This window comes from Ornithorhynchus anatinus, chromosome 6, assembly GCF_004115215.2.
Source record: "Ornithorhynchus anatinus isolate Pmale09 chromosome 6, mOrnAna1.pri.v4, whole genome shotgun sequence".
Lineage (NCBI taxonomy): Eukaryota > Metazoa > Chordata > Mammalia > Monotremata > Ornithorhynchidae > Ornithorhynchus > Ornithorhynchus anatinus.
In genome coordinates, this window is record NC_041733.1 from 27,365,692 (window position 1) to 27,430,255 (window position 64,564).

The window sequence follows — 64,564 nt, forward strand, 5'->3', positions numbered from 1 at the left end:
TCAATCGTATTTATTGAGCACCTGTGTTCAGAGCACTGTACTAAGTGCTTGGGAGAGGACAATATAACAGTATAACAGGGCTCTATCCACTAGACCACACAGGCCCTGCCTATAGAGCAGCCCCAGTTCCACTCATGGGACAACGGGAACATGTCTACATGTTACCCTTATAAATAATGGTAATAATTATCTTGGTATTTATTAAGCATTTACTATGTGCCAAGCACTGTTCTAAGCGCTGGGCTAGATGCAAGATAATTGGGTTGGACACAGTCCCTGCCCCGCACGGGACTCACAGTCTTAATCCCCGTTTTACAGACGAGGGAACTGAGGCACAGAGAAGTTAAAGTGACTTATCCAATGTAATGCAGCAGACAAGCGGCGGAGTGGGAATTAGAACCCATGACCTTCTGACTCCCCGGCCCGTGCTCTATCCACTATGCATGCTGCTCCATTTAATTACCATATTAAAGAAGAAAACAGGAGTATTAATTTTTGAGATTTTGAGGGGTTTGACAGGGAATTAGTTTCCAGGCCCCAGGAGTAGTCGGTCACCCTAAAGGCCCGGGGGGGGGGTGGGGGGGTGGGGGGTGTCTTCGGCCAGTCTGCTATGCCCCATAACGGCAGCAGGTGGCGCTGCGGCCCTTCACACGGACCATACAGTCAGCCTGTACGTTCAAAGTCGCAGATTCGCTAAAAAGATTTTCCTTTTCAAAATGAAACGCAACTAAGGTTGCTGGGGAGAAGTGTTTCTTTAAAAAAAAAAATGTATAATGTTTAAAAAGAATGAAGGGAGCAATTTGGCCTCGGATACTTGGTCCCAAAGCGGACGGGACGGCTGAAGGAAGGGGCTCCACCCCTACCGCAGCTGCTGCAGATAACAGCAACTAGTAATTGTTAAGCTCTTACTATGTGCCAAGCACTAGGGTGGGGACAAGGTAGTCACGTTGGACACAGTCCCTGTGCCCCATGGGGCTTTATTTGTACTGATGTCTGTCTCCCCCCTACTCTAGACTGTGAGTTGTGGACAGGGATTGTCACTCCTTGTTGCTGTATTGTACTTTCCCAAGTGCTTAGTACAGTGCTATGCAAACAGTAAATGCTCAGTAAAGACGAATGAATGGAGCTCACAGTCTTGATAACCATTTCACAGAAGAGGTAACGGAGGCACAGTGAAATGACTTGCCCAAGGTCACAAGGTTGGGATTAGAACCCACGACCTTTGACTCCCAGGCCTGGTTTCTTTCCTCCAGGCTAAACTGCTTCTCATCAGTTGAGGGCCGGGCCTGCCTGGGCTGAGGGGGGGCAAGGACTAACAGGGACTAGTCAATTGCCAAAGCCCCTGAAAGGTGGGAGCGTGAGCTCTTCTGCTGCCCTACTCTGCCCAGTCTGGCCCAGTCATTCAATCATTCATTCAGTCATATTTATTGAGCACTTATTGTGTGCAGAGTACTGTACTCTGACATAGTGGATAGGACATGGGCCTGGGAGTCAGAAGGGCATGGGTTCTAATTCTGGCTCTGCCTCTTGTCTGCTGTGTGACCTTGGGCAAGGCACAGCATGGCTCAGAGAAGCAGCGTGGCTCAGTGGAAAGAGCCTGGGCTTGGGAGTCAGAGGTCATGGGTCCTAATCTCGACTCCACCGCTTGCCAGCCGTGTGACTTTGGGCAAGTCACTTAACTTTTCTGTGCCTCAGTTATCTCATCTGTAAAATGGGGATTCAAACTGTGAGCCCCACGTGGGACAACCTGATCACCTTGTATCCCCCCCAGCGCTTAGAACAGTGTTTTGCACATAGCAAGTGCTTAACAAATACCACCATTATTATTATTCTCTGGGCCTCAGTTCCCTCATCTGCAAAATGGGGATTGAGACTGTGAGGCCCACATGGGACCAGGACTGAACTGAACTCATTCGCTCTCACGGCTTTGACTACCATCTCTACGCAGATGACACGCAGATCTACAACTCTGCCCCTGTCCTCTCCCCCTCCCTTCAGGCTCGCATCTCCTCCTGCCTCCAGGATGTCTCCACCTGGATGTCGGCCCGCCACCTAAAACTCAGCATGAGCAAGACTGAGCTCCTCATCTTCCCTCCCAAGCCCGGTCCTCTCCCAGACTTCCCTATCACCGTGGATGGCACGACCATCCTTCCCGTCTCTTGGGCCCGCAATCTCGGTGTCATCTTTGACTCGTCTCTCTTATTCACCTCACACATCCTATCCGTTACTGAGACCTGCCGGTTTCATCTTTACAATATCGCCAAGATCCGCCCTTTTCTCTCCACCCAAACAGCTACCTTACTGCTACGGGCTCTCATTATATCCCGGCTAGACTACTGTGCCAGCCTGCTCTCTGATCTCCCTTCCTCCTCTCTTGCCCCGCTCCAGTCTATTCTTCACCCCGCTGCCTGGCTTATCTTCCTGCAGAAACGATCTGGGCATGTCACTCCCCTTCTTAAACACCTCCAGTGGTTGCCTATCAACCTCTGCTCCAAACAAAAACTCCTCACTCTAGGCTTCAAGGCTCTCCATCACCTTGCCCCTTCCTACCTCTCCTCCCTTCTCTCTTTCTACTGCCCACCCCGCAAGCTCCGCTCCTCCGCCGCCCACCTCCTCACCACCCCTCGGTCTCGTCTATCCCGCCGTCGACCCCTGGGCCACGTCCTCCCGCGGTCCTGGAATGCCTTCCCTCCTCACTTCAGACAATCTAATTCTCTTCCCCTCTTCAAATCCTTACTTAAATCTCACCTCCTCCAAGAGGCCTTCCCAGACCAAGCTCCCCCCATTTTCCCTCTGCTCCCTCTATCCCCCCTTCACCTCTCCACAGCTAAACCCTCTTCTCCCCCTTTCCCTCTCCTCCTCCCCCTCTCCCATCCCACCCCTCAGCACTGTACTCCTCCGCTGGACTGTATATATCTTTACCACCCTATTTATTTTATTTTGTTTAATGAGATGTACATCACCCTGATTCTATCTAGTTGTCATTGTTTTTATGAGATGTTCTTCCCCTTGACTCTATTTATTGCCATTGTTCTTGTCTGTTCGTCTCCCCCGATTAGACTGTAAGCCCGTCAAACGGCAGGGACTGTATCTGTTGCCGACTTGTTCATTCCAAGCGCTTAGTACAGTGCTCTGCACATAGTAAGCACTCAATAAATACTATTGAATGAATGTGTCCAACCCAATCTAACCCAATTTACTTGTATTCACCTCAGCACTTAAATACCATTATTACAATACAACAAACAGACATTTCCAGTTCAGTCTAGTAAGGGGCCTTGCCAGCCCTGGAGCTAGAAGCCTCCAGCCCTGCCAGCCAGGGAAGGAGCTGCTGGCCTGCTGCAAAGGCCCATCTCCTGCTGCTCTTTCTACTTCTGTTTCTTAAACCTGGGGCTTCTGTTGTGAGGATGCCCCCACTTTTTTGTTTTTTAAAAGTATTTGTTAAGCTCTATGTGGCAGGCACTGTCCTAAGCTCTGGGGTAGATTCAAGGTAATCAAGTTGGACACAGTCCACGTATCCACCCCAGCGTTTAGTACACTCATCCCTCTCCCTTAGATTGTGAGCCCATGTGAGACAGGGGTTGGGTCTGACCTAATTTCATTGGTTTTACCCCAGTGCTTAGTTAGTAGAAGCTATAAGCAAGTGAATTGAGAGGGAAAATAAAGTTTAGATCTTGACCATGAAAGAGGTGAATTATAGCAAATAAATAACAACAACAATACAATGATAATATAGCACCTTATGGGCAGGGAATGTATCTACCAATTCTGTTGCATTGTTCTCTCTCAAAGCTTAGTACAGTGCTCAGCACACAGTTAGTGCTCAAATATCATTGAGGCATTGATATTAAAGCATTTACTATGGGCCAAGCACTGTACTAAGTAGACCACAGATGATTAGGTAATTAATCAAAGACTTTTAACACCATTCTGAAACCTCCAGTGTCCTCCTCTCCCCTTCTGTAACTCCCGTTAATCATGACAACTTGCTGAGTGCCCTGTGGGTTGTGTCAGCAGAGCGCGCTGTTCGGCTGCTTGTGTGGGGAAGTTGCACACGTGTTTCACATGCTGTAAACATTTGGCTAAATAGCTTCTATGAACTGGATGTCTTAAAGCCTTCAAAGTGTCTCAAAGTGTGGCAGTATCCTGTGTTCTATATCCGTCTGATTTTAGGGAAGCAGCATGGCTCAGTGAAAAGAGCCCGGGCTTGGGAGTCCGAGATCATGGGTTCTAATCCCGGCTCTGCCACTGTGTGACTTTGGGTAACTCACTTAACTTCTCTGAGCCTCAGTTACCTCATCTGTAAAATGGGGATTGACTGTGAGCCCCACGTGGGACAACCAGATCACTTTGTATCCCCCCCAGCGTTTAGAGCAGTGCTTTGCACATAATAAGCGCTTAATACCAATTTTTTTAATTTTAGCGATTTAATTTTAATTTAATTTTAATAAATTTAATAAAATTTAATACATTTTAATTTAATTAAAATTAATTTTATTTTTTAAATTTTAATTTAAACTCAATGTCCTCTATAAAAAGGATAAAGACTGGCCCAAGGGATGCTTTCTGCTTTGATTAAAAAAAAAAACCCAACAAATATTTACTTGAATTTTTGAAATTTTTGGTGAACTGTGTTTAAACACCCAACACCCTATTGGTTTCTTTGCCAGAGGAGAGCTTAAAAATTATGTAGAAATCTAGTTTCCAAAGCAATTTTTATGATATTGAAGAAAGCTCACAACATTGGCAATGCTGATTGTGGGTCTTGGGGACAAGGCAGAAGCTACTTTGTGAACAGAGACAAGTGCCCGCCTGGGGCAAAAGTTGTGGTAATAGTATGTATTGAGCATCCACTGGGTACACTGCTCGGTAGTAGGCACTCGGGACATACTAAACAAAGGAGTGACTGCCCACAAGGAGTTTACACTCTAATGAAAGAGAGAGAAGTACTTAAAGTAATCTTCATAATTACATGCAAAGTTTGATAAACATACATAAAAAAATGCCAAGGGTGGGTATAAATGAGTTTGTAAGTGCTAGGTAACTGGTGTAGAGAACTGGTGCCTCTTACAAATGGGATCAGTATTTCATTTCCTTACATATTATGAGTCATGGCCATTATTATTACCCTCCTGCAAGCTCTTTTGACCAGATTCACTTCAATTTTGCCATTTCATTCATTCATTCAATCGCATTTATTGAGCACTTATTGTGTGCAGAGCACTGTACTAACTCTTGGAATGTACAATTTGACAACAGAGACAATCCCTGCCCAACAACGGGTCCACAGTCTAAAAAGGGGAGACAGACAACAAAACCAAACCATAGTCAGGCATCAATACCATCAAGATAAATAGAATCATAGATATTTTGCCTTGGATTCTGTTATGGGAATAGAAAAGGAGGGAAGTGGTGATTGATGGGAGGGACACCCTGGGAGGATGGAGGCAGTTGGGAAGGGGCAGAAGAGATTGAAGTTCCCCTGAGGGTGGCTTTGGTGGTGTTTAGCATTGAGGAGCAAAATGTATGCATCGTTATACTGATTTAATTAGAATGTATTGAACCAAATCTGTTTCCACCATTCTCAGTTGTATTTTGTAGCACACATTTTCTTTCCCTAAGATGTTTTCGGTTTAAGGATGTTTCCATTTTTAAACCATCTTTATTCTTTGTCGATTATTAACATAAAATTCCCAGAGCAATTTTTTTTTTATTAAAGAAATGTGGGACTATGAGTTCTGAGGATATAATCAGGAGTTTCATTCCCAACTGTGTCATTCACTCACTTAATGTTCTTGCCCAAATCATTTCACCTCTCAGGGACTTAATTTTTCAGGGTATTGTGAGAATTTCTAAATTGTTATGAAAAGCATTTTGAATTCCTCATCTAAAAGGAACTTTGGAAATATACAACATTAAACTTTAGACCTCAATTTCATCAACTCTGAAATGTACTACTAACAAGATTATCTTGATAAGGACCCTTGTTTTTCTTTAGTTCTCCAAGTGCTTCAGGCTGTTTTAACTGCTGCCTTCTATATACTCCCCTCAACAAATATCGTGGTTCGTGATTGAGGTGAGGTAAGCCCAGTATCTGCCATATATCTAGGACCCCTTTTGCTGGTCTAGAGGCAAGAACACTGCTGTTCTGGGAATCAGGAGACCTGGGTTCTAGTCTCTCTTCTATCTGGAACTGGCTCATATGGGCAAAAACTGCACATGCACATCTCAGTTTGAGGCACTTTTGCCTGCTTACTCACTTGTTGCTCTCCATGCCCTGAGAGAACAAAACTGGCAGGGCGAGAGTGTGTGAGTGGCCCTGTGCCAGCCCCTGGCACTACAATCAATTCCTCTGTGTAATTCTTTGTCCTGAAGTCTCAAAACCTAGCTTCTGCCATCGATCTTGTTGTAGGAGTGTGCCCTACTGGAAAGACCAAGGGAAAGGGAGTCAGAGGACTTGGGCTCTAATCCCAACTCTTCCACTAACCTCTTACATCATCTTGCGCAAGTCATTTTACTTCTCCAAGCCTCAGTTTCTTCACTTGTAAAGCATCTACTCCAGTGGTTAATACAGTATGTGGCACATAGTAATCATTTAACACATTAATTAACAAATCCCACTATTATTATTATTAGTAACTCCATCATCAATGCTTGTTACACTTGAAATCAGGGCAGCCCTGTTATTGACATAACAAGTATTTGTCAAAAGAACTTACTTGAAAATCCTCAATTAGGCCTTCAACCTGAATGGGGCAGAGTGCACACTCCCTGTGAATTCTTCATGAAGACCTCTTATCCATAAGCTTGATTGTACAGCCTCTTGTACACCAACATTTGATTGCTGGTTACGCCAGACTAACAGACAGTTTTCCTCTCTGCCTGTCCTGAGTCCAACAGAGGGCCAACAAAGTGAAGGGGAATTAGAGAGGAGACTGAAGTAGCAACAGGCTGAACTTTCTGATTAGCCATGTTAGTGGGGTGAGGAGTCATCAGGATGGTAGACATTGGTTCCAGCTGATGAAATGTTGACCAGCAAATAGAGAAATTGTATTGCTGGCCGTAACACTTTGATCAGCTTTATCCCTGTGCAAATTGGGATATAGAGACCAATTTAAGAACAATAATCCCTTTCACCTGACACCTAAAGAGAGTTTTTCCATTGGGATGCTGGATCTTATATACAGATGTGCTTTACTCCACTGTTGTGGGAAGTCAGGAGTTGTTTCAAATGACACAATTGGCCATGGAGAAATCTTTGGATAGGGTACACCTTTTAGCCAAATCTGCTTAAGATCTGCCAGAACCCAGATTTTCTGAGAGTTTCACATGCTTTGTTCTCCAGATACAATATAATGACCTTGGTATTATTCCATATTCTCTTTTTGTATCAGAATACTTATCTTCCATGAACATAGAAGATGCTCTGCCACTTGTCTGTAGTGTGGCCTTGGGTAAGTCACTTGATGTCTCTGAGCCTCAGTTCCCTCATCTGTAAAGTGGAGCTAGATCGTGAGCCCCATATGGGACAGGGTCTCCATCCAACCTGATTAGCTTGTGTCTATCCCAGTGATTAGTACAGTGCCTGGCAAATAATAATAATAATAATTATGGTATTTGTTAAGCACTTACTATATTCCAGGCACTGTACTAAGTGGTGGGATAAATACAAATTAATCATGTTGAAGACAGTCCCTGTCCCTCATGGGGCTCACAGTCTTAATCCTCATTTTACAGATGAGGGAACTGAGGCACAAAGAAGTTCAGTGACTTACCCAAAGTCACACAGCAGACAAGTGGCAGACAAAGGATTAGAACCCATGACCTTCTGACTCCCAGGTCTATGCTCTATCCACTATGCCATGCTGTTTCACATAGTAAATCCTTAACAAATACCATTAAAAAAATGAATCTTCTTTGTCTAGTTATACTGACAACATTAATTATGGTCTTAAAGCACTGGGCTAGGTCCCAGCATAATTACAAGGAAAGGAATTAAGACATGTTCCCTAGCCCAGAAGGGGCTTATAAATGGGAGAGGACTCATAGAACAATATGAGTGTAAACAATAATGAAAACAAATTAAAATGCCACCACTAGAAAATCCCCAGTAATCGCCAGTAGAAGGCTGAACAGTGGTGATGATGATGATGATGATGATGATGGAACTTCCTGTGAAGAACGGCAGGTGAGCCTCAGTCTTGAGGCTTCAGGGCCGAGAACTTTAGCAGAAGAATTGAGTCTATCAGAGGGATGAAAGAGTCTTAGAGAAACCGCTAGCTGTCCTAGAAAAGAGTTATAGCATAACTCTGATACATGATCTCCACCTTCTGTCCACAAAATACTTTTAATTCAGTTTTCATAGGACTTCATGACAATAATAAGATGCATAAATCACTAAACATACTCTTTGAAGAGAGAGAAGACTTTTGAAGCGATATTAAGTCCTTTAGGAATTCTGTCTTGAAGAGTTGCTCTCTTTGGGGAAATAGACACAAAGAAAATGTCTTGCAGTTTTGGTGCATGATGAATTTGCCAGCCTTATTTGTGGTATTTGTTAAGCACTTACTATGTGACAAGAATTGTACTAAGCGGAGAGGTAGATACAAGATAATCAGTCCCTTCATGGGGCGCACAGCGTAAGTGTGAACAGAAAGAACAGGTATTGGAATTCCTATTTTGCGTATGAGGGAACTGAGGCACAGAGAAATTAAGCGACTTGCTCAAGGTCACACAGCAGGCATGTGATGGAGCCAGGATTAGAACCCAGGCCCCTGACTCAGGCCTGTGCTCTTTCACTAGGCTATGCTGCTTCTCATAAAACATTCTCTGACCTTCAGAGAACTAGAGACGTGTACGGATGGATTGGAGATCAGAGATGTAGAGATGCTGACTGCTCAAGTTTTTTTATAGAAAGGAATGTTGGAGTAGGGTGGGGGAGAGAGTGAAACAGATCTCATAAGGGCCATTTTTGAATGTTACTCCTGGTGTAGAGATAAGACTGAATGAATCCCTTTGAGTACCTTTATGATAATGTTATATACTAAAAATTATTTATGTTAATGTCTGTCTTCCCCTCTAGACTGTAAGCTCAATGTGGGCAGGGAATGTGTCTACCAACTCTATGTACTGTCCTTTCCCCAGTAATTAGTATGGTGCTCTGCACTCAGTAAGCACTCAATCAGTACCACTGATTGAAGGGAAGTGATTCAAAAGGAATGTATTTTTCAGATTCATTCTTTTTCTGTACTTCCAGTCAATACTTGGGTTTAGTGGTATATAAGAGTAAAAATAAAAACACTTCAAGACAGAATTTTTCTTTCCTCAGAAAAGGATAATGGATTCAGCACATTATTTTGTTGAGAAACTCCTCAAGCCCAGGCTCAGAGTAACACATTCACTGTTAATGAGGAAGGCTGGAAAACATATGAGAACCCTAGGGAATCAACCACTCATTCCGTGGCGTCATTTCCCAAATGATAAAATTCAGAACATTCAGGCCTGTATGTTACACTGTGTTGTAACCTTGCAGTTTTCTGTCACTCTGCCTTTTGCCTTTGAGTGTGTTTTAGGATCTCTGTGTCTTTGTGGATGTATCTGTAGGTAAGAGTCTGTGGTTGAAGGCTCTGTTCTTTTTTTTTTTAATGATATTAGCTAAGTACTTACAATGTGCCAGGCACTACACTAAGCACTGTGGAAGATATCAGATAATCAGGTTGGACACATTCTTAGCATTAGAGTGAAAAGGGGGTAGGGATTTTAGTGGGGAAGAGGGTGATAGGGAACACAAGAAGTAATAGGCTTAAAAGCCACCAACTGAAATCTTTTTAGTCCCTACTGCAAATTCTCCTGTTGTGTCAGAGGCCTGAGATGCTCAAGTCTGGAAGTCCAGCTCAAAAAGCTGTAATAATAAAAATAATGATAACAACTGTGGTATTTGTTAAGCACATACTGTATTCCAGGCACTAAGTGCTGGAGTAGATACAAGATAATCAGGTTGGACACAGTTCCTGTACCACATGGGGCTTACGGTCTTAATCCCAATTTTACAGATGAGGTAACTGAGGCACAGAAAAGTGTAGTGACTTGCCCAAGGTCACAAAGAAGAGAAGTGGTGGAGTCCTTCCAACTCCCAGGCCCGTGCTCTGTCCGCTAGCCCACAATACTTCACTATACAGTCCCCCTACATAACCTAGCCTTGCACAAGCCTCCTAGCATTTATGTAACCCATCCAGCTTCCTGTTTCCAGTAAAAAGTTCAGAACCTGGGCCAAGGTCCAGCTGCTCTGAGTCAGAATCTGGGACAAAGCCACTGCTGCCTCAGTGGAAGCTGCCCGCTTCAAGGTGAGGTTAAACAGGAAGGTTGTTCAAGCCACTGGATTCAGCCTGAGTGTCATGCATTGGTCCTAATCATTCAGTAGGAATTCTTGCCTCTCAAGGCTTTTATTGTATAGCCATGCTACTTTAAAGCTTTCTCTCTGAGGGCTGGCTTAATTATTTTGCTTGAAGTATACACCTCTACTTTACCAAAAAACCTGGAAGGCTAAAATTTGAAGGATTATTTTTCATGAAAAGTATACATTCCCTATGGGTACACAGAAAACTTATTTTAAGTGTTCAGAGTATCAGGCAAGTCAGTAGATTTTTTTATATCCCACCTCAAGCACTTACTCATTTTCAGTTTCTCATTCCTTTAAAATACTAAAGAAGCAGCATGGTCTAGTGGAAAGATCACGGGGTGGGAATCAAAGGACCTAGGTTCTAATTTTGGCTCTGCCTCTTGTCTGCAATGTGACCTTGGATAAATCACTTAACTTCTCTGTGCCTCAGTTACCTCATCTGTAAAACGGGGATTAAGACTGAAAGCCCCATGCGGGACAGCGATAGTGTCCAACCTAATTATCTTGTACTTACACCAGAGCTCAGTATGGAATCTGGCACATAGTAAGCCCTTAACAAAAACCATAAAAAATAGTAATTGTGGTATTTGTTAAACACTTACTGTGTGCCAAACACAGTACTAAGCACTGGGATCGATACAAGATGATCAGGTCAGACACAGTCCTTTATCAAAAATGAATCTATTTCAAATCTCCAGTAGTATGAATGAGAAAATTATTTTATATAAGGTAAAAATGTCAATTTTGCAGATTTGGTATTCTTCCAAGAAAAGACAAAATCATATTTTAACCCTATGTGTTATTTTCATCTAGTCATATGTGGAGCAGAAGAGACTCACCATTTCTTTATATTTCCTTGCTTCATTGGAATGTTTTCCCAGTTTGGTATTTGATTGTTTTTTTTTTAGCTGTTTGCTTCAGCCTTGAAGTTGGAAGTATTAGGATCTTCTGAAGTGTTAGACTTCTGCAACCAGCTGCCAGAAAAGCCCAAATGAGGAGAATACTGCATGGAATTGACAGCAGCCATAAAAGCTTTTGTGAATCTTTCACTAGGCAACAGTTTTAAGCCCTTTTTAATTTCCCTCTCATTTTCTCTTACCATTTTGTCTTGTATGACCATAAATTTATGTTGGGTCACTTCTCAGTGAGGAGTATTTATGGTCCTACGGGAGCTATTTAGGCAGAGCCAGCAGCTGCAGCTAACCCATCCCTGCCCTTGGATCTGGAAGGGGGCCGCTCAGAAGTTGACCTGTCGAGGTGGACCCTCCATTTTCTAGCAAGCTGCAGCTCTCTGGCCTGGTTCCAGAGTCCAGCTGGGGTTTGGAGGGCAACTCCATCACCACACGGACAGTTAAAAACTTCAAATGCCAGAGAACTAGCTCAACATGACAATTGCTTTTGAGAAAGTTGGCTTATCTGGCAAGTTACCTTCCTTCCATCCCTGCTGGACCCAGGGACCAGGCCAAAGACTCTGCTCTTCTCTGGCTGGAAAACCCAATGGGAAACTCTGAGGGTGAGCCGGAAACTCTACAGTTCATTAGCCCATGGTATTTACTGAACACCTACTAAGTGCAAAGCAATCTACTAAACACTTGAGAGAGTACAGGTAATATTTCCTTGCCCTCAAGGAACTTAACAATCTAATGAGGGAACTAAACATAAATTATGCACAAAGGTTGGGAGCAGGAAGAAGAATAAGGACAGAACAGTTAGTAGTACAAGTATGTCATATTAAAATAGCTGAAAAAATCACTGAATATACAAGTAAATCTTCACATGTACATGTGTTGAGGATGGGAATAAAACACCTAAATGCTAAGGGTGGATGTTGGGTTGGCAGGATGAGGAGGTTGTGAATTCATTGGGAAAGACTTCCTGGAGAGAGTGGGATTTTAAAAGAGCTTTGAAGATGATTTTACTCCTGCTGGAATCGGTGCCATGGGTGGGTTATGGGCTTATGAGACAGGGAGGTTGGTAGTGCTCTCTATATTGATAGGCAAGTCAAGGAAAGGACAAGGTTTGGGTGGGAAGATAAGGAGTCCTGTTTTTGACATGTTAAGTTTTAGGTGTCTGTGGAACATCCAAGTAGAGATGTTCTAAAGGCAGGAGGAAATATGAGGCTGCAGAAGAGAGCAATCAGGGCTGAAGATTTAGATTTGGGTACCACCTGCATAGATATGGCAGCCAAAGGTATGGGCATGAATGAGTTCTCCAGTGGAGTGGGTATAGATAGAAAACAGAAGGGGACCCAGAACTGTGCCTTCAGGAACTCCCACAGTTAGGGGGTGGAAGGTAGACGAGGAGCTGGCAAAAGAGACTGAGAAGGAGTTCCCAGAGAGATAGGAGGAGAACAAAGAAAAGACAATGTTAGTGAAGCCAAGGTCAATGTTTCCAGGAGACGGGAGTGGTCTACACTATCAAACACGACTGAGAGGTTAAAGAGGATTAAGATGGAGTACAGGCTGCTAGCTTTGGCAAGCAGTAGGGAACAAGATGATCAGGTTAGATGCAGTCTCTGTCTCACATGGAACCACAGTCTAAGGCAAAAGGAGAATAGTTATTTAATCTCCATTTACAGATGGGGAAATGAGATTCAGAGAAGTAAACTGACTTGTCCAAGGTCACACAGCAGGCAAGTGGCAAAGCCAGGTTGAGAACCAGGTCCTCTGACTCCCAAGCCCATGCTATTTTCATTAGGCCATGCTGCTTATCTAAATAAAGGCTAATCATCTAAGAAATGCCAAAAGACCCATCTGCCTTTTGAATTTCTTTGCTGACACACACCTTTTGACTTTTTGGTTTCTTTTCTTGTCCTCCATCTACTGTCACCAGCTGGCAAGAGAGAAACTGCAGGCCTGTGAGGAAAGCTGGGTAACAAGAAAGTATTTTAAGGCCTCCTGATTTATATTTATGCTTGGATTAGGGAAATAATTAAATGTGCCTATCTCATGAGCTAGGAAACCTGTATTCTTATCCCCTTATTCCCAAGAACATCTGTGGCCTATATTCAGTTTCAGCTTTTGCCCTCAGTTTGAGAAAACATTCTTGAAGTCTGATCAAATAGCACTGTTGATAACAAAAATGGCATTTTATATCTGTGTGCTATTTATGTAACTGTTCTAGCTTAATTAAATATCTAAATATATTTTGAGTTAAGAAACCCTGGGTTTAAATAGATTAGTTTGCAGTGCTCAGTAACAAAGAGACAACAAAAAGTCAGAAATATGGGTCAGGAAAAAAATTCAAGCTGGAAAGAGTGTCAACTGGTACTTTTCAGAAAAAAAAAATTAGAAACCCACAAACTTAATGGGAAGGAGGTATCTGAAAAGAAATACAGCTGAAAGTTAGGCAAGCCAGGTGGGTAAAAGTCAGTTTATGAGTTTACAGTGAACAGGGTCAGTCAAAAAAAGCCACATGGGATTTGACTTTCCCAGAGGCTCATGTCACCAGGTAGGAGATAATTGGTTTGGGTTTTTTTTTCTGCACAGCCATAGCAAAGCTCTGCTGCAAATACTGGGTCACAATTTGTGACATTTCTTCCAGGAAGGCTAAAAATCATGAGAAATTTGATTTGGTCATAAAAATGATTGAGGCTTGAAAGGACTGACAAAGAAAGGGATAAGCTGTAAAAATTAAAGTTTATATATGTAGAAGGATTGAGGAGTTTAGCCTGTGCACTGTCACTTCAAGTATGTACAGGGCAGGAGGGGAATTGAGAGACCAGCACAGAAGACAGACCAGACAGATGAGCAGCCCCACGTTAATTCAGTCACTCATCCTATCCTGCCTGGATTACTTCATCAGCCACCTTGCTGACCTCCCAGCTTCCTGTCTCTCACCACTCCAGTCCATACTTCACTCTGCTGCCTGGATCATTTTTCTACAAAAACATTCAGGACCTGTCACCCCACTCCTCAAAAAACTTCAGTGCTTGCCCATCCACCTCTGCATCAAACAAAAACTCCTCACCATTGGCTTTAAAGCCCTCCACCACCTTGTCTCCTCCTACCTCACCTCACTTCTCTCCTTCTACAACCCAGCTTGCAACTTTGCTCCTCTAGTGGTAATCTTTTCACTGTGCCTTGATCTCGCCTGTCTCATCGCCGACCCCTAATTCATGTCCTGACTCTCGCCTGGAACGCCCTCCCTTCTAAATCTGACAATTACTCTCCCCACTTCAAAGCTTTATTGAAGGCATATCTCCAAGAGGCCTTCCCACACTAAGCCCCACTTTCCCTCATTTCCCATTCCCTTCTACATGGCCCTGTCTTGCTCCCTTTGCTTTTCCCCCATCTCAGCTCCATAGCTCTTATGTACATATGTGTAATTTTATTCATTTGCATTGATGTCTGTCTCCCTGTCTCTAGACTGTAAGGTCATTGTGGGCAGGGAATGTGACTGTTCATTGTTGTACTCTTCCAAGCACTTAGAACAGTGCTCTGTACAAAGTAAGCACTCGATAAATATGATTGAATGAATGAATGAATGAATGAATGAATGAATGAATGAGAGGTTTGCTCTCCTTGAACAAAGACTTCACGAAAATTGGGATGCCAAGGGACGGGCCCTGTGTGAAGTTAAGGCATCCATGCTGCAAGGTACTACCTTCTTGTGCACCCTGTGTGGGGAATATCAATATGAAGCATGCAGGGAGAAAACATTCAGAAGCATACTGGAAGATGGCCTATCTGATTGAATAATTCGTTGTGATCTACAAATTCTGAGATCATTCTCCAGTGTTTTTCTTACCCTTTCAGTTTTTCTGTTCAAAAAGAGTTGTTTCAAAATGTTTTTTTGTTCCAGATTTGTCACTTCAGAAGGCAATCTAAATGAGGCTTTGAGCTTGTTAGCCTGGAGGTTGGAGGAGGCCAAGGCAACCAGTGGGGGGAAAATACCCAGGAGATAAAATAAAAAGAGATGGAGAGATTACCAAGTGATCTATTTTGAATGTTTTCCAGAAATCAAGGACAAAAATATCAGTGAATCAATCAGTGGTATCTATCAAGTGCTTACTGTGTGTACAGAACTTTTCAAAGCACTTAAGAAAATGAAGTGCAATTAAGTTGGTAGACACGATCCCTGTCCACAAAAGAGCATAAAGTCTTCAGGGGAAGACTGACATTAGAATACATTACAGATAGTGGGAATGGTAGAGTAAAAGGCTATGTACATAAGTGCTCTGAGATGGAGGTGAATATCAAAGTGCTTCAAGGATAAACAAAGTCTCTTGCAGGATAAGTTATTTTTAGAAGGTTTTGAAGGTGAGAAGAGTGGTGGAAATATGTTCCAAGCAGGAAGAAAAGTCCAGTTGAACTTGGGCTATCATGTCAGTTAAGTATCTCCGAAAGTTTAGCAACAAAAGTTACCTCACTTTTGGATAAACTCTTTCCACACAAGAGGTTCTTGGAGTCATCATGCTTAGTTGGGAAACTTAGGGTGAAGAGGAAGAAAGATTTCTTTGGTTCAAGAGTTAAGAAACCTTCTCTCTTGACTTATTTTTAGCTAGCTATTTAATTTCTTGCTGTTGACTTTGTATTTAATTGAGCTCCTGTTCTGGGTCATTTCAACCCCCCTCACTTACCAGAATTATGGGTTCTCAAAGGGGAAAAAAAGTCCTGAGTATGCTTATAAATTTAATCAGTACCACACTGTAAAACAAATTCCACAGGTCTTTTCTAAGCCCTGTTTCCAGGCTGGCCTCTCTAGAGAGATTGTTCTTATGATCCCTAACCATGTCATTAGCAGTTGCCATGGCAAATATCCAGAAGAAGTACAAAATCCTTCAAAATAGTCCACCCAGAAATCAGAGCAGTAGATTTCTGTGCAAGAAGTAGTTTTCTCAGTATAAAACTCTTCATAGGCTCACCAACTTAATTCTTCTATTATGTCTTCTATATCCTGGTCATCAAATTCAGTTTCTGGTAGATTCTTCTCTCAACTGGGATCGATAGACTAGAAAGTGAATGAATAAAAAAAAAAAGTTAGGAAAACACAACATTGAAATGAATGGTTTGTGATTGTCAATGACTCTTTTTATGGAATACTTAGAGACATTGATCTCCTAATACCCAAAAGAAGACTGAATTGAAAAAAAACATATGTGAGTTCTATAAAAATTCATACTTGGATGCCTATTATGAAGTAAACAGACTATTCACAGTTTTATAGCAAATTTCTCCCATGAGCTGTAGTTCATTGAAATTGGTGGAATATAGAAAAAACAGTACAATAACCTGTTTCAGAACATTGGCAGAGTCCACGAAGCAAGTAATTAGCATGCTGAATGAAGCATTTAAACCCACGCCTTATCATTCACATTTATGTAACTAACCTTTGAGTTTTGGACACACTGGCGTGCCACAGTAAAGCCTACGCAATATTTCTTTTATGAGTGTCTGGAACAAATGAGAAATACACACTGATCTTGCCATTGGCTTTGTGTGTTTCAGCAGTTACTAAAGCTTCAGTTTCCAAAAATCTAGCATTGAAAGCAGGAAACTTGTCAAATTCCAAGTTGATAATGATGTGCTGTAGTGTTGAGTCTCAGGTAAATAGGTACTAATTGGTTTTTGAGGTGTTGGGAAGCTCAAGCAATACAGAACTTTAGTTTCTGATCCTGTAATGCAGTTGACTTAATGACACTCTGGTAATGCTGTTTCAAAAATAAAGAGAGTAGGAGAAAGCATTTTTGTTAATGTATTGATGTTACCATTGAAAACTATCATAATACCTTATGAAATGTGGTGGACAAAGCTTGCTGAATAACCTTGGACAGACTGGGCAATTTGCCCCAGTGGAAGAAAACTTTCATAATGATAATAATTATGGTATTTGTTAATAATAATAATGATGTTGGTATTTGTTAAGCGCTTACTATGTGCAGAGCACTGTTCTAAGCGCTGGGGTAGACACAGGGGAATCAGGTTGTCCCACGTGGGGCTCACAGTCTTAATCCCCATTTTACAGATGAGGGAACTGAGGCACAGAGAAGTTAAGTGACTTGCCCACAGTCACACAGCTGACAAGTGGCAGAGCTGGGATTCGAACTCATGAGCCCTGACTCCAAAGCCCATGCTCTTTCCACTGCACCACGCTGCTTCTCCATAGTATGTTAAAGCACATACTATGTGTCAAGCACTATTCTAAGTGCTGGGGTGAAGTGAATCAGTGAATCAGTGAGTGAATCAGGTTGGACACAGAACTTGTCCCACATGGGATTCCCAGTCCAAGTTGGGGGAAGAACATGTTTAGAATCCCCATTTTATGTTGAGGAAACTGAGGCCCAGAGAAGTGAAGTGACTTGTCCAGAATCACACAGCAGGCACGTGGCAAAGCCAGAATTAGAGCCCAACTCCTAGCCCTGTCCTCTTTCCACTAGGCAACACTTCTCCCCATTTGGCTCCCTCCCTCACAGTTGTCATAGAGAGAATAATGTGATTATTGGGCACTTTCCACTGAATACCTGTGCCAATTTCCTATTTCTCTGGTCAGGGATCATAAGACTATCTACTTCTCTTTGGGGAACACTAACATACATTTTGCCTTCTGGTCCTGCCACTTGACAGAGCTCCGTTAGGGGACCCATAAAAATCTCACTTTGGGGTTTCATGACGGCAGAAACAAGAACTCAAGGTGGTAAAGGACAAGGTAGAGCAGCAGTGGCAAGAAGAGGTAAGAGAAACAGCAACAGCTAAACCCAACTATTGCCACCACTGTTTTCCCAAAGTTCTTGTGTTTGCTGGACCTAGACACAGGTGGGAATTCAGGGCAGTCAGTGGAGATGATCAATCCAATGGTAGTATTTATTCAGAGATTACGCTCTCCAGAGGAGAATAAAATAATTAGTTGACTCGATGCCTACCCTCAAGGAGATTACAATCTAGTGGGGAGACAAAGAGTAAAGCAAATTACAGGTAAGGAGAAGGAACAGAGTTTAAAAATATTTTTGGGGAGGTACTTAGTGGGTGAGAAGTGCAGTATGTTGAAATGGCAGTAGTGAGGGAGAGGGTAGGGAGATGAATGATGAATCAGGGAAGGCCTCCTGGAGGAGATGTGATTTTTGGAGAGTTTTGAAGGTAGAGGGAGTAGTGATCTGCCAGATCTGAAGAGGGAGGGAATTACAAGCAGTAGAGAGGGTTTGAGCAAGAGGTTGATGGTAAGAGAAATGAGAATGAGGCAGAGAGGCTTTAGAGAGGAAAGTATGTATGCTCCAAGTCGTGGAAGAGGAGCAAAAAAATGGTGGGGAGAGAAAGCTTATTGAGTGCCTTCAAGTCAATGGTGGAGGGTTTCTGCTTCTGTGGAGAGGAATGGGCAACCATTTTAGAAGGGTTTGAGGAGTGGAGAGATCTGTGTAAAACAGTGTTTTAGAAAAATGATTTGGGCAGCAGAGTGCTTTTATCGTATCTGTTAAATGCTTACTATGTGTCAAACACTGTTCTAAGCACTGGAGTAGGTATAAGTTATAATTAAGTTTAAGTGGGAGAGAGAACAGATATTGGATTCCCATTTTACATCTGAGGAAACTGAGGCACAGACAAGGTATTTGATTTGTTCAAGGCCACCCAGCTAGAAATTGGCAGAGCAATTGTCAGAGCCAGGATTAGAACCCAGGTCCTTTGACTCCCAGGCCCATGCTCTTTCCACTAGGCAACACTGCTATGGACCGAAGAGAGAAGAGAAGAAGTCAAGTTGCTCCCCACTTTATTGAACCATCAGGCCATCTCCCAGAAATGCCACTGCATCTCACTTTAAGCACCAGAATCAATGTTCATTTTTTGGGTGACAAGGCAGTGGAATTTGTGATCTCTTCCATCTCTCCCAACTCCTCAAGAACCTCCAGTCGTTGCCCATCCACCTCTGCAACAAACAGAAACTGCTTATCACTGGCTTTAAAGCACTCAAATCAGCTCACTGCGGCCTAACTTATCTCACTAATTTCCTACTACACGCCAGCCTGCATACTGCCAACTTACTTACCATGCCTCTATCTCATGTATCTCGCCTCCGATCCCTTGCCTCATCCTCCTTTTTACTTGAAACTTCCTTCCCTTCCAAATCTGACAGACCACCGCTCTTCCTACTTCAAAGCCTTATTAAAATCACGTCTCCTTCAAGAGGTCTTCTCTGATTAACGCTCCTTTTCCCTACTCCCTCCGCCTCTGCATCACCTATGCACTTGGAGCTGTACCCTTTAAGCACTTGATATTTACTCCACCCTCAGCCCAGTGGAACTTCTGGGCAATATCCATAATTTATGTATTTATATTAATGTCTGTGTCCCCCTCTAGACTGTAAAGCTCCTTGTGGACAGAGAACATACCTACAAACTCTGTTGTATTGTACTCTTCCAAATGCTTAGTACAGTACTCTGCACGCAGTAAACAATAAACAGCATTATTAGATGGAATGATTGATCTTTCATTCATTGAATCGTATTTATTGAGCACTTACTTTGTGCCGAGCACTGCACCAAGTGCTCGGAAAGTACAATTTCATCCCCTCCACCTTTGACAATTCAGCTTCTCCTTTGACCTACAGTTGTGGCTCTTCTTGCAGCCTTTGCCACTTAATCCACTCCCACCCCCTGATCTGTAAAACCTGTTCCTTAGGCCCCACCAGATTCCATTATAGGCCCCTTGGAGTCCAAAGGATATAGCCAAGATTCATTTTCAGAACCAAAGCAGGGACTATGATAAGCGATGGGGGTTTGAAGGCGAGGAGGCAGAGGCGGGGGAGGTTCTTTTGAAAATGATTTATGGGGTCGGAAAATAGGGCTCGCAGCCCAGAATGGTTAAGCTTGTGGTCCTCTGTTCTCTGTAGTTGAAGGAGCGCAGAAAGCAAGAGGCTGGGCCAGTGGGTGGGGCTGTTCCTGAGTTTGGGAACAGGGTTTCCTCCCACAGAGCACTTTAATTCTCCCTTGGCGTCATTTTATTGGTCAGGGTGGTGAGAAATTTTCTTGGTCCAGCACTGTTCTCCTCAGCAGGTGCACAATGAAATAGTTGATTTATGTAATGCTCAACAATTCTCTAATGAAATAAGGCTGGATTGATTAATCTACTTATCTGCAGGGGTGTAACCATAATGAAAAGATCCTATCATAGGCATTCATCCACAATATTCTCTTTATTAATCACCAGTTTTCTACTGAATTTCTTATACCGGATCAAAAGTGATTGCTTACTACGACAGATATTTTGAATACTTTAGCCCAACCCTCACACACTTGGAAAGCTTTCAAGTTCCTGAATTCAGCATTTTTCCTGTGAGCCCTCCTTTCTCTCTGTCTCTTCTCTCTTCAGCACATTCCACCCACAAGTAAATGCTGCCATAGTTATAGCATCATTTCTCTTCCTCTGAAAGGTCCTACAAGAAGCACACTCTTTTGGTTCACATCCCTTTCAGGGATCAAGCAGCCTGGATGGAGTCTGCATATATTGATCAACAGTCATTTTTTTTTCAGCTCTAATACTTCCATTTCTTTTTTGGTTGGGTTTTTTCTTCCTGTTGTGTAAGGGATTTAAAATATCCCGTCCATTTCAGTCAAAGGCTTTCTAAACAGTAATGTGTAGTAGTACCGTAATGTAGTAGGCACTTAAAATATCCCCTTATCTACTGTTTCTGGCAAAAAGCGCATTATTCTATTCCTTGCAGTAACCTTTGCTTATACTTGTTACACAACTGGGCAGCAGATTCCCATAATACACTTCTATGACCCACTTGTGCTTTCCTAGTTAATGATTTTATAGGTCATGAAAGGTGTATCTACTGGGTTTCCATAACAACATTTACTCTAGTGACCCTCCCCCTCTCCCAGCTCCACAAAATAATTATATTAACTATTCGGCGAGGAATTTAAGGTGTTTTAGGTATGTGTTATTTAACTGGGGAACCCCTGAAAAACTCCCGTTTCAAATAAATTTAATTCCTCTACTGCATTTTAAAAACAGGCTTTTTATTTCCTTACCTGTAAGGTCTATAACCTTTTTTTTAAAATGGTATATTTTAAGCACTTACTATATGTCAAGCACTATCTAAGTGCTGGGGTAATCAGGCCAGATATAGTCTCTTTCCCACATAGGGCTCCCAAATCCAATGGTGTCTCCAATCTATCATAGATAGAAAAGGAAAGCCCTTAAACATGGCAAAAGACCAATATATTTTTGTGTTCTCTTAGACTATCTCCCTTTCCTGGCTGAAAATCCTCCAGCATTAACACCCTCCCCCCCAAAAAAAAACAAAAACAGCAAGAGTCTGAAAGGCAAAATTCATCCTGGCATATCAAACCCCAGACCTGAGGCAGGCACTATCCTATGATAGGGGACTGAGCTCAGGTTCAGGTGACTGTCTCTCTCTATGCCTTGGGACAACACACATATTTATTCTTTCTGTTGTTCAGTTTCCTCCTCTGCAGAATGCCCTTCACTGGCTCAAGGGTCTTGCAGAAAGTTAGCGCTCTCCTGGGTTCTTTGAGTCTCAAAAACAAAGTCTTTAGATTCCGAGCCATTTTTAATAACTGAGAAAGATGTTATTAAGAAAAATGGAAAAACTGAGCCCCAACTATTCCTATTTGAAAAGTAAAACTTAATAAATAACTCTGGCTCCCACAGACTTCCTGAATTTTAGCTGACAGGATGGTCTCGGCAGTGAGGAATGTTTCATATATGTTTTGGCATGAAGTAACCTCTTTGCCACAGTAGAAAACTCAGAAGGCATTTCTACCCTGGCAAAATGATGGGGTAACCAGCTGCTTGCTATAGTCTGCTCCTTGGATCAAATGGAGACATCCCAGGGACCCTGAACCTACTGCTGGGTTATGTGTGTGAGGAAAGGCCAAAAGGCATCTCCTCCCTAGCCAGACTTCCTCCAGTTCCACAGTAGACCAGTGGCAGTGATTCTTGCACTGGTTTCCGAGTTTGTGGTTTCACAAGGGGAAGTAAAGCCATCCTCCCCCCTCCTTATCCCCACCCTGTTCTTCCCAGGTCCTGGCCCTGATGTTTTCCTTCCCTCCACCTCCTAGCCTCCCCAGTCCCACCCCCACCCCACCCATTGTGTTCCTCCCCACTGTGGCTTTTACATGTAAACTTACATTTTAAAGAGCAGTTGCCTCTGCCAACCTTCTCCCCCATCCCCACTACAAGTGGCCCCAGCCCTGGATTGCAAATCCTGCTTCCAGGGCTGCAAAGCTGGTGGTACTGGGATAGATCAGGGTGGGAGACAGTGAGGGCCGGTAGTAGAAGCTACCTCAGTGAAGTCTCTGCCCAGGCCTCCTCTCCCCCTTCACTGCTGCTGGTGGACCTTCCCTCCCTCACCCCCAACTGCCCCATCCTACCCAATCTCGTCCAGATCTAGCCCCATGCCTCCTGACTTTGCCACCCTGGAAGGAGGGAGTTCTAAGATGAGGAAGGCTGGTAAGGGCCACACTACTAATGGCAGCAGTAGCATCAGTCAATCAATCACATTTATTGAGCACTTACTGTGTACAGAGCATTGTATTAAGCACTTGGGAGACTATACTATAACAATCTAACAGAGTTGGTAGAAGCATTCTGTGCCCACAGTGAACTTACAGTCTAGAGGAGTGGGCAGACATTAATATAAATCAATAAATTATGGAAGTAATAATAATGGTATTTGTTCAGTGCTTACAATGTGCCACGCACTGTTCTAAGCACTGGGGTGGATACAAGCAAATTGGGTTGGACACAGTCCCTGTCCCACATGGGGGTCACAGTCTCAATCCCCATTTTACTAATGAGGTCACTGAAACACAGAGGAAGTGAAGTGACTTGCCCAAGGTCACATAGACAAGTGGCAGAGCCAGGATTAGAACCCATGACCTTCTGACTTCCAGGTCCATTGTTTATCCACTACACCATGCCTCTTCATAAGTGCTGTGGAACTGATGGAGGGGTGAATAAACACAGTAAATCAGGGGGATGTAGAATGGAGTGGGAGAAGAGGAAATGAGGGTTTAGTCAGGGAAAGCCTCTTGGATAGGCTTGTTCAGGTGATTGCAAAGCATAAGGGGTAGTGGCTATTTAAGAAATAAAACATTAAAATAATAAACAAGCCATGGGGAGGAGGCCTCAGGAATAGAGGGGAGTGGCAGGAAAGCCATGAGGCCAGGAACTGAGGAGGATGGGCGAGGCAAGGATGACAGGGGCTTGGAGGAGGCCGCCTTGTTGGTTCTTGTAGATACACTTACACCTTCTTCAACAAGAAAGAGGTTATGTATTTTGACCAGAGGCACAGCAAAAGGTTTCATGCTGTCAGGTTGTTCTTTCTCCTCCCCAAAGTGATTTATTTCATGAGAAGGCAGGCTAAGATACTCTTCCAGTGAAAAATACTGTGCCACAATCTGGAGGGCTGTGCTACTGAGTTGGACAACAAAATGGAATTTTCCAGTAGAAAGCTGTGATGCTTTGGATTTATCAATTTGCCATTTTCCAGCCCCTTTTTTATGAGGTTAATGGAAGACGAGGGTGGATGTTCACAGTTGCAAAATTACACATAAAACAATACAATATTTAATTGAAGAAACATGCTTAGGTCTTGTAGATTATTAAAAACAAGCAATAAAAGATTTCAGAATTGGTAAAATTCAGGATTTGGTATGTTTCTAAGTGCATACTCAAGCTGCACTTTGTCACTGAGGCCTCCGTCAGCATCCATACTGTCAGGAGACTAAGAATCCTCTGGCTTCATGGTCTCAATTCCTGGATCCAGTGTTTTCTGGTATAAGCGTAGAAAAGATGACCTGGGAATTTAATCCTGCTGTATTTAGAAGAGCTGCAGTACTGACAAAAATACTGTGGGTACAAATAGATTAGCGCGTTTAACCCACTTTTCTTATCAGAAGTATAGTATTTCTTTTAAAAATATGTTAGTAGGTCAGTGATCCAAGTTTGTTTATTTGGTCATTTCTTCTGTGATCCTTTATTTCATGAATAGTAATGTTTCAATCTTACTTCGTAATTTAGCGATGCCACTAATTTACACAGGCCCAGCCCAGTTATGAGCTTGGAGGAAAATGAATAGGCTGAGGTTTACTTCAGACATCAGCTCCTTCTTTTTCTCTCCCCTTCCCCTTCTACCTTCATAAGCTTTCAAGTTACCATATTTCAAAATTCCAGGCATGTTGCCCATGGTATTCTCCACCCCTTGCTGGTCACTCGATGAAGTATTGTCAGCCTAACAAGCTTCCATTCTGATGAAAGAAGACTGAGAGACAATTTTTTTTTCCTAATTAGAGCCTCTCTGACATTCGGGCACCTTAAGCTCAATACCTCTAAAACTCAACTCCTTCATCTGTCCTCCCAAATCCTCTCTTCCTCCTAACTTTCCCGTCACTGTTGACAAAACTACCATACTCCTCCATTTCTCAAACCCACAGGTTTGGCATTATCCTTGACTCTCCTCTCTCATTCAACCTCCATATTCAATCTTTTACCAACACTTAAAGAATCTGCACCTTCTCCATCCAAACTGCCACCTCGTTGGTCCAAGCATTTGTCATTTCCCAACTTGACTACTGCACCAGCCACCTCACAGCCTTCCTACCTCCAGTTTCTCTCTTCACCGCTCACATCATTTTTCTAAAACATCATTGTGCGCACCCTTACCCATTCCTCCAAAACCTCCAGAAATGGCCTATTCCTCTCTGCAACAAGCAGACATTCCTGACCATTAACTTTAAGGCACTCTACCATTTCCCTCACACTTTATCTTCACTCCTCTCCCATTCTCAAGCCAACCTATACACTGTGCCTCATTCTGCTGACCTCTTGCTCACATCTTCCCTTCTGCCTGAAACCCCTTCCCCATTTGCATCCATAATACCCCTTCTCTTCCCTACTCTTCAAGGCCCTTTTGAAATCACATCTCCTCCAGGAGACCTGCTAATCTCTCCTCTTCCTTAACTTTACCCCCTTCTCCCCAGCTGTCAGTTCCATGTCACCTAAGCACGAGTACTCCACCCCCTTCCCTCCCCATAGCAAGAGTTTACATCCTTTTTAATAAATTCTCATTTCTTCCCCCTTGTCTTATGCTGTCGAGTTGGCTCTGATCCTTAGTGATGCCATTCTCTCCCAGAACGCCCCAGCTCCAACTGCAATCATTCTGGTAGCATATCCATAGAGTGTTCTCGGTTAAAATACATAATTAGTTTACCATTTCCTCCTTCCACGCAGTAAACTTGAGTCTTTACCCTTGACTCTCCTATGCTGCTGCTGCCCAGCACAGGTGAGATTTGACTTGTAGCAGACTGCCTTCCACTCACTAGCCACTGCCCAAGCTAGGAATGGAATGGAGCCCCTGCTTGACTCTCCCTTCTGTAGTCGAGACTGGTAGAGTACTGAAAATTCTCCAGGTGCAAGCCTAAGGGGTTTCTTCCCCCTACCTGCAAATAATTTTAGTGTCTATGTCCCCTACAAGACTGTACACTCTTTGAGGGAATGGATCATATCTACTTAACTTTGCTATACTTTACCAAGTGCTTAGTACTGTGCTCTGCGCAGAGTAACTGCTCAATAAATACTACTGAATGATAAGTTTCTGTTCATAGATGCGTAATTCTCCTATGTTTTGAAAACCGTGTCCATTCAGTTCTTTGGGATTGAAGAGGGGACAGGATGTGAAAATACAAAAAGCTACTGTTTGATTCCTGCAAGATTTCTGATTTCATGGTCTGTTTTGCTAGAGTTTAATATAAGTAATTTATAAAATATGTAACTTGAAATTATGTACATTAAGTGCTATGGGGTTGAGGGTGGGGTGAATATCAAATGCCCAAAAGTCAAATGAGAATCAACCTAATCTTCCCATATCTTTCTGTCCCACAAACAAGTCGCGGAAGTTGAAGTGAATGTCCTTGATGGGAGAAACACGGGAGGATTTCTGTAGGCTCTGATACTTCATTTTGCCAATTGAAAACAATAACCAAAAATGTATTCTTTACAACTTTGGTTTAAGGGACTGCATTTATTTGGCCTTAAAGGACTTCTGAGCCATGGTAGCTTTTGGTCTCCCTGATTCAAATATGCTTAAACTGTCTTTGGTCCTCTTGAATTTGATGAGATTGTCCCTCTTTATTTGATGGAGGGCTTTAATCGTGTTGAAAGGGTGGGGAGAGGTCTCTCAGGACAAGAATAATACCTTGGATTTATGGAACTCATTTCAGTTTAAGAAATCTCAGTGCTTTCACATTTCAGCAGTTTGCAGAAAGTGTAGCCTAGTAGAAAAAGCACAAGACCCTAAGTCAGGGAAGCAGCATGATCTAGTGGATAAAGCACAGGCCCGGGACCCAGATGACCTGGGTTCTAATCCTAGCTCTTCCACTTGCCTGCTGTGGGACCTTGGGCAAGTCACTTAACTTTTTTGTGTTTCAGTTTCCTGAACTGCAAAGTACAGATTCAGTATCTATTCTCCCTTCTACTTGACTGTGCGCCCCATGTGGGACAGGAACTGTATTCAACCTGATTAACATGAATCTACCACAATGCTTAGGACAGTTCTTGACACAAAGAGCTTAAAAAAATGCCATAAAAAAGAAAAACAAACAAAACACCTGGGTTCTAATCCCAGCTCTGCCACTTGCCTGGTAGGGGAATCACTTCACTTCCCTATGCTTCAGCTTATTCATCTGCAAAATGGGGACTAAATACCTGTTCCCCCTCCACCTTAGAGTGTGAGTACCATGTGGGACAGGGGCTGTGTCTTCTCTGATTGAATTATATCTACCCCCAGCATTAAGCTACATATAGTAAGTGTTAAATACCACAATTGTTGTTGATGATGATGATGATGATGATTTCAGTTGCTTGTGGTGTCACAGATATGGGAGGACCAGATACCCCCTTTTTGAAAAGGGAAACTGGGTACCTGAGTTGCCTGAGTGCCCACATAAGTTAGTGGTAGACCCAGGGCTCTTTCCATGAGACCAGTTTCTCAAACTTTGGCCTGCAATGTGCCTACAGGCACCATGCTACTATTACTGCTGTTGCAAACTTTTCCCAAATAGGAAGGGCGGCCCCTTCCACCTCAGGCAGCTTGCTGGTCATGCTAGTAAAGCTCCCCAAATCTGAACATTAGGAATTAGAGGAAGAGAGTGTTCCTTCTGCCATCTTTGCATTTATTGTTTTCTTGGTTCTAATCCTGGCTCTGTTACTTGTCTGCTGTGTGACCTGGGGCAAGTCATTTCTCTGTGCCTTAGTTACCTCAACTGTAAAATGGGGATTAAGACCGTGAGCCCCCAGTGTGGGACGTGGACTGTGTACAACCTAATTAGCTCGTATCTACCCTAATGCTTAGTACAGTGCCTGACCCCATAGTAAGCACTTAACAAATAACATAAAGAAATGTAGTAAAGTATTTTGTTGAATACCAGATAATAAAACCTCTGTTGGAAACATTTCGACCTGCCAAACATCTTTACATCATGTAAGCTGTGTGGGCCAACTATTTCGTAACCAAAACAAAGCTAAAATTACACTGCCTTTTTTTGCTACTGTTTTAGCTTATAATAAAATAGCATTGAGAAGGATTCCTCTTGGATTGATATGCACAGTCTTCAGATACAGAGCAAAGATGGTAAGGTACACAAGTTTTAATTAACAAACACAACCATTCACAGAGACTTTATCAATAACATATTGTTAATAGTACATCTACAACACATAGGTTGACTGGACTGAAACTTCTTTTTTTATTTTGAACATAAGTTTGGACAATAAAACAAACCCTTAAAAATCAATCATATATAGAGGTAGTTGAACAGTATATGTGATACGAGCATTAACTAAATGTCCCTTCAAGTTCAATACAGTGCAAGAATAACAGGGTTGCTTCATAAACGATGGAATACACAAGCGTACACAAAGCGTATCACTTTAAATGGCTTAATTGACATTTTAATCATGGCACTATTGGAGCTCCACAGCTTGATGGAAATGTTTTATCTAGAAGAGGCCTATGGCCCCACATTGACCTGTTTCTCAAAGTTGTTCCTGACAATTGATAAATGCAAAGAATGAACATTTTCAAAATGGTTTTAGCTACTGAGTTGCTTCGTAAACCTTTGTTAATTAAATCTACTGTAAGGCTACATCGATGACAAGCCAAACGGTGCAACCAGAAACTGAAATACAGGCACTTCTCTCTAAATATTCATTTATGCTCAGTGAAAATGCCCATCTTTCATTAGTGAGCATATCTCCCTAATGTATACCCCCAGGAAATATTTCAACAATGTAATTAGCTGTGGAAGCACATTCTTCAGTTAAATGATATTCATCCACTGAATTTGAGCTCTTTGTATTCCATTTTCTCTGTATTTGGTGAAGGGCACAGAATTGAGTCAGTGAAGTCTGCTGTTTCCAGCACAAATCTTTTTTATCATAACTATGTTCCTCAGGCCCATATACTGAGCTTAAAACATCATACTTCAAAACATTAATGCTTCTTGATTGCATTTCTGAAGTCTGATGTATTTATTAGTAAACTGTAATAAATTAATTCCAAAATAAACCTAAGCTCCAAAACACTGAAGCCCTCATTGAACTCAGCTCAATTCCTCACTCTGTCTTAGCTTCTATCTTGATTAGTCCAGACCCATCAAAAAGTGACCCTTTCAACTGAAATCAAAAGACCCTTCAGATTACAAATCAATAATTCAGTTATGTTGTAAACAAGCTGCTAGAGTCCTTCTAACTAGGATGGCTATCTGAACCAGATCCATTCCTCTGCAGCAAGGTGGAATTTCTAAATGTACCAAACACCCAATGAAAAATACCACCAACTCTTCTCCAAAGAGGAAATTCTCACTCCTGGCAGCAAGAGGCTAAGCAAGTGTAGTTTCAGAAAAGATTATCTTTTGGAAATACAGCTTCTCGGCCTACTAAATTCAGTGCTCAACATCTTCCCCTTTCTTTTCCATCAGAGAGGCAAAATGGTCATTCGCTAGGTGAAGACTTATCAATCAAAGGTGTTTATTAAGCGCTTATTGTGCACAGAACACTGTACTAAGCACTTGGGAAAGAATTCAACAGTTATTAGACACATTCCCTGCCCATGACAAGCTTACAGTCTTTTCAGCATCAAATAAATATTGTTGGATATTTGTAAACACTAAAGTAGGGTACAAGTCAAAAGGCGTGAAGGTTGATTTTTACCTGCAATCATATTTGGACACTAATTTACTAAATTTAACATCATCACTGACATCAGTGTCCTTTGATTCAGTCAAACTAGCTTTCACTGAGAACTTCATTTGAAAGTGATAGAACCAGTGTTCAAGGAGGAAAACCACCTGCTCAGATAAGCCTGCTTAAGGAAAAAAACCTTGTGGAGGCCTTACCTTCCACCTCATTTTACATCAGTCCCATGAAAAGGTTTCATTTTTGGTTATTAGGACAATTGATCTAGTTCTTAATGAAATCAGAGTCAATTTCTGCACTAATCAATTTGGAGTACTTCAAAACTTGGCACTTAGTTGAAAATCTGCTTTTTCTGTCAGAATAAGTGGAGATATAAGCTATTTTCTGAAGCCTTTATAATTAGGTTATAAAAACCAGCTCCCTAAATAAGGCCATCAAAAGCCAAGTTCAGGACTTTAATTCTGAATGTTTTCCAGAAGAACCAGTTGCTTGGCAGTTGCTTGGCTAGCACACCGATCTTTTCTATAAACCAGCCCAGTCTCACAGATACCATCACACTGGGCCAACAGAATGCTTGAGCCAATATCCTGGGTCCTGAGCAAAATGAGATTATGAATAAAAAATATCACGGGACCTGTGCATCAGCAATTTAGGTTACCATTCTAGTCATTCTTTGCAAAAAGAGGACGTAATCAACTTCTTCAATCTTTCAATTGGAACTGAATGATCTTCTGGGGAAGAATGAGCCATCTATTCTCACGCGTATGTTGAAGAGAATGACAGATTGGGCAAGTGGGGTGATATGTATTCCATTTGAAGGGTATAAAGTACAATTCATTTTTGGTCCACCCCAAATGTTTCTCTTCTGCTATCTTGACACCACTCCCCTTACAGGAATTTTGTTAGTATTAAGTAGTTGGAAAACGAGGCGTGGAAACCTGGCACTGGGGTTAGACTTCCCATTGCTGTGGTTGGTTTGATGTGGAACAAACGTAATGACAGACTGGAAAAAAAATTCAGTGATTCCCCCTGTCTCTTAATGGTATTAATAAATATCTGATATGCTAGCCTGCTAGTGATATGATATGTTACTAGGGCTTTTGGTCAGCACTGAAGGAATAAAAGTAAAATAACCTGTGCTCATTCTAACAGGACATTTTTACTGTGGAAATTGTTGCCTAAGTGTCTCTTGATTGGCCTGAGAGTCCAACCAGTTAAGTGAGTTGTCCAGATGTGCTTTTAGCTCTGTTCTCCCATCCTCTTGCTCCTCTCCCCCCAACACCCACCTACCTGCCTGGATTCTGGAGATGCCTTGAGTTTACTCAGGGTGTTAGTGGGATGATGGGAAAAGCCTGAAATGCTCTGTCACTGGTAGGACAGGCTGGTGCCCTGGTTCCCAGGCAACCTCTGAGGCAGAACTAGTAGCATGTGTCTCCAAAAATGTTCTCTTTTCTGTCTGCTGCAATCTTTGCTTACGTTAGTTCGGTGTTTAACATTATTAGATTTGTCCCATGCAGATTCTGACCAAAAGCAGACATTCCTACCCAAATATAATTTTCAAAAAATGGTTCTTTTGGCTCTTTCCCAGGAAAAAACATGAAACTTTTCTTCTAATAGAAAACATTAGAAGAAAATTCTCTACTTTTAAAATGTGTTCCACCCCATTAAGCTCCCTCCTATTTTTATATTAAGTATTCATGCATGAAGTTCTTTTTTGGGGGTTAGCTATTACCTCTACAGACAAGTGTTTGCAGCTAGTAAAAAGGGTGGGGGAGGAGTTGTAGTTACAGAGGCCCTGAATGGGGGTGATCCCTCCTGGCTGTCCTTCCCAAATCTTCATCGCTCTTTTAACTTAAAAATATAAAGGATCTAGGTTGATGAGTCGCCATGTACTGAAAAACTCCCAATTTACTAGACATATCTTTTCCTGAAGCAATGGAAAAGGACAACTTGTATTACTGTAGTCCTCGCCACTTCTTGACCTACACCGATACATGTGCATAATCGTTTCGACCGACACGTTTTATCCAGGCAGGCATGTGTCGTCAGGAGAACGTTCCCTATTTCTTTCCAAAGCATGGAGTGAAAACATATGTTATGGGAGAATGGGGGGTAGCCTCTTCAGCTGCAACTCCTTCCTGTTCTCGCTAATTATACTCTAAACGCTGTCTTTTGCTTCACTCTATTGCGTACTTTCTTCATCTGGGCCAAATCAAGCTGTTTTCTTTATGAAAGAAAAGGAACAAAAATGAAATGTGTAGATTGCTTCCTGCAGTGTCTGTTAGAAAGGACGGAATCACTAGATTCAATATGGGCAAAAGAAGAAAAAAAATTCTGAGAACTGGGCCAGGGAGGGAATAGAATATGATCCAAACCAGGAGGCTGTGTTTTGCTAGTATGATTTTTCCCTAGTCTTTTTGACAGGGTAAACATAAATAAATAGAGCAGCTCACTTTTTTGATAATGTGCACATAAACAGTAATATACATTTAGAAACCAAAAAAAGACGTCGTAGTGCAAAAATAAATTATTAAAACAGAAGTAGTGAACATTATTTTACAGAAAGCTATATAAAACCTGAACCATTTAGAATAAGAGCGCAGGTCACTGAAATAATGTTTCAACATTATTAGTATTTCTGCTTCACATTAAACCACACAGCCATTCATCTACTCCAAAAACTACCTAGAAAATAAAAACCCTTTTAAACTTTCCAAAGAGTTTATGGCAAACAAGATCACTTTATGTCTTGTTCTAGGACACTGGTAACAGTGCAGCAACTGAACGATAATCTGAAGAAAGTTCTAAAAGGATCCCAGGGAAACTCTACCTTGACAACAGTCTTTTGGCATTCAACTAAGTTTCTCTTTGCAATGGGCACCACAGGGGGTCCCGATTTTGACACTCCACTCTGTTAAGACATTATTGCAATTTGAAATATTCACAAGCCAAACTCCCAAAGTCCGGGCGGGCAGGAGCGCCTCCTCAGCAATTCCGACATCACCGACTTCGGCTTCGGGACATGAACGTCAGGACCCTCCGGATGCCATTCAGGCGATCTTTCAGGGACTTCATGGCGAGGAAGGGGAGCTGAGCTCGGCTTTCCAGCGGAAGAACTGCCAGAACCCACCAGCACCAGGCTGGGCCATTGGGGTTAGCCTGCAGCAAAGAAGCAACAAGGTGGGCTCAACGATGTGATCTTTTTACAGATTCCCAAAGAATCCGAATGTAGTTACCCCAGAACAAGTCACACCTGGCTATTCAACTTTTAATGCACAGCCAGTCTAACTTTCACTACTCAACTTTCTTCCACAACTGTTCCTTGTGACTGCTATAACTGAGGGACAATGCTGTTCCCCCTTCTTGGGTTTTGCACCTCTCTGATCTCCCTTTCGTTTCTAATAATGATAAATAGCTGTGATACCTGTTAAGCTCCTCACTGCCTGTCATTCATTCATTCAGTTGCATTTATTGAGTGCTTACCGTGTGCAGAACACTGCACTAAGTGCTTAGGAGAGAACAATACTACTGGGGTAGACACAACACAAACAGATCAGACAGTCTCTGTTCCACAGTGGTCTCAGTGGGAAAGGGGGGAAAGAAAATAGGTATTTTTCCATTTTTCAGCTGGAAAAACTGAGGCATATAAAGTCAAGTGACTTGCCCTAAATCACACAGCAAGCACTTTCTCTCTCTTTCTAGTACCCTCAGTTCTTCCAGAGTGCATGTTTTTGCTATGTGCTTTGGGTAGAATGCGATGGCAGAAGTAGGGAACATCCTTCTGATAAAGTAGCCCATCTGGAAACGGTCTGATTTGGTGCCAGATGCAACAGTTGTGTGCATGTTCAGTGTTGGACACAGAGCACTATGATGTGAGTTTTCTGTTATGTGGGGTTCTCTGAAAGAACACAACCTCCATATTGTAGGAGAACTGATGGTATCGAATGCAGAATTCTACTGACTGCCCAAATCAGTACCCCAGGACAGATGGGGCAATATTCATCTTCTACTAAATACCATGAACTATAGGTCAGACAGCTCTTGTATTCCTTTAAGTAATCATCTGATATACCATATTAATAAAGCTTCTCTATTATTATCCAGGGGTCTTTTTTGGAATTAAATGGTTGCCACAGTTTACTACCTGTGAACCTCTGAAACCTATAATAATAATAATAATAATAGTGGTATTTGTTAAGTGCTTACTATGTGTCAGGCACCCTTCTAAGCGCTAGGTTTCAGTCTTAACCTCCATTGTACAGATGAGGGAAGTGAGGCCTAGAGAACTGAAGTGACTTGCCCCAGGTCATACAAGAGAAAAGTGGTATAGCTGGAATTAGAACTCAGGTCCTTCTGACTCCCAGACCCATGCTTTATCCACTAGGACATGCTGCTTCTCTAATGCCTTGGTTTATTTTTGGTTGATACAACTTTGTCTTTTCCTTCAAATCACATTTTCCTTTTGTTGCTGCCTAAAAGTTTTCCTTCCTGATCGCTCTTTGCACTGCTCTCTCTCCCTCTGTTTATGGCGAATAAATGCTATTTTCTTCCTTTCCCAGTGTTTTTAACAAAACATATTTTTGTGATTCTTATAAAAGACTTCCTTCATGGCAATAAAACATTTTTACTGACAGTTCCACAGTGGCAGGAGTATTTACTGGGGTCAGATGAATGGTATTTGCTACCTTTCCCTGCCAAAATAACAGGGTGATGACTTCTAATAAGAAATTAAATGAAACCAGAGATTTTAGCCTTCTGTGACAACAATGCATTCTGAATCATTGGTATGTGTGTTTTATCCCTCCCTCTGGTAGTTACTGTTATCATTTAGGATCGCTGTCTTCTGCCCAACTGGGTGTTAATATCTCTAGGGAAATAGAGAGGAACATTAAGCAGGAACATTAACTTGTTCAGAGGCACTGCATTACTGAGTCACAACTGCAAAATTCAGAGTTGTAGGAGCTTATGTCACTGTAGGCATAAACAGTATTTTCTCCTAACAGCAATTGTGTTCTTCGGTGCTATAAATGTTCTGAACGTGGACATGAACAGTCCCAAGATGCATTTTTTAATAGGAATCATAATACCTGTGGGTCAGGATCCTTTGCTGGCATTGGACCAAAGTGACTCAGAATCCGACTCTTGAGTGCTTGTTTGAGTGAATTAAACCACATAAATGCTTGATCATAAACAGAGTCGTGCAGCCCCAGTAACTCAGCATAATCTTCTCCTTGAACCTGGAATTATCAGAAGTGGGCGTGAGAAATCATCGTACAAGTAAAGGGCAAACATTGTTTTGGAAATGAGAAACTGGCTCAAATGTTAAGCCATTGTGCTCTCTGATGAGAAGGCTGCCATTTACGTAAATGCAAAATTTCTCCCCTTCCTTCCCCTCCATCCCTAAAAAACATTTCTGCATTTGACTACATTTCATCTCTTCAATATGACTTCCAAGGAGTTTTATCCCTTTTCTTATAGTGATTAACCAATTCATGCCAGCCCTTGCAAATAGGGGGTAGACAGAATAAAATACAGAGACACAATTGCAGCTATAAACCCTGTAGGTCCATTGGAACATTGTCTTTTAGGGCTTCTGGCCAAATGTTACATAATAGTAATGTGTAGTAGGGAGGGAAACCAGCTGTATTCAAATTCTAAAACATTCTGAAACATTCATGACAAATAACACCACAGGGAGACAGCATCCCTGGGCCTGCTGTATAATGTTCAAGTAAATCTTTTCAGTAAAAAGTTAATTTTAGTGAGATGATGAGTGTTTCAAGAGGTCACTCCAAGAATTCATTAAAGAAAAAAAAACTGTTGGTTTCCTCTCCACATCTTGTTTCTGTCTTCTGAAGCTGTTGTTTCACCACGAGTGAAAATTGGCTCCTGAGAAATTTCCTTCTCCTGCTTGATTAGGGACTATAGGAGCTTGAGGGCTCCATGTTAGGTTGCCGTAGCAGAAGTATTGGGGAAACTTTCAAAGCAATCAGAATTTTAGAGGGAGCAAAACACATTACAGTCATGTCACCAAGCAGACTCATCTGATTGGCACAGTTAGGTGTGGTCCTGAATAATAATAACGGTATTTGTTAAATGCTTACTATGGGCCAAGCACTGTTCTAAGTGCTGGGGTCGATACGGGGTAATCAGATTGTCCCACATGGGACTCACACTTTTAATCCCCATCTTATAGATGAGGTAACAGCCTCAGAGAAGTTAAGTGACTTGCCCAAGGTCACACAGCAGACATGTGGCCGAGCTGGGATTAGAACCCATGTTCTCTGACTCCCAAGCCATGTCCTCTTTCCACTAAGCCATGCTGCTTCTCAGGTACTGGGATAGACTAAATGACCTCTCAATGTTTCTTCCAGCCCTAAAAGTCTGTCCCCATTATGCAACTTTGTACGTTTACCTGCTCCTTATCTTTACAGGTGGATTCAGAAAGGAACAGTGGCCAGGTCACTTGTACCTCCCCTCATTTTCCGGTTCAGAGGCTGGGGATGCTTTATTGCTCGTGCCTCCATGAATGACCCTGCCACACCTCCTACCTTCCCCTGCTTCTTGACAGCTGTTCAATTTATCTAGAACTCCAACTGGATGCTTCTGCCCTCCAAGGTGTTTTGGCGGGTCTGATTGTTACTGTGCATTTGGAGAGGTCACCATGAACTGGTGATCATCTTTGACGGAACAAGCTCCATGCTGGGAAAATCGTGTGGAATAATCTTGTTTCAGATTCTGAGGAGAAGGCAGAACTTACCTTTTGATCCTCTATGTACTCGATATCGGCTGTGTTATAGCCATCCCGCTGACTGTGCTGAATCACTTTGAATCTCCTCTTGCCAATACTATCCACGACAGAGCGGCCATCGGCAAAAAATTCGACATTTCTTATCTCCAGGATGCAGCCATAATCTGCAAACCTGTTTATCAGAATGGGAGTCAGTCTGCTTTATTTTCTGGGTTTATTTCCCCCTTTTCCCACCCAGCCACCGACATCATACTAGGGTCCCAGTCCCCAAAACTCTATTAACTCCACAAAACGTGACCCATCCTTTCAGTCATGACACACTCTTCCCCATCCTCCTGTCCATCCCCCAACTTTTCTAATGCTTCCCATTTCCCTACAGGGTCTACAAATACATAAACATAGCACCATAATAAATACATTGTGTTCTCCCCCACCCAGCAAATCAGAAGGGATCAGGAAGAGGTTCACTGTATGCTTTTCATTTAGCCTGTTGTTTGATTTGCTTAGGCTTTGCCAAAGGTTGATTGTTATAAATGAGGTTGTGCTTGGATGGCTGGCTGAATACCAAAGGCCCTCTTTGGTTGTGGAAACAACATAGTATGAAATGTGTAAGTGGCACCTTTAAGATGTTGCTTCCACAAAACTTCAGCTCTGTCAGTAGAAGCATTCATGAAGCCAGAAGCACCTCTGCACTATTATTATTATTAATAATAATGATAATAACAACTACGGTATTTGTAAAGCACTTACTATGTTCTGTTCTAAGCACTGGGGTAGATACAAACAAATCAGGTTGGACACAGTCCCTGTCACACATGGGGCTCACAGTCCCCATTTTACAGATTATTTAACTGCGGCACAGAGCATTTAAGTGACTTGCCCAAGGTCACACAGCAGAGAAGTGGCAAAGCAGGGATTAGAACCCATGTCCTCTGACGCCCAAGCCCATGCTCTTGCCACTAGGCCATGCTGCTAGGAGAGAGGAAGGGTTGATAGACTTGGCTCTTTCTACCATATTTACTCACACAAATGTTTCTCTTGCATAATTTCCACCCCACCAATTTTTGAGGAGGACATAAAAAACTATTTTTTTAAATCTGGGATTGTGAAAAAGGCCTTCGGTAGGAGGAAAGGGAGGGTCAGGACACCCAGGAATTAGGCTCCAACTGCCAAGTTTTCTTTTTTGAAAGATGCATGTTCATAGTGGCAGGATGAGAAGGGAAGGAGGATCACCAAAATTCATCACTGAATGTTGGATTTGGGAGAATGAAATAAAAGTTCCCTCTTTGCTTTCTTCTTCTTCTCCCCTCTTCTCCTTTTTTCTTTTTCTCCTATTCCCTTTAGCAGACTTAAAAGATCTCTGTTACCATCCCCCGTTTTGGGGTTGCAAAAACTATCAAAAATGAGGGGTCATTATTCAAGACAATGCATTATTTCTGAATGACAGCAAAGTCAATCATCCTAATGTTCTCTCTTAACAAGGGAGACCTCAGAGCTGCACAGACCTTCAAGATGGACATTTTACTGACTACCTTTCTTATGCTAACACTCAGCCAAAGACCATTACTAGGAAAGGGTCTCCTTTCTGTGAATTAACCATCGGGTTGACTCATTCAGGTTTTTATGTCATCTCCAGTCTTTTATTCTTATAGTATTTTTCCAGGTTCAAGGACCCTCTCTACTTTCTACTCTGCCAGTAGAGGATCCTCAGACCTGAGCATATGTATGGAAATTTCAGTAAATGAACTGAAGAGGGCTTGAGGCACAGAATGTACTGGAGAAATACAAAATAAACAGCTCTCCTCTTTAACATCTAACCAAAATGGCTTAATGGGGATGTGATGGGAGCCATGGCCAGCTTCTCTTTCAAGAGGGCCCAGCGATTCTGAACGTGGTCTCGAGGCCTTGCTAAACCAAGCTATGCCTTCTAATGGCAGTCATTTGGAGAAAGACTAAATAGCGGGCACAGGATATCATCAAGCACAGAAAAGGAAAACCCTCTTCTAGCATAAGAACGATTAACTAACACATCCAAACAAGAGCTTCTAGGACTTTCACGATCTAAAAACTAAACATACCTTAAATCTCAGGAATCCCAAGAGTTTTCTTTGGCTTTATCTGCCCCTACCATTTATATCCAGCCACCTCCTACCCTAATTAACTGCCTGCTCCCTGATCATTGGACCGTACTGCTACTCACCCCTTGATGGGATCACCGATGCACATTCCGAACTGTTTTGTCCCGGTCTCCATGCATCTGCGAATCATCAGACGGTAGCAGGGCTCAAAGATGTGCAAAGGACATGGGACAGTAGGGTAGGCCATAGTGCAGACAAATATAGGGACGTTTTTGTTTAAACTGTAAGGGAGAGGAAATGGTACTTTATATCCAGAAAAGAACCACCACCATAAAAATAACCAGGATTGAATGTCCATAAGTACACTCAGTCGAGCCGTTACAAGTTTTTCACTACATATTTTGGCTAGAACATTGTCCGGGAACATAAGGAACGCTCTTCTGACGACATGAGCCTGTCTGAATGGAGCGAGATACAGTGTCAGAAGGAAAGTGCTCATGCACAGATGGGTGAATGTTAAGCAACCCAGTTCCACAACACATATGCAAGCACCCTTATAATCTCTACCCAATTTTAATATCTGTTTTCCCCTGTTGACTCTGAGCTCCTGGTGGGGAGGGATCATATCCACCAAATCTGTTGTCTTGTACTTTCCCAATCACTTAATACAGAGCTTTCACCCAGCAATGAATACCAATGATTGATTATTACAATGCAAACGTTCCTTGTACGTGGGGCTTTGCAGGACTGCAGTCCTCATATTATTGGAGAACCGGGTGTACCAGGCTCAAATAAAAGGAGAAACAAATTAGTTCCATCAATCAATCGAATTTTTTTATTCAGCACTTACTGTATAATAATGTTGGTATTTGTTAAGCGCTTACTATGTGCAGAGCACTGTTCTAAGCGCTGGGGTAGACACAGGGTAATCAGGATGTCCAACATGAGGCTCATAGTTAATCCCCATTTTACAGATGAGGTAACTGAGGCACAGAGAAGTTAAGTGACTTGCCCACAGTCACACAGTTGACAAGTGGCAGAGCCGGGAGTCAAACCCATGACCTCTGACTCTGAAGCCCAGGCTCTTTCCACTGAGCCACGCTGCTTCCCCTTCTTACTGTATGTACAACTCTAAACTAAGCATTTGGGAAAGTACAATACAATTGGGTTGATAGACAGGATCCCTGCCCACGAGGAGCTTACAATCTACATGAGTACATAAGAGCTTCGGGGCGAGGGTGAGTAATGAAGTGCTTAAGGGGTATAAAGGGTATAAAGTTAAGTACATAGGAGTGACACTGAGGGAATGGCAGGCAGGAAACTGAGTCAAGGGCAGCCTAAATTCCATACTTAGAAAGTTCTTCAATTTCCTCTTCATAGACTTTCTTTCTCTCAGTGAGTTCTTCTGGAAGGTATTTGGCTATTAACTCTTCCATTATCACAGTTTTACAATATTTCCTCATAGCCAAGCACTGCATCAAAGAAAAAAAAACCACTTAGTCATTATTAGACCAGAATTCAGTTGCTCTAACCCAGGACATCTGAGATAAATAATGCACTCAAATTACCCTTTTTGCTAATTTTATTCTGGCAGATAAGTTAGGTGCTACAATTGTTTCTAATGCAGTTCCCCCTTGGCTGTTAGATTCCATTTTCAAATATAAGTGTTGTATTTTCTAACAATATCAGATCAAAGAAACTTTCCTGAAACACACACAGAATAGCACTTCATTTGTGTTGCAATGAAAGGAATAATTCTAGTCATTTCTTTATGGCCTTTCAAATCTCATGAAGCATTAGAATGACACTGGGCTAAAATGGGAGGGCTCAAGAAATCAATATTATCTTGACACCTTTATACCACTGTTTCCTGTCTGACATGAAATGCTTACACACATTTTTCCTTTTAATTTGGGACATTTTCCTCTTTGCAAAATGACCCATGATGATTTCTTTCTTCATCCAGCTCGCATTAAACAAAAAATATCATTCTAATAATGGAATAGGTTACATATATGTAACCTTGATATGAGCAGGGAACATGTTGCTAATTCTGTTGTATTGTACTCTCCCAAGCTCCTGGTACAGTGCTCTGCATACAGTAAGTGCTCATTAAATACTATTGATCGACTGAGTAAACAAGAGCTAAAATTTATGTGGGAATTGATGTTTATGAAAACTACTGTTATAGACCCAGAATGGGGAGCTTCATAGTAAAAACTGATGTACGAGAGAACACAAGTATTATGGTGGTTTGTTTTTTTACCGAAGCACTGAGGGCAGCAATCTGGAGCTTTTAAAAGGCTGCCTATTTGAAGACCACAAAAGCTAGCAAGGATAGATTAAATACCCACAAACTAAGAAGCATTTAGGTATTCCGTCTTGAGTGGAGGCAGGAGGATAGACTAAATGACCTCCTCAAGGTCACTCTCATCTGTGTGAACTCAACGCTTTCTTACCACTTGTCAGGCATCTTGCTCTAAATGCTTTCTTAGTCTTTCTTTATGTAAGTGTCTCACCAGCCTATCAATTTCAGGGCAGGAACTGTGTCTAATTTGGTGTCTCTCATGACAACTGGCAGACAGGGCTTAAGGAATGATGGATTTATTTATTTATTTATTTTACTGGCTGGCCTATCAATTTCAGGGCAGTAACTGTGTCTAATTCAGTGTCCCATGTGACACCCAGCACACAGTTAGGGCTTAAGGAATGATGGGTTTATTTATTTATTTATTTTTTACACCTCGTAGATATACTTTACAGGCAGATCACAGATCCCTGTGATAGGTAAATACACCAATTGCTTTCAAGTGATTTCTCCCCTAGTCAATTTCGGGAAGGATCTCTCCTCACACTGAAGATGCTAATGAATATTTCCTTACTGTACAAGTTCAAAAATTACAGTTTTACCTCTGAAAGGCCCTCTTTGCACAGGGGACACTTGGGGTTATGATCAAGGCATCTTTCAAGACATTTCAGGCAGAAGGTGTGTCCACAAGGGGTGGTGACAGGTTCGTAGAAAAGCCTGTAACAGAGCAATAAAAAAATAAAGAGAACTTGAGAAAAGACTACAGCTAAAAGTTAAGTTTATGCTCCTTTTTCTATTACTTGAAAATCAAGTTTTTGAAGTAGGCAAAATTTTAAACCAAAACCCTTGAATGAGGTTGAGAAGTATTGGCAGCACTTCTTATTTAATTCTCTTTTGGGGATCTAGAGGCTTTGTTGTCTAGTGCCTTAAAAGTAAAAATGATTGTTTTTAATCTAATTTTAATAAATAGATTTTGTACTATCATCCTTGCTACCTCCAATGAAGTGCCTATATAAAAAAGCCTATATATAATCTTACAAAATAGCAGCTTGCAAATACCCCTTCTTTAACATATGTTAAGTTTTGGAATGAAAAGAACTGAATGTTGCAAAGTACCTGCCTTGGCTATAAAGTAGTAGATCATTTATTAAGTAACTTCAAAACGAAAATCTACTTAGAAGGGTTTTCTAGAAAAACTGGGAATGACTTCCAGCTTTTGGTTTCCTGAAAATGCTCTAATGTCAGAATATCATGGCCATTTAGATTCATTTGAAATCATTCAACATAGTGTTTTTCTGGCCAGAGGAATGTTCGTTGATGTTTATTAAGGAAATAAATCCAGGTGCCACAAAACCTGGACAATGTTTTAAATGTTATATTTGATTTTAGGTTTACTTGCTTTTATGGTTTTTGGCATCATAGTTTCCAAAGGAATCGATCAGTGCTATTTAATGAGTTCTAAATGTGTGCAAGAACTGTACTAAGTGCTTCTGAGAGTACAATACAATTAGTAGACACAATCTCAGGCCACAGGTGTTTAGCTGCCCAGTTGATAGCGCACAGGCCTGGAAGTCAGAAGGACCTGGGTTCTAGTCCCAGCCTTCTGCTGTGTGACCTTGGGCAAGTCAGTTAAATTCTCTGTGCCTCCGCTATCTCATCTGTAAAATGGGGATTAAGACTGTGATCCCTATGTGGGACAGGGGCAGTGTCCAACCCAATTACCTTGTATCTTCCCCAGTGCTTAGTACAGTACCTGGCATATAGTAAGTGCTTAACAAATGCCACAATTATTATTATTATTGTTATCATTATTACTATTATTAGAAGTGGAGCCAAACAGCTCATTGTGGGCAGGGATTGTGTCTGTTTATTGTTGTATTCTCCCAGGCGCTCAGTACACAATAATTGCTCAATAAATACTATTGAATGAATTAAAATATATTACAGATACAGGAAATGGAAAAGTATAAGGCTGTGTATTTAATTACTGTGGGGCTGTGAATGAAATGAGTATACCTGTGGATTCTTAACTTGATTTACTCAAAATGTCAAAGGCTAGAAACATCACAAGAAAAACCAAATTCCTAGTCAAACACGCAAAAAGTAATTACAGCTTTTCTCTGGTATGCTCAATTGAAAAGAAGCAGGGGATGCTTTTGGATGTTACAGGAGGCTGTAGGAGGAGGAGAAAAGCAGATCCTATAATGAGAAGAGTACAAAGTGAGGAACCAGCTCTAGACTGTGCAGACCAAAAAATACAGAAGTGGCTAGAAGATGGGGGAGGGGAGGAAGCTTCGGAGGCCCAAAAGGAGGTATGAAAGTAGCATCCAAGTTTTGACTTGGGAAACCAAATGTCAACATTCATCCCCCTTGTCCTTACTCTGGGGAAGCATGGCCTAATGAACTAGGAGTCAGGAGGCCTATGTTCTATTCCCAACTCTGTCACTGTCCTCCAGTGTGGTCCCACGAGTCATTTAACTGCTTTAGTTTCCTCATCTGTGAAATGGATGGAAGAAACGCCTGCTCTCCTACCTCAGAGAGTCAGCCCTGGGCTTAGCACATAGTAAGGGTTTATTAGCTATCAAAATTATTATTGCTTCTCTCACAGTCTCCGAACAGTATTTTAAGTATGGTGCCAGTGAGGATGGTGTACTGAGTTTGAGTCTACTGTTCAGACCCTCCAAATAGTCATTGCTGGGAAAGGCCTTTGGAATTGGGTCTATTAAGATTAAGATTGAAATTGGCACTAAACCACAAAGACACAGCCAGCTAATTAAACGTTACTAATTACTACAAATGCTGACATTTAGGGAGCATATGAGTGAACACTCAAAATGTCACAGCCATCTTGTGGCAATAGTTACAATTAATTTGCCCCTGATCTTAATTATTTAATGAACAAAAATACTGCTACAAGTCCTGCATAACTGCTCTGAAATCTTGAAAATCCCAGATGCTTAAAATACATTTTACCTTTTAATAAATTACTTCTGTGCTTAGGGCCACTTAACAATGATTGAGAAATTGCAATTCATCACAATTTGCTACATAAGTATCTCTCTTATTTTGGAGTACATATAAGCATGCTTCCATCCCCTCTCTCCAGGTCTTTCACCTACACTAATGATTTCTGAAACCACTACAAAGACATATTTTATTTTTAGTCAGGGCAAGGACATACTTCCTGAGAAAAAAGTATTTTGCATTGTTGCCATGATAAATGCTCTCAGTAGAAACCAGGCTAGACAAAACTTCAGCTTGTCTGGAAATAGTTATCATTTTTCACTGACTACATCCTTGTATTGTGTTGTTTTGTTCCCACAGAACCGGAGATATATAAATAGGCACTGAAAACCCTAGCTTCTTGCGCAGGCAAACTAGGTTAATAAAGCTTCTGACTTCAATTGTTAAAGGGGTCACTGGGTCACTAGGTAACCGGCACAAGGTATTGAAGCATTAAGCACTGCATCTGGGTAACAGGACATCCCTCCTCACCCTCCTCTGCTAATTCCTGGAGTAGGAGGTTTGCAAGCAGTCCTGTCTCCAAGACCAGGGTTCCTGATGGCTAAGGTGGAGAAGGAAACTCCCCCTGGGCAGAGACATTGCAGAAGATGCTTGTGACAGAGGCTTGACTCTATTTAATGTCATTTTTCACTTGAAGGTCAAGCTTAGGAAAGCTAAGGTATCTCATGGTTCTTTCCTCCAGGAGGCTAACTTTGAAAGCCCCTGTGGACCAGAAACCCCATCTATATTTCAGGGCTTTTGTTCTGTTTTGCAAAAACAGCCAGATTCCAGCTGTAACTTGCCTGATCAATCAATTAATAGAATTTATTGAGTATTGACTCTATAGAGAACAATGTACTAAGCACTTGAGAGAGTACGACAGAGTTAGTAGACATGAGAACCTGCTCTCAAGGAACTTATGATCTAGCTGGGGAGACAAACACTAAAATAAATTACCTTTGGGGGAAGCACAGAGTTAATGATGTGTACAAAGTTAACAATATGTACATCCATGCTTTGGGAGTGGGGAGGGAAATGGGTATCCAAATACTTAAATGATATACAAATGCTGTATACAAATTGACAGTATGGAAGGAAATAGATTGGGGAAAGGGTAGATTAATCAGGAAGGCCTTCAGGAGGGAGGAGACTGGGCAAAGAATTCCTCCCAGGAGTTTGCTTTTGGATTTTAGTTTTTTAAGTGGGTCAGGGCTAATAGGAAGGGAAGAATCAGACATTTGCAGAATGGCTCAGTTACCAGGTGACCTAACATTAGACTGGAGCCACTATGATTACACTTCTCTCTTGGACCCAGTTTTCAGGAAGAAAACCATGGCCTTGTGGATACAGCATGGGCCTGGGAATCAGAAGGACCAGGGTTCTAATCCCAGCTCTGCCATTTGTCTGCTGTTTGACCCTGGGCAAGTCCCTTAACTTCTCTGTACCTCAGTTACCTCATCTGTAAAATGGGGATAAAGACTGTGAGCCCCATGTGGGATAGGGACTATATCTAATGTGATTAGCTTGTATCTACACCAGTGCTGCAAACAGTGCTTGACACATTGTAAGTGCTTATCAACTACCATTATTATTATTATTTCTTATTCATGGAGCTACTTGGGAGAACAGAGAAGCACAGAGATGAGGAGAACAAAATAGGAGAAAAGTAAGCCAGCAATAGGAATACAGGATACAGGCTGTTTGGTGTTAAAAGAACATAAATTGGATTAGTCTGTAAGCTGGGTTGACTTAGGTTATTTTTCTCCCCTGGGGGCGAGGGGTAGGAGGAAAAAATGGGGAGAAGGGGTCCTTGCAATATTAATAGTAATTGTGGTACTTATTAAGCTCCTACTATGGGTCAAGCACTGTACTAAGCACTGAGATAGATACAAAATAATCAGGTTGGTCACAGGGAGAGGGAAAACAGGTATTTAATTCCCATTTTACAGTTGAAAAAACCAAGATACAGAGAAGTTATGTAACTTGCCACAGTTATGCAGCCAGAGCCAGGATTAGGACCCAGGTCCTTTGAATCCCAGGTCAATACTTGTTCCACTAGGCTATACAAAAGCTGAAAAATACACACCATTTGGCTTCCTGGGTTTAGGGAAACATATCCCACATTGGGAGTTGTATTTCGAGCTAAGTTAGAGCTGTGTTGGGGACAGTCACATTCAACATGTTAACTCTGAGCTTTTCACTTACTGGTTTGTCATAGTCATGGCTTTAGTCTTGGGTGGTTTGGAATTTATTTTAAAATCTACCATTGGCAGGGAAATTGTTTATAAGATTTTCCTTTTAACACTTTCTTTTCTCTGCAATTTTCCACCTGATATTTCCTGTTGCATTTCAGTGAGATACCTACATTATTTCTGGGGCTGGAAGTGAAATCATATCAGTTGCCCCCAGTAGGAATGAACATATGCCATTGGAGAATATTCCTTGGCAAATATCCATGTATAATTTGCTTAATTTGCATACTTTAATTAGTAAAGTATGATCGACAATTTCACCTATTTACACACATGCCTAAAGGATGGGAATAAAAGTGTCAGTGTGTCGGGCAACTACCTTCCATTTATAATTATGGTTAAAGAAAATCAATTCAGAATACAAATGTAAGCAAAAGAGGTGTACCCACCAGTTAAGATGACAACCGATAATCCCATTTTAGCCTGGTGGTCAGTACTGATGCCCCAAAACCTCCCTTTGAACCCTCAATTCTTGAAAGTCACAAGAAAAATTTTCTGAAACCTGGATTACAGGCAAATCCTATAGTCATAATGATACTTTACTACCTTGAATGAGTTGAAATCTCTTTACCATGTCTAATCCCATATCCCTGTGGGATGTGATGCAATTTAGAACGTAGCAGGCAATGAATGGGATCAGGAAAGAGCTTGAAGGCAGTTGCACCTATGTGCAGTGCTGATAGGAAGGAATTTCTAGACACTTAATCCCTTAAAATGCCTTTCTCGAGGCAGCCAGCCGCACAACTCCACCACACGGAGAACTCCCATTCACATCAGTGCCAAAATATCGGTCCTTACCTAAGCTGTACTTTCGAAGTATACTGAAAGTTGGGCGAAGCTTAGGCAGGGTGGCCTCCCTCCTATTTTAAGTCTCCTTTGCCCAGGAGTGGGAAGAGGGAAGGCAACAGTTCCTGGCATGAGCAACAATGCAACTGTTTATCCACAGTGCATCGCAAATGCACAAGACCTGTCTTGTGGACAACCACACACGTACTACACTGTGAAATCATGCCCAGCTAGGAACTGACTTCACACTCCTGGAGTTTAGCTCTGGCCACTTTTCATTTCTGGCAGGACTCTACACAGCACAAATTGTGCAGATGGGACAACCTCAACCCCAGACTCAGAAAATGTCATAAGAGCCCAGTAGTTAGGAGACAAGACTGGGTACCTCATGCACAGAGAACAGTCGAGATCAGATGGGTCGAAAGATTCACATGGAACACAGTGAGTGGGCTCAGTCCCCTTGGCATCAGATGGATCTGGAATGGAGGAAACAAAATTATATTAGAAGAACAGATACACCCACAGAGACAGAGAGGACGACCAGAGATTCTGCAAAAGATCAGAACCTCAGCCTCACCATGGAGCTCTTTAATTCATTCCTAATTGAATCCTTGGCAATGAGCAGTCTGGAAGATTGGGCTACCACTAGCCTGGAACCTTGGACTGGGGAGTATCCCCGTGACTGAGGGAGCTATGGGGCCAAAGGAAAACCAACAGAGCCGGGCTAGGCCACCTGTCTGCTGTATGACCTTAGGCAAAGTCATTTAACCTCTCTAGGCCTCAGTTACCTCATCTATAAAAGGGGGATTAAAATTGTGAGCCCCATACAGGACGTGGACTGTGTTCCAACCTGACTTGACTGCATCTATGACAGCGCTTAGTACAGTGCCTCATACATAGTAAGCACTTAACGAATACCAAAAAACAAAACAAAAACAGAAGGGCGCTGAGGGATACAAGTCAGGGATGAGTAATGAGAACCAGCACAAACAGCAGCATGGCTCAGTAGACTTGGCCAGAGGGATTCAGGGAGCTCAGAGCTGTGAATCTAAACCCTTTCTCAGATAGCTCTCTGCCTGGGACCCAGGTGCCTCCTCTTAACTTGCATTCCAGGGTTGCTGGGACATTTCATCAAAATGACAATTATTAGTTATTTTCAGAAACAGCTAAAGGTGGAGTTTGAATCAAGTGTAATTAAAACCAAACCTTTTGAAAAAGGGAGACAACCAGCTTATCCTAATCTCCCCGAGCACTGATGGCTTGTAGTCAAGAGAGAGAATGACTAGTTGTCATGGCCACTCTGTCCCCGATTCACACCGGTACCTTTCTTTGAAACTTTGCTTGGCATCTCGGGACTCTGGGGCTCCGAGGCACAGTGCTTCCTCTTCAGCAGGTGGCACTTTTCAGAGATCCGCACAGTGGGCTTGGCAGTCAGCCCCTGTTCACTCTCCTCCGCTTCCACCTCCTCCTTCTCCTCCTCCTCCAAGAAGTCTCTTTTGCTGTCCATCCCTTGAGCTGTTTTTTTCAAACTACTGCAGCCTATCAATATTGATTCCTTCTGAGCAGGATGACCTTTCCTCTGCTCCATATTTATCTAGGTAAAACAAGGCAAGAGTATTGGAGACACCTAAAACAAACATTCTCTTTGTCCTCCTCCCCCCTCCCTCCCAACCTACCAACAGCACCAGTGAGGTGGAGAAAGAAATGATTAGGCTTCTGGGGAGAGGGTGATCTGCCTCACTGGCAGAGGTTCAAAACTAGGCTACGAAACCAAATTTGGGCAAATTTTATTTGTTAAACTGAACTGAGGAAATAATTCTTTATAATTGGCCTTAAATATATTTGAAGAAGACTATGTGCGAAAAAGAACACCCCAAATCCTCTGAAATCAATTTAATAACCTCATCTTTCTCTTCTTTTTTTTAATTCCATGGGAGACATTTGAAAAGTGACATAGAAAGGCCACTCTTTAACTGGTTGGGTTCAAAGACCCCTGCATCACAAGCCATACATTGGGAATTCTCTGGGCATTATGGGGCAGAATAGAGTGTCACAATGGGTCCACTGGTTCGGGGTTCCACCAATAAGTCCAAGCAACTGTTTGGAATGGATTTTCTTTTCTAATGACAGCTTGTTCATTCAAATTTATATAAGGGAGACCGCCCTCTCAACTGCTTGCCCCCTGAATAGCAGGTTAAAGTTTTCAACATGTCCCTTTCATTTTCTTTCTTTGGTGACTGGGAGCCAGATGAGATCCAGAAGGGTCCAGACTGATGAGGTTATGGGGAGGGCAGAAGAGGTTAGGTTAGGTTGCTTTTCCTTTCCCCTGAGGGGCTGCAATCATCACTGGTATTTCTAGCGTGCAATAATAATAATAATGGCAATTGTTAAGCACTTAATATGTGCCATGCACTATATTAAGTGCTGGGGTGGTTACAGGGAAATGGAGTTGGATACAGTCTCTGCCCCACATGGGGCTCACAGTCTTAGTCCCTATTTTACAGATGAGGGAACTGAGGCACAGAGAAGTGAAGTAATTTGCCCAAGGTCACAGAGTGGCAGACAAGTGGTGGAGCCAGGATTAGAACCCAGGTCCTTCTGATTCCCAGGCCTGTATGCTACACACTAGGCCATGCTGCTTCTCAGTGCAAAGCACTATACTAAGCACTTGGGGGAGGACAACAGAAGCAAGACATACAATCACTGCTCTCTAAGGACTTGAATAAGTGCAAAAATATGCAGTTCAGGTTTTTTTCTGAATAGCAATGGTAACTCTTCACATACTGTCTTTCTTTCCAGAATCTCAAAGCATTTTACATATTCTGTTTTACAGCAAGAAAGGAACTATTCTTAAATTAAGCAGTGTTGCTCTTGATCCAAGTGATAAAGGGGCAGAGAGGAGACTGCATAGTTTCCTCAAACCCTGTAACAATCTTTGTTTTGGAAAGAAATTTGCCTTGCCACTTGGGATGAAAAAAAACACCTATCCAGCAGGTCATCAGGGGATATGACAACAGCCACTCCCACTGTGGATCGAGGAAACTGGAAAAAACTGAGCAAGACTGAAAGTCAGAGTTTCTAGATTCAGTTTCTGATGTGTCAGCTGCTCGCTATTGATCTTGGGCAAATCACTGATCTGTCTGTTTCAGTTTTCTTATATGAACAGGGAGGCAAAAACTCCAACAAATCTCAGAGAAGTTGCAAGTAAAAGCAGGTAAAATCTCTGTCCTGCTGAGACCTACTCTATTCAGGAATCTTAGTGAAGGAAAGCAAAAAAAAAAAGAAATCATAGCTTTGGTTAAAAAACACTGGCATGTCAAATGTCCAGGTCAGGTAGTTCTGACAAAAATCAGAAATGATGAACTTCTAATTGGTACTTTGGACAAAAAGGCAAATACACAAAAGCTGGGAAGATGAAACCTAATATAAAAAGAGAACTAAGCAAGTATTCAAATCTGATAAAACAAACCATATTTTATGTGTTTTACATGCCATACCAGTCAGCTTTCCTTAGACTTCTTCCTGGATCACTGTCATCCTGTCCTTGCAATTTGAAAATCTGCCTTTCAAGAAAATGAATTCCTTGAAAACTGGCACTATTCACTTAGTTTTCTCAAAATCAGATAGGGAAAAGCCTCCCACAAGCTAGCACTTTAAACAGCAGAAAAAAGGAGCACACACACCACAGTTTAGCTTTACCTGGAATAACTTTTGAAGGTGATGGCTGGTGCCTCCTGATCCCAGGGAATTTAGAAGATTCCCCTTCAGTCTAGGGTGATGCGACAGCAGCTGCAGGATATCAGGAAAGTGTTCCTGAGCATTTTCCGGGAGAGGTGAAAATAAACTAAATAGAAGCTGTGAGAGAAAACAGAAAACTCACAACTTAAGTGTTTTTGTAGTCATTGGAGTGAATACAGAAAGCATTTTCCAAGGCAAAATCCAGGAGCTGCTTGCATGGGGAGTAAAATTCAGAATAATAACAACCCAAAAGATGAGCTATAGTCTTTTTAAAAATGATTTTTTCCAGTAGCATTGCCATTCACATTGTCCTACATACCTATCAGCAGTGACTTTCCAATCCATTTGCTGGGCGGAAGAGGAAGGAGAAATTCTGCTAGAAGAATCAATTTAGACAATCTCCATAATTTCTGGAACATCCCACAGAGAAGAAAACCAAAACCACCAGTTTCTTTGATTTCTCTTCCTGCATGTGGCTCCCTCCCCAGAACCAGAATAGTCCCAGTGACATCTAGATCAAGGAAGGGAGGATGTTCACAAGAGGTGGACAGCGTGGCTCAGTGGAAAGAGCACAGGCTTTGGAGTCAGAGCTCGTGAGTTCGAATCCCAGCTCTGCCACTTGTCGGCTGTGTGACTGTGGGCAAGTCACTTAACTTCTCTGTGCCTCAGTTCCCTCATCTGTAAAATGGGGATTAAGACTGTGAGCCCCATGTGGGACAACCTGATTCCCCTATGTCTACCCCAGTGCTTAGAAGAGTGCTCGGCACATAGTAAGCGCTTAACAAATACAAAATACCAACATTAGGTGTCTATAGCATACCCTACCTGTAATTTATTTTACTGTCTCCTCCTGTAGACTGTACGCTCCTTGTGGGCAGGGATCATGTCTACCAACTCTACTGTAGTTTCCCAAGCACTCAGTAGAGTCTACACAAAGTAAGCACTCAATAAATACCATTTACTGATTGACAAAGGGAGAAAGAGAGAGAAGCATCATGGTTTAGAGAAGAGTTAACAGGCCTGGGAGTTAGAAGGACCTGTGCTCTGCTCTAATCCTAGCTCTTCCACTTGTCCGCTGTGTGACCTTGGGCAAGTCACTTAACTTCTCTGAGTCTCAGCTACCTCATCTGTAAAATGGGGATTAAGATTGAGCCCATGTTGGTCAGTGTCCAACCTGATTAGCTTCCTTCTACCCCAGCGCTTAGTACAGTACCTAGCAAACACTTAACCAGTACCAAAAAAGACAGTTAGGATCCACTGTTGCTTCTCATTATTTAGTAGCTAATACAATGAAATCAGGCAGATTTCTCAGGGAAGCAAAAATCTAGAATAGGAGCAATTATTCAGAAAATCCAAACACAAATAATATTTCACCTCAGTCTCCTGAGGAATTCAAGTAAAAATATGTGTTGAGAAGAAGAGTAAGTGCTTAATAAATACAACTAAATGAAGAGTGGGCGTGTGGTCTGAATTTTCAAGACAATTGCCTCAGTTTTTCTCTTCACACTCAGCACGGAGGGCCATGGTGACCCTCCAGAGAATAGAAAGATAACAGCCAGGTAAGGGCTCTTCCTCAAAACTTAATTCACAAGATAACTCTGCTCTTACATGGGAAAGGTGATTTATTAACCTCTTCTCACTTGGGGACCTAAAAGGAGGTCGATTTCCAACCCTAAGACCCTTGGAAACATTTACTTCCAATGAATTATAAAAAAGCCTACTTGCCAGATGTGTGAATTTTTGAAGAACCGGTCATCATGCCCAGGGCCAAAGGCGGGTGGGGAGGAGGCTGTGTGACAGGGGGAGTAAAAATGTCCCAAACCCCAACTGTACAAAACTTAAGCAGCTTCCAACCTCCACTCTTTGCAGGTTAGAGTTGGACTCAGAAAGCATCTAAGTACCTCAGCAGGTTAGCCAGTTTCTAATGAGCTGACACATCCTGTAGTTGCAGAGAAAGAAGTGACTCCACTTTTCTTAAAACATCAAAGAGATTGGAGCAGCAGGGAGATAACTATAAATGAGAGTCTCACACATCCCGAGACTGATGGTTTTAGCAAGCAAAGATTTGATCCATTTGATTCCTCAGAATTAAAGTAGATCTATCGTGGAGAGTTAGAGAGGCTGATTAAAATATCTCAAATGCCTGGGATGGGTCAAACATTTATAAAACCACCCACTGGATGTCTAAGGGGACTAATTAATGCCCAGTGAATCTGAGAACCCCACACTATAACCTTTAGCCACTAGTACGGGTCAAAGCACCAAATAAACACAGGCGGCAAAAAGTCTTCAAAGCCTGAAATGCTGTCATCACGTTCAGTTGAAATTAGCTTCTACATGACACCCGTTGATTTACCAGTGTAGGCTGGAATCGGTTCAGCAAGAGCAGTGATGTCAGAGGCAGCCAAACCATCCTGGAAATGAGCAGCAGGACTTGAGAGGACTGACGCACTCTGTGGCTAAAATGCTTCTCGCTCCAACTTGTAACCGGTTGCAGGTGCAGATTCCCGCATTTTACTTGATTTGTTCTGAATGTGTTTGCTCCCATTTATGAGCACCCAGTGACAATTGATCCATTGCAGAGCTGTAGCTCCAGGACAAAGGGCCACACAGTTTGGGAAAGAGAAGCAACCAATCCCCCAAACTAAAGAGGTGGTGGTCATTTTTTAAGACAGCTGACATTGTCAGGTACTAAACTGAACCCTCCCATTCTCTAGGCCGTTGCTTATGGAAAAGGACCTCTTATTTCCTGGCTTCTAGGCACCCCTTCTATCTCATTCCTTCTACTCTCTGACATTGCTATTCCAGTTCTGCCATAACAAACCCAGAACTGGAGCCTGGTGCACAGTGAAAAGTAAGTGGGGGGGAGGGGGGTGGCGGAGAAGGAAAGAGGAAGGGAGGGGGACTCTCTTTGCTCTCTATTTACAACAAACTGGGACTTAGCAGTTAATAATTAATTATGGCATTTGTTTAGCTTAACCTGATACAAGTTAATCAGGTTAGACACAGTCCCTCTCACACATGGAGCTCACACTCTTAAGTAGGAAGGAAAATAGGCACTGAATCCCTTCTTCTTTATGGTGTCTTTTAAAATGGTATTTGTTAAATGCTTACTATGTACCAGGCAATGTACTAAGTGCTGGGGTTGATACAAGTTGATCAGATTGGACAGAGTCCCTGTCTCCACTAGGCCATGTTGCTTCTCTGGCAATTATGGCTTTTTAAATAAAACTTCTCAATTCAGGGGGTGCGAAGAGGTTTTGTGTTGGAGAACTTGGTAACTACAGGCTTGGACAGCTTCATGAGGGGTGAGAGCTGAGCAACAGCCCAGTGAGAACTAGCCCAATTGCAGGTCTAAAGTCATTCATTCATTCAATCGTATTTATTGAGCACTTACCATGTGTGAAGCACTGTACTAAATGCTCGGGAGAACACAACACAACAATAAACCAACACATTCCCTGCCCACAATGAGTTTACAGTATCCCAGCTTGTCTGGCCAACCCCATAAAAAACAGCTCCCTGTAATGCTTGGAAAAGTTCAAAGGTATGGCCAGTTTATCTTCTGTTCTGTACTTTTCAGCTTCCAAATCAGAGTGGGCAGGGACCTTGCCTTCCAACTCTGAGAGGTATTATACTCTGCCAAACAAGTAGCACAGTGCTCTGCCCTGAGTACACGGTCAGTAAAAGCCACTGGATGACTGATTGATTGACTGACCTGATGGAATTACAGCCATCTCTGGCCACAGTCAGGGCAGCCTGCTCCTGTAGTGTCCTTTGTAGGAAGCTATAAAACTTTCCTTCCCCTCCCAGCCGCGTGAATCAGCTTCCAGAATAATACGGGGACAGAGCTTAGTCCCTTCCTAGATGATGCCTGCACTGAGTATAGGACCAGATTATGAATCAGATTCATTATGACATCATCTTAATGTAAAAAAAGTAACAACTGAAGCCAGCTCTACACAATAGCTTTCTCACTGGGAGCTCAGAGTCGCCTCAACAATCCTCACTAAACGCCGATTTTAAAAAAAGAAAAAGCACACATACGCACACACACTCTGAGTCAGAAGCAACAAGCTCATGTTTCCCACAGACAGTCCCTACTGATACAGAATCACAAAATATTATTTTGCCAGCTGTGCAGTCCACCTCTAGGTCACTAACTGGTACTAACACACTTTCCTCCCCATTCGGGCGAGGGTACAGGACAAAAAGTCACATAAGTCAGCATTAAACTTTCTTGTTCAAACAACCAATTTTTGTTATTTATTGAGCACTTACTCTACATGGAGCACTATACTAAACACTTGGGAGAGTACAGTAGTGTTACTAGAGAGGATCCCGGCCTCGAGGAGATAACAATCCTGTTCTTCTCCCTAGGAGCAGGAGGACTAGGGAGAATGCAAGCCACACCTTAGTCAATTCCTATAAAACAACTAGGAACAATTTCTAAAGGGTGGCACCAACTCACCTTCTGGGCTTCAAATCTGGCCATCCTGTTTCCCCCATCTAGGGCAACGCAGAACAGAAACTCCCTTAAAGCTTCTTCTATTTTCCCCAAATTAGCCAATGCTTGTCCTTTCCGCAAGTGACCCTGAAAAAAAAAAAAGATTCACAGTTCTTGTCCCACAGATTCTTGAGGCTGTTTTGAAGTGTCCTTAAATGAGAAAGAAACAGAAGGCAAAATCTCTACCGGACACAGGGACTGCTGGATTCAGTTTCGTTGAGTTTAACCATTTCAAACTCCTGCCCATGCCGGGGAAGAGTCAGTAGTCTTACACCTCCAGCAATTCCCAGCAGTAATTCTAATAAGGCTATCTGAGAGAGAGAGGAAGGGAGAGAAGCAGAGTCCTCAAATCCTGGAACCACTCAGATATTCTAAATTCTAGAGGTGGGGGAAATATTTCCCAGTCTCCCTTCCCCCTTAGCACGGGTGATCTTTTCTATTCCCACTAGGGAGTCAGGGTGGCCAAATGGAAAGAGCACGGGCCTGAGAGGCAGGATTTCTGGGTTTTATTCCCAATTCTACCACTTGGCTGCTCTGTAACCTTGGGCAAGTCATTTAATCTCTCTGTCCCTCAGTTTCCTCATGTGTTAAATGGGGATTAAACCCGTTTCCCACCCCTTAGACTGTGAGTGCCATGTGGGGCAGGGACTGTGGCTTGCCTGTTTATCTTCTACCTACCCTACGCAGCACTCGGCACAAAGTAAGCGCTTAACGCGTACTACAATTATTGTCATCAATTCCACAAGCCAATTATGAATGCTAAGGCAAAAAGAGAGCTGATTGTCAAATTCTGAAAGCTTCCACACTTCAAGAATCCCTCATATTGAGACGATATCTTTGTTCTCATTCGTTGCCGGTACATGTGAGAGTGAGCTGACAAAGCTAATATTTGCCGCTGACAATAGCTAATATTAGACTGGTCCGGCTCACCCCAATCCCACCTGACTCCACCCCAGTTATTCTTTTCAGGAGGAGGTCACTTTCTCTCCTCTCACCCTCCATCTTCCCTCATTCTTGCCAGGGTCTGGGAAATAACCCAGGGGGCAGAGGAGAAAAGTGTGCTCTTCAGACTGAGATTACTGCTGGGTTTCCTCTGGGTTGACCACGAAGAGAAGCTTCCCTGTGGCCACTCCCAGTCGTCTACCCACACGTGCAGGTCTGAAGATCACGGAGCGCCTTGGGGCTGAAATGGCTTCACCAGGCCCAAGTTCCATCCCAGAATACCACATCCCCCAGTGAATGCACCTTCAGCCAGTATGGCCGGAGCTTGCAGGCCATTTCCGCATCACGCAGTGCATCCTCTCGGGATTGTAAGGTAGAGTTGATCTGAGACCGGTTGCTGTACAGCAAGTGATCATTTGGAGCTGTCAATTAAAGGAAAAGAAAAATAAATTTCATCACTCTAAGCCCACCCAGTGACATTCAAATCACCATCAATGGTATTTACTGAGTGCTTACTGTGTGCACAGCAATATAGTAAGCGCTTGGGAGAGTACAACAGAGTTGATAGACATATTTCCTGACCACATCAACCTTAAAATGAGAGACGCGAGATGGCCATGACCTAGTAGGTCTCTGAACTTGGAATCATGATCCATGTTCAACACCCTTCTCTCGATAATCTACTTGCAAGGCCTCAGACAGCTCATTTTGAACTCTCTGAACCTCAGCTTCCCCATCAGTAGATGGAACCACTCTAACAACATTTAATTTGCTTGATGGTCTTTGGATATGAAGAAGTGGTAGAGGGGCAAAGAAGCATTTCGCTAAGATCGAAGTAAGAAAAAAATCAATCAATAAGATTTATTGAGCACTTACTGTGTGCAGAGCACCGTACTAAGCGCTTAGGAGAGTACAATCAAGAAGGTTGGTAGAAACATTCCCTGCCCACAATGAATTTACAGTCTAGAGGGAGTCCAACAGTCAACCATCAGTTAAGTTACAGTGTTTATTAACCACCTCCTGTATGTACAGCACTACACTAAGCACTGAGTGAGTACAGGAGAGTTAGCAGACATGATCTTTGCCCTTCAGGAGCTTACAGTCTAGTTGTGGAGACCGACACTGCAACTGGGAGGGAGAAGGAAGAAGGAGTTATGTAAAAGGAGTCTGTGCATAAGTAAAAGATGAGAGGAGCTAAAGGGTTACAGGTGGTTGTGAGTAAGCAAGTGTGACACTGGTGCAGAAGTGGTAACCGGGTATATGAGAACTCAATCGGGAAAGACTCCCTGTAAGAGATGTGATTTCAAGAGGGCTCTAAAGTGGGGTAAGAGTCGTGGCCTGGTGGATATGAAGTGGGAAGGAGTTCCAGGCCAAGGGAAGGGTAGGAGTGAGAGGTCAGAGGTGGGAGAGACAAAGAGGGTACAGTGAGTAGATGAGCTTGAGAAGCATACAGGTATAAGCTGGGTTGAAGTGGGAGAAGGGAATGGATAAGTAGGAAGGAGAGTTCCAAGAGTTTCTGCTTGAAGCAGAGAGGAATGGGTACCACTGAAGGCTTAAGGAGGGAAGAGCTGTTTGCAGAGCAACCGTTTAGAAAGACGACCCAGGCAGCAGAGTAGGTATGGGATGGCTAGAGGAGACACCCGTGACAGGGAGAGCAGCGCTGATACAGTAATCGAGCCGGGATACGATAGAGGCCTAGACCGGAGTGGTGGCCGTTTGGATGGAGAAGAAGGAGTGGATCCAAGAAATGTGGCAAAGGAACATGTAAAATGGACAAGAGAACAACCCCCATAAGCTAAGCAGGAACAGAACGGGAAGAAGAGGAAAAGGAGCCAATATTTCATTTCAAAAAGAACAAGTCAAAGCAAGTCCTGGAAGACAACCCGAGCCCCATCCCCGGACTGGTCAGGCAGATGGAAATGGGGAGAGAGTTTGGGTTAGAAATGAGCCCTCAGCTTCTTTTGGCAACGACAGTTCTTGACCAACACCCGGGAGGCAGCAGTGATCTTCCACAACAATAATATTTTCATTTCTGAAGCTTCTTTTCTCCTCCATCGAAGCACTTCTGACTGAAAGCCTTGAGCAGATTACAGGGAGGAAGGAAAAAATATGCAGAGATCACAGAGAAGAAAAAACTCGACTGGCAGAGCGGTTGAATCCTAACCCACTCTGACTGGCAGGGGGAATGGCCCTTGCTGAGAAAGCCCACCAAAGCCACAAAGCCCCAGTAGACACCCTCTGTGTTTCCAAGATCACTGGAGCCCAAATATGTGCAAGTGGAAGTGTCGGTACTGCTCCATAAGCACAGGAGAAACAGCATGGGTGAAACCCACACAAACTCCTCTGTGCCTAGGTCCAGTGTGGTGGGTGGAGAACTGACCCAGTTTTGTTTCTCCCCACCTCCTAGGGCTTCCAAGTCAGACCCCTTGCTATTTTTAAACCGGTTCCTCATCATTGTATAACACCCTGTACCTGTTGCGACTTTGAAAGGGAAGTCAACAAGTGGTGATTCCAACATTCCCCATTACATAAAGTGCCACCATGCGTCATGGCTATTAACTGGTGACACACTTGGTTACGCGGAGCTGTGTTTACCCAGGCCCTGTTGATCCCGTCTGCATTTCTACATTGGTCCTGTGGGGCAGGCGGGGAAGGAGCCTCACCTTCTGACTGCCACCGAGCTCTGGGACGAGAGGCAACTCACAGTGCCCGGGAGCAGCTGCTAAGGGGTATATGTGGGTGTAAGGGGATGACCTCCAGTAGACGGAGAGCACAGCCCCCCAAACAAATACCGGAATTAGGTCAAGAGCCCCTTAACCTTCCCCCCCCCATCTCTCTAACTGGGGCTGTGGTTTCGGTCGTGATGCCCACCCCGGGGCGATGGCCAAATTTAGGGATTCTCCGAAAGGCCGGGGCGGATGGATGAACTTGGGGCGGGGACGGACCAAGGAGCAGAAAGAAGAGACTGAGGAGGGGAAGGGGGAGACTTCCCCCCCCCCCCCAGACCAGGGGCTGGAGTCAGTGCCCGAAGAGGGCCAGGAAGAAAATAAAGCATCTATTTCAGCCGAGGGATCGTGTGATAGGAAACGGTGACAATGACTCACGGAGTGGCTCTCCGGGATGGTTTTCCGAAGCCATGGCCCACTTCTCTGTTACCTCACCGGTTACACAACCCGCACCACGGGGGGCGGGGGGGAGGGCTGGGGAGGGGGCCAGGAAGCCCGGCCAGGAGTCGCGGGCTAAAGGGCTTATGCAACGCGTTGCTCTCCTGACCTAATTCCTCCGCGGACCCAACCCGGACCCCCTCTCTGTCCCCAAGTTGTAAAAACAGCAACAGCAAGCCCCCAAAGAGGAAAGGAAAGCAGCCACCCCCTAAAGCCATGGGCTCCGGGGGTGGGGGGCGGTTCCCGGGCCGCAGGCGCAGCGACCCGGCCGGTCCCCGGCGCCGTCCCGGCTCCCGCGGGGCGGAGGGGCTCGGGGCCGCGGAGGTGGGGGGAAAGTTTGGGACTCCCCGGGAACGTGGAGGAGACGAGGCTCGGCTCGGCTCGGCTCGGCTCGGCTCCCGCCCCGAGCGCTCTCACCCAGGCTGACGGCCTCGTCGTACTTCTGCAGCGCCGCCTCCAGCTTGCGCTCCCGGTAGAGGCGGTTCCCTTCGTGGCGGAGCCGCGATGCTCGGGCCGGGCCGGGGAACCACTTGGTCAGCAGGTTGCTGAGGATGACATTGACCCGCAGCGGCGCCGGCGGCGGGCGCTCCGCGGCGGGCGCAGCGCACAGCGCACAGCGCCGCTCGTCCGGCCGCCGGCGCTCCAGGCAGAGTTTGCAGAACGTGTGTCCGCACGGCAGGGACACGGGCTCGGAGAGGAAGCCCTGGCACTTGCGGCATCGGAAGCCGTCCCACGGGTCGGCCGGGGCGGCGGGGGCCAGGCGCTCTTTGCGCCGGATGGCCTCGGCCAGGCGCTGCACCAGGGGCCCCAGCTGCTCGGCGCGCAGCTGGCGCTGGTGGGAGAGCAGCTGGTACAGCTCCAAGGCTTCGGGCAGGCGGCCCCCGGACGCCAGGGCGTCGGCCCGCCGGAGGAGCATCTTGCCCTCGGGCCCCGTGGGCGGCGGAGGAGGAGGAGGAGGAGGCGGAGGGGGAGGAGGAGGAGCGGGCGGGGGAGGAGGAGGAGGAGGAGGAGCGGGCAGGGGCGGCGGCGCCGGCTCGGAGAAGGGGCCCCCGTACATCGCCGCCGCCGCCGCCGCCAGCTCCAAGTTCTTGCCCGCCAGCGCCTCGGCCGCCAGGCGCAGCATGAGCCCGGCCTGCGGGGACCCCATGGCCGGGCAGGGGGAGGACGACGACGACGACGACGACGAGGAGGAGGAGGACGAGGACGAGGAAGGGGCGCCTAGGGGCCCCGCCGCTGCAGCCCAGCCCCCCAGGACCGGCCGGGGGTCGGTGGGGCCGCCGCCCGCGCCCCTGTCCGCACCCGCGCCCGCCGCGCCGCCGCCGCCCGGAGCTCCATGCTGCCCGCCCCGCGCCGCCTAATAACTGTCTTCTCTCGGCGAAGTGTTATATAAAACGCCCCCACGTGACCCGCCGCGCCGCCGCTCATTGGCCGGCGCCGGGGAAATTGTTACAAAACCAGACAGTTTTGTAACCGTGTTGCGCTTCGGCTGCTTTGGGCTTTTCTTTCCTTTTTCTTGGGTGGGCTGTTGGCGGCTTGGGGGGGTGGTTTTGTGGTTTGTTTTTTTTCATCGGAGCCGCTCGGTGGCCTCCCTCTATCGGGGGCTTCTTTCTCCCCCGCCCCCCGACACTCGCCCACCCCCAAAGCAGAGGGCAACATTCCCATGCCTTCCCTCCCCCGTCGCCCCTCAGATGGGTGGCGGCTGCCAGGGTGGGTTCCCGCTTCACGCCCCCCTCCAGGCACAGGTTTTGGGGGGAGGAGCCCCACTGGGGGGGTTAGCGAGACCCCAGAGGGCGGAGGGGGACAGGGGCCGCTCCCACTCCCGGGGTCCGGGGATCCGGGACAGTCATCATCATCATCATCATGGCATTTGTTAAGCCCTCACTATGTGCCAGGCACTGTCCTAAACGCTGGGGTGGATCCAAGCGAATGGGGTCGGACACAGTCCCCGTCCCACGCGGCAATCCCCATTTTACAGATAATGTTGGTATTTCTTCAGCGCTTACTATGTGCTAGAGCACTGCTCTAAGCGCTGGGGTGGATCCAAGCGAATGGGGTCGGACACAGTCCCCGTCCCACGCGGCAATCCCCATTTTACAGATAATGTTGGTATTTCTTCAGCGCTTACTATGTGCAGAGCACTGTTCTAAGCGCTGAGGTAGATACAAGGTAATCGGGTGGTCCCACGTGAGGCTCACAGTCTTAGTCTCCATTTTACAGATGAGATAACTGAGGCCCAGACAAGTGAAGTGACTTGCCCACAGTCACACAGCTGACAAGCGGCAGAGCCGGGATTCGAACCCGTGACCTCTGACTCCCAAGCCCAGGCCCTTTCCACTGAGCCACGCTGCTTGTACAGATGAGGGAACTGAGGTGCGAAGTGAAGGGACTTGCCCGAGGTCACACTGCAGACGTGGCGGAAGGGGGATTAGAACTCATGGCTTTCTGACTCCCCGGTCTGTGCTCTATCCGCTACGGGAGTAGGGTCTTCTCCCTTGCCCTGAAGCCCTCCGCTACAGGGCGACTTCCCTACCCGGCTCCATCCTTTCCCCACCCCCCAGCGCCATCGGTTGGACTTCCCTGCCCCAGCCTCTCTCCGCTGGGGCTGGGAGGAGTTCAACTGGGCTGTAGAATGGTTTTCTTTAGAAAGCAAATCCTCCGGGAGTGGGCAGGGGCGAGGGGCTGGGGACGGTCGGAAGTCTCTTTGTTCCCGAAGTCTGGAGAATAATAATAATTGTTATGGTATTTGTTAAGCGCTTATTACGTGCCAAGCACTATTCCGAGCGCTGGAGTAGATACGAGGTAGTCAGGTTATCCCACGTGGCGCTCACAGTCTTAAACCCTATTTTCCTGATGAGGTAGCCGAGGCCCAGAGAAGTGAAGTGACTTGCCCAAGGTCACACAGCACACAAGCGGCAGAGCCCGCATTAGAGCCCATGACCTTCTGACTCCCAGGCCCGTGTTCTATCCACTATTCCACTCTGCTTCTCCCAAGCCGAGGAGACCCTGCTGCGGGTCCATTCGGATTCCTGGGTCTCCGAGGGCTTGGCAGGCGGGTGACTAGTCCTCCGGTGGAGCCTGGCACCCTCTCTCGACGATCCATTCTAGGGGCAAGGGTCAAAGGTATGGAGTCCATACCAGCCGGAGCATCAGTGCTGGGCATGGGGAGGAAAATGGGAAGGGGGTGTGAATGTGGGGGGCATGTCAGAGGGCAGCGTGTGTGTGTGCGTGCGCACGTGCTGGGGGAAGAGGCAGGGCCTGGAGTTTACTCGATCCTATATCCCAGAGAAGGAGGATTAAAGGGATGGGGTCTCCTAGGTCTTTCTTGCCATTGTTCTTGTCTGTCCATCTCCCCCGATTAGACTGTAAGCCCGTCAAACGGCAGGGACTGTCTCTATCTGTTGCCGACTTGTTCATCCCAAGCGCTTAGTACAGTGCTCTGCACATAGTAAGCGCTCAATAAATACTATTGAATGAATGAATGACTAGGTCTTCAGCAGGCAGGCCTCTGCCCTCCGACCTTTCCTTCAGAGCGGGGTCCTTCCAGAGATCCAGACTTAGCCCTTCCGGATCATCTCTCACTCTTACTCTTGACGATTTTAAATGAACTTGAATCTTTTCCCACCCTCTCCATCTCCACACTCCCCCATCCTCCACTACTCAGTCTTTTCCAACCCTTGATTTTTCTAGATTTGGCTTCATTCCTGACCTTCCAGCACTTTCTGGAAACACTGAGTCCCAGGGAGATGGAGACCACCCAGAAAAGGAAGAAGGGACTCCATATTTCCCATCTGGCCTTCTCAAGACTCTTATTGCATAGGTTCTGAGCCTTACTGAATTTGCCATGGAGTCTTTCAACAAGAAGGATGTACAAGCCTCATGAATTGCTTTAAAGGCTGTGGGTTCTCGTTCATGCAAGAAGGAACTGGCTCTCTCTCTGGATCACCTTCAGTCAATCAGTCAATCAAGGTATTTATTGACAGCTTACTGCATACAGAACACTGGACTAACTGCTTGGAAAAATCGAGTTGATAGACGCCATCCCTCCCCACAAAGTATTTATAATCTAGTGAAGTTTACCATCTGAGCATCCACAGGGGTTTCCAAATTGAAACTTTTCATGGAATGAAAAAGGTTGAGTTTAGAGATGACTCTGGGTTAGGAGCCAGGACTCCTGAGTTCCAGTCCCACTTCTCCCTCACGACTTATGTACCTCCCCCAGGCATCTCGCTCCCTGCCTCAAGTTCCATCCCAGCAAACCACTCACCTGATCTCTACCAAAATGGAAGTCGGTTGGCTATTTAAGGTTGCTCAGATGAAACAGGCAGCACAGTGTGTTATCTTCTTCATTATTCCTTGGGCAGGTTGGGGGGTTAATAAAGACCTTCTCTGCCAAAATAATTATCCCTTTAGAGATTCTAAATAATACTGTCACTGATTTTTTTTTTTGCTTCAAATCATTCCACAAATGCCTTACACCCAGTGAATCACCCAACCTGCTGCCCACTCAGTCCCAATGGACACCTTTAACACACTGTAGTTATTTTTGCTGTTGTGTGTGTGTGTGTGTGTGTTTGAGAGAGAGAGAAAGAGAGAGACAGAGACAGAGAGAGAAAGTGGGAAATAGAGAGGTCACTTGAAAGAAAGGCAATAGAACTGAATAGTCAGAAACAGGGGATGTGAAATCTGGGACCTCTTTATGATTAGGTTTATAGGTTTGTGGTCCTGGGCATGTTGCTAAGCCTTTTAAAAGGGCTTCTGTTTCCCTGTCTGTAAATTGAAGCTAGTCACCTCTACCTTGATAAAATTTGCTTCGCGTTTCTTAAGAAAATAAGTTGTCCCATGAATAAGAGATAAATAATTTGATCAAAAGGAAATTTCTTATAAGCAGGTCCTAGGCTGCAGGAACACAAAGACAAGAAGTTACTGTCACACTGAAAGCTTTGCCACAACTCTGAAAGACCAGACTGACCTGCTCTGTCAGCCAGAGGAAGCTGTCCAGAGGGCAACATTCAATTTCAACGGTAAGAGCCCAGGATAAAATGTTAGGAATTTTGAGTTCCAATCCGGCCAATACCTCACTTTGTTGTGTGACCTTTGGCAACTCACATAACTTCTCTGTGCCTCGGTCCCCTCATCTGTAGAATGAGAATTCAATACCTGTTTTCCCTCCTACTTAAACTATAAGCCCCAGATAGGACCTGATTATCTTGCATCTACCCCAGCATTTAGTATAGTGCTTGGCACATAGTAAGCACTTAACCAATACCACAATTACTACTATTTATGACTCAATCCAAGACACTCCTTTCTCTCTTCTCGTGCCAGTTTTCCTACCTATTAATAATACTGCCCAATGTCACTGGGGCATGGGATTAAATGTAGTGATGGAAAATGATTAGGGAAGCTAGTCCAAATATGATCACAGATAATTATGGAATTCTGAACAGTATGCTGGCTTTCAAAAAAGTATCCTTCTTGAAGCACA

General features: G+C 43.8%; 1 protein-coding gene and 1 non-coding gene across 4 annotated transcripts; both read right to left on the reverse strand.

Moving 5' to 3' along the window:
* Window positions 1-16,047: 16,047 nt before the first annotated feature.
* Window positions 16,048-60,377, reverse strand: LONRF3 (LON peptidase N-terminal domain and ring finger 3). 3 transcript variants are annotated; one of them, XM_029067135.2, is made up of 12 exons: window positions 59,497-60,377; window positions 56,219-56,337; window positions 54,938-55,060; window positions 50,428-50,583; window positions 48,052-48,322; window positions 47,114-47,204; window positions 41,290-41,404; window positions 39,730-39,851; window positions 38,502-38,660; window positions 36,311-36,473; window positions 34,638-34,787; window positions 16,048-16,351 (listed from the first exon to the last, which is right to left on the reverse strand). In XM_029067135.2, the coding sequence occupies exons 1-12, from the start codon at window positions 60,224-60,226 to the stop codon at window positions 16,334-16,336; spliced, it is 2,217 nt and encodes a 738-aa protein (XP_028922968.1). In that variant the 5' UTR covers window positions 60,227-60,377; the 3' UTR covers window positions 16,048-16,333. The 3 variants fall into 3 exon arrangements, with proteins under 3 accessions (XP_028922968.1, XP_039768287.1, XP_028922967.1); XM_039912353.1 differs by lacking the exon at window positions 16,048-16,351 and adding an exon at window positions 27,982-32,709 and having other exon boundaries at window positions 38,502-38,558; XM_029067134.2 differs by lacking the exon at window positions 16,048-16,351 and adding an exon at window positions 27,982-32,709.
* On the reverse strand, window positions 25,650-25,784 carry LOC114813009. Its single transcript, XR_003760620.1, has one exon. It is a non-coding gene; the product is annotated as a small nucleolar RNA SNORA7 (small nucleolar RNA).
* Window positions 60,378-64,564: the final 4,187 nt, after the last annotated feature.

What these genes read in the sequence shown, in the direction of transcription:
- LONRF3 (XM_029067134.2), bottom strand. Translation starts at nt 60,226, where the DNA reads ATGGGGTCCCCGCAGGCCGGGCTCATGCTGCGCCTGGCGGCCGAGGCG. An exon ending in ACCTTCAAAAGTTATTCCAG is followed by an intron (nt 48,323 to 50,427) that starts GTAAAGCTAAAC and finishes TGTTTTACCTAG; the next exon opens with ATAAATATGGAGCAGAGGAA. An exon ending in GAAATTGAAGAACTTTCTAA is followed by an intron (nt 38,661 to 39,729) that starts GTATGGAATTTA and finishes TCTCCCTTACAG; the next exon opens with TTTAAACAAAAACGTCCCTA.